This window comes from Streptopelia decaocto (genome assembly GCF_964273445.1).
Source record: "Streptopelia decaocto genome assembly, chromosome: 3".
NCBI classification, from domain to species: domain Eukaryota; kingdom Metazoa; phylum Chordata; class Aves; order Columbiformes; family Columbidae; genus Streptopelia; species Streptopelia decaocto.
Genome location: NC_138656.1, coordinates 115,763,850 through 115,835,206, shown reverse-complemented (window position 1 = coordinate 115,835,206; position 71,357 = coordinate 115,763,850). Strand labels below are relative to the sequence as shown.

The following is a 71,357-nucleotide window of genomic DNA, read 5'->3' as shown; positions in this document are numbered from 1 at the left end:
ACTGCCCTGGAGTTTCATGTTGTCTTCTGTTAAAAGGCGGCTGCAATCTGCCTTTGGGAAAAGGACCTTTTTAAAAAAAGAAGGCTTCTAGAACCTTGTTGAGGTTCAACACGGCCAAGTGCTGGGTCCTGCACCTGGGCCAGGACAATCCCTGGTATCAATTCGAACTGGGGATGAAGGGATGGAGAGCAGCCCTGCAGAGAAGGACTTGGAGGTGCTGGCAATCTGCACTTGCAGCACAGAAAGCTTAAAGTATCACACCCTCAGACCTGCTGTGTATCAGCCTCTTCCCTTCCCTGCATGTTCTGAGACCTCCATCTCCTGGGCTGAAGGAAACACAGCTTTCTATGGCCACCACCAGTGCCTCTCACCTTTCTGCCTGACGAAGGAACTCCCGGTACCAAGAGGTCCAAAGCTGCTACTCCCTGGCTGATGGGCTACTTTTTGTTCATTTTCCTTAAAATGTGCCTAAATCTTGCAGACCTTTTGAACACCCATGGCTCAGGTGTTCTGGTCCAGGTAGTGGGTGATTAAACTAATTTTTAGAAACATAGAATGTCCTGAGCTGGAAGGATCCACAAGGATCACCAACTCCAACTCCTGTCCCTGCACAGGACAACCCCACAGTTCACACCGTGTGTCTGAGGACGTTGTCCAGTCTCTTCTTGAACACTGTCAGGCTTGGGGACCTGACACCTCCCTGGGGAGCCTGTTCCAGTGCTCCAGCACTCTCTAGGTGAAGAACCTTTTCCTCATGTCCAACCTGAACCTCCCCTGGCACATCTTCCTGCCATTCCCTCGGGTTCTGTTGTTCGTCACCACAGAGAAGAGCTCAGCCCTGCCCCTCCTCCTTCCCTTGTGAGGAAGCTGTAGCTGCAATGAGCTCTCCCCTCAGTCTCCTCTTCTCCAGGCTGAACAAACCAAGTGACTTCAGCCGCTCCTCATACGGCTTCCCCTCCAAACCCTTCACCAACTTTGTGACCACTCAGAGGCGGCACCGGCGACACCAAACCACCAGAAACAGCCCGCCGCGCACGCGCAGTCACCTCAAGGAGGCGGACAGCCCACCCCGCTCAGGCCACCGCCCACGCCCCCTGCCTTCCCCTCCAATCAGGAGGCGGCGGCCGCGCACCGCACGGCCCCCCCCGCCTCCCAGTGTCCTCCCGCTTCCGAACAAACCACTCGACCAGGTAGGACCGCCGCGTGCGGCCCCGAGCCACCGCAGCGTCTGCGCCGCCCGTTTGGTTGCAGCGCGGGGCCGGCCGCGCCGAGCCGAGGCGGGAATGTCGCTGCCGCAGGAGATGTCGCTGCCGCAGGAGATGTCAGAGCCGGCGGGCGATAGCGGTAGGTGCCCTATTCCTGGTAGGAGCCCAGCGCGGGCCGAGGGGCGCGGGGAAGCGAGGGGGTGGGGGGGCGCGCAGTGGTGGCTGGGGCGGGCGCATGCGCGCTGGCGGGCGCGGGCCCAGTTCGGGCGTTTGCGATCGCATCGGGTTGTGTTGGAAATAAGTGTCACAGAGTGGTTGGGGTTGGAAGGGACCTTTGGAGATTATCCAGTCCAGCCCATCTGCTAACGCAGGGTCACCAGAGCAGATCACACGGGAATGTGTCCAGCTCGGTTTGAATGTCCCCAGAGGAGACTCCACAGCCTCTCTGGGCAGCCTGTTCCAGGGCTCTGGCACCTCAGAGTAAAGAAGTTTCTCCTCATATTCAGATGGAACCTCCTGTGCTTCAGTCTGTGCCTGTTGCCCCTCATCCTGTCGTTGGGCACTTCTGAATAGGGTCTGGTCCATCCTCCACCTTGAGATCACACTGTCACAGTATGTTTGGGATTGGAAGGGACCTCAAAAGCTCATCCAGTCCAATCCCCCTGCTGGAGCAGGAACGCCCAGGTGAGGTCGCACAGGAACATGTCCAGGCGCGTTTTGAATGTCTCCAGAGAAGGAGACTCCACAACCTCTCTGGGCAGCCTGTTCCAGTGTCTGTCACCCTTACTGAGAAGAAGTTTTTTCTCAAATTTAAGTGGAACCTCTTGTGTTCCAGTTTGATCCCATTACCCCTTGTCCTATCATTGTTTGCCACCGAGAAGAGCCTGGCTCCATCCTCATGGCACTCACCCTTTATATATTTATAAACATTAATAAGGTCACCCCTCAGTCTCCTCTTCTCCAAACTAAAGAGACGCAGCTCCCTCAGCCTTTCTTCATAAGGGAGGTGCTCCACTCCCTTAATCATCTTCGTTGCCCTGCGCTGGACTCTCTCCAGCAGTTCCCTTTCCTTCTTGAACTGAGGGGCCCAGAACTGCACACAATATTCCAGATGTGCTCTCACGAGGGCAGAGTAGAGGGGAAGGAGGACCTCTCTCGATCTACTAACCACCCCCCTTGTAATACACCCGAGGATGCCATTGGCCTTTCTGGCCACAAGGGCACAGTGCTGGCTCATGGTCATCCTGTTGTCCACCAGGACCCACAGGTCCCTTTCCCCTACACTGCTCTCTAATATGTAATTTCCCAACCTATACTGGAACCTGGGGTTGTTCCTGCCCAGATGCAGGACTCTACACCTTCCCTTGTTAAATTTCATTAGGTTATTCCCCGCCTAACTCTCCAGCCTGTCCAGGTCCTGCTGGATGGCAGCACAGCCTTCTGGCATGTCAGCCACTCCTCCCAGCTTAGTGTCATCAGCAAACTTGCTGATAGTACACTCTGTTCCCTCATCTAAATCGTTAATGAATATATTGAATAATATTGGCCCCAGTACTGACCTCTGAGGCACTCCACTAGATACTGGCCTCTAACTAGACTCTGCACCATTCACTACCACTCTCTGGTTTCTCTCCTTAAGCCAGTTTGCAACCCACCTCACTACTCTATTGTCTAGACCACACCTCCTCAACTTAGCCGTGAGGATGCTGTGGGAGACTGTGTCAAAGGCTTTACTGCTTTACTAGCATAAATAAATTCCCCTCTCAGCCTGCTCTTCAATCTGTTCTTTTTCTCTCCTCAGAACCAGATGTCTTTGAAATTGTTCTCCCAATCACTGTCTTAGTGCTGAGTGATGATGATTTTCTCCACGATGACGCCCAGGAGGAAGAAGCAGTGTCAGTTCCCGAGTTGAAGGAGGTTGAGAAGGAGGTTAACTCAAACAACAGTATTTTCCTAAAAAATGATGTGACACCTTCAAATGACAGTCACAGTTTAAGCATTTGTGAAGAAACCAAGACTGCTTCAAATAAGGATAATAGTATGAAATACTCAGAAGAAAAATGGTTTGCAGAGAATGTGTGTAATAGAATAGGATCATCTTTAAGTGATCAGTGTGATGCAGGCACGGATAAACAGAATGAATCTTTTGTGTTGCTGACATCATCTTGCAAAACAGAGTTTACAGAGATAAACGAAACCAGTGACAGAAAAGATGGTGTTGGTGACAATGGGTTTGAGAAGGTTCCTCCTCTCATCTCCTCTGCTGGCAATGAAGATAGAGATGAGGCCATGGAGACAAGCAGACAGTTGGTATCAGCAGAAATATCCAGACATGAAGAAGAACTTGTCAGTCTTGCAAGTATTCTATCTGATGGCAGTGGAGAGAAACAACCAGAAGTCCAGAAGGAGCTGGAGACAGTTGTTGAAATAGAAGGTAACTTGCTAATGAGACCACTACAAGAGTTTGATAAATACGGTAAATCTCAAGTTATTGAAATATGTAGGAAAGTTTGTAGGAAGAATACCAAACCCATTTATTTTAGAGTAAGCACTTGAACATAAATTAATATCATATTGAGCAGAAAGAGAATATTGGCTGGAGTAGGCTTAGTTCTTTCACAGAGTCCTGCAAAAAATAGTGAAACCACAATAAACTGGTACTGTTTCATTCTGCTGCAGTTTGCAAAAGGGCAGACCTTTAATTAGGGAAAAGGTTTTGAAAATAAAAATTTGGGTTAAAGATTTTGTTATCCCAGTTACGGGTATTAGAGAGAGAAACCAACAGGCAGTTACTCTCATCAGTATTAGCAGAGACTTGGAGAGGCATAATTTAGGTTTGAACTCCACCATTCCTTACAGCAGATGGAAGTTCTCCAGGAAAAAAGGTGCAGATAAATACTAATAGTGTTTTCATTTTAACAGACAGAAAGCAACAATCATACTTGTGAGAATGTAGCCCTAGAAATTTCAGTGTCAGTGTTATCATAAGAATTCTGGCATAAAGCTGTTCCATTAAAAACCGTAGGGAATACAGTGTTGTCCTGTGAAATTCAGAGCTTTGGGTATAAAGGGGAAGTGGGAAGGAGACTCCAAACTAGGATTTATTTTCTTAGAACATTATTTAAATGTTGGGGTGGAAAGCACTGAGAGAGACATGAGGAAAGAAATGGAGATAGCAGAATATGAAGCAAAAGGAGAGAAGAGCAAAGCAAGTTATTAGACAATTGTGATTATTACTACCAATTAATCACGAATGCTGGTGATTGTATGAAATGTCATGCATGTGACTTCTTATCCCACTGTAGATCCTGATTCTTCAAAGAATGGAGGCAATGAAACTAATAACAGAAAGATAAGTGAATTTGAAGATGAAACTTGGAGTTCTCTCTTGGAAAATGGCTTGAAAGAAGAACAGAAATTTACCTCTAATTGTTCTGCTCCATTACTCAATGGATGTTCTCCTACTTCAGAAGAATTGCCAAAAGATGTAGGGAAACTGGAGATGAGTGCTTCTCCTTCTGCTGAATCAAATGCTACTGGAGAGCATATTTATAAGACTTTAACTCAATTTCCTAAAAAAAGACACCAGCAACAAGAAGTTTCTCCTCATGAAAGCCTGAAAGAATTGCAAAGCCAGCAAGAAGATTTAGCATCGCTAAGTAGCAGTGTGACCATCAAACCTGTTTCTAAAGCATCTGGTTCTACAAATAAGCAGGAAAGTTTGAATTTGAAGTGCAGGTTTTGTAGTTCTGTATATAAGTGCAGTGCACATCTAAAGAAACATGTATATTCAGCTCATAAGGATAAGAGAATGCATAAATGCTGCTTTTGTAAGAGAACCTTTTTCTATTTTGTCAACCTTAAGAAGCACCTTAAATTTCATAAGAAAATGAGTAGGTTGAGAAGGGCAGGAAAATATACGATGAATATGACAAAAATCAGGCAGAGAAAATGTGAAGAAGAAGAATCTGAGACCAAGAATAAAGAAAGTAAATATGAGCAATTTTTCATCAAAGTTGAAAGGGACTTTTCACCTCTGGGTATGCCTGTTAGTTTTTCCTGCAAAATGTGTTTCTTTGCTTCAACAAACCCTAGGAGTTTTGTTCAGCACATGAAGGGACATAAAGAGAGACCACCTTACCAGTGTCCTCAATGTGATTACTCCTTCATTAGCTTTTCCTACCTGTTAAATCATATGTACTGGCATGCTGGGTATAAGCTGTACCAGTGCAGGTTTTGCACCTTTTTTTCATTATATTTTGCAAGCATGGTGAGGCACAGCTACGTACACTTAGGCGGTAAACAGCATTCCTGTGAGTTCTGCCAGGCAGTGTTCACGAGCACCGTTGGGTTACAGAGACACAGACGATTGCATGCAGACAACAAAACACACCAAGAGCAGCAACTCGGCTTTGTAAGCAGAAGAAGGAGAATTCGAAGACCTCTAAAGAGTTACACGTGTGATGAGTGTAACTTGGTGTTTTACAACAGAGGACATCTCAACTTTCATAAGAAAAATCATGAACAGTTTAATGCTAATGGCTATCAAAGCAATAAATATTGCAAAAGGAAAATATGCAAAGTTGAAAGTAATTTCCAGGACCATGTTTCTCTGTCTCTTTCTGGTCAAGAAGATGGTTGTCTCAGTGGTGAAATGCTGGCTTCAGAAGTAGACTTTGAGCAGGAAGGTGATGTGCAGGACAATAAGGAGATGTGCTTTGGAAGGGAATTCCCTGAAAATGGCCATGAAAGCAACAGTTTACCTGTTACTTGGAATAGGTCAGACATTCTTCTGAATTCTTACAAAATGGAAACACTTGTTTGCAAAGCGGAACCTCTCTTCAGCTCTGAGGCCTCTTGTTCAGAAGCTCAAGAAGATGACGCATATCATAAATTTGTGGAAAACTTAAAGACTACATGGCCTTCCAATTTGTGTGCATCCAAAACGTACCAGTGTCAACACTGCAGTTATGCTACTGCTGTTCATAGTGACTTTAAGCTGCACCTAAAAACACATACAGTTGGAATACCGTTTGTGTGCAAAGAATGCAATAAGGCATTTAAAACGTCAAACCATTTGCAGGAACACAGCTTTATTCACATAAAGAACGGCTTTGAGTTTGGCCGTTGCTGCTGTGTAGGTAGCAGTTTACAGAATCTTGAATTGCATCATGAAATGGAGGTAGCTTTGTGTCCAGAAAGAGATTTTGGTTCCTCGGAAGTCTCAAACAGAGTCCATTCCTTGCTTGGTTCGGAGTTCTGTGGATTACAGCCAGATGTCCAGAGGGGCAAAAAAAAAGATTTGCGAGCACGAAGTCAACGACAATACTATGAGTGTGCAGAGTGTGAGTATGCTACTTGTATTTTAAGCAACCTTAAACTACATGTGAGAACTCACACAGGTGAGAAACCTTACACCTGCGGTGTTTGTCAGAAGAAGTTCCGTACTTCCAGCCACCTGAAAAGACACAGCGTCTTGCATTTCAATACCGAGTTCTTCAAGTGCAGGAACTGTGACTATTCAACAAACAAATGGCTGTCCTTGAAACGACACCTGGCTTCACACTCTTGTGGGGAAAGCTCATCTACTGGCTGTTTCCATGAAGAAAAAAAGCAGCTGCCTTTCAAAACGTACACCTGTGAAGAGTGTGGCTATTGCACGGTTCACAGCAGCAACTTGAAGCCACACTTGAGAATTCACACAGGGGAGAAGCCATTCAAGTGCGATCAGTGCCCTCTCACTTTCCGCACGTCCAGCCACCTGAAGCGACACTTACTGACTCATTCAAAGCTGCGCTGCAGAAGGTGTGAGTTTTCCACGGTAGATAAACGTGCTTTCCAAAAGCATGTAAAAACGCATGCAAAAATGTGTAAGTGTGGAAAGTGTAACGTGACGCTGCCTACCAAAAATCTTCTGGAAAAGCATAAATGGCAACATAAGGTTGGAATATAAGCTTGGGAATTAGAAGCTGGCGCTTTGTTTTGGAAAGGTTTGCATGTCCTGAATTTGTTCTTTGCTTTACATTCTCCTTCTATCCCCAGAAGGATGCCTGGTAGTGGTTTTATTCGGCTTTTTTTTTGTCCAGAGAGTGAAACTCAGGTACTGGTTTGCTCCAGGTTCTTCTGAGAGCTTCAGTTCTATCCCGGGCTCTGCTAAAGAAAATCTTGGAGGCAATTTTCAAAGCCTGAGTAATTTTTTAATAGCAGGAGGTGAGTTATAATTTGGCCAACGTTCATGAATTTAAGCAGTTACTCTGCGCCACTTATTTTCTTTAAAAAAAATGATAAAAATTGTCTCACTGAAAGGATGTTAAAAGGGAAGGAATTACACATTATGTTGCATATTAATAACTTTTCATTCAAAAGTTAATACGTTTGGAGGCTTAATGATACCTCGCATCTACTGAAAGTTGTCTTCCCTTACCCCAGTTTCTCTTGCAATAGCTGCAAAAGAAAAAAGTATCTCACAAAAGATTTGTGTCATCACTGGAGAACTGGGATAGGAAAATGTTTGCTGTATGTGTGTATATATAAAGGGTTTATTAGGCAGTTATATTGTCTGTACTTTTAATAATTATTCGAGTAGTCTGACAGGAATGGTAATGTCCTTAATCAGGTATTCTATGATATTGAAAAGACTTAATCTTCACTTTTATGTAGATGTCTAATGTTAATCTAGTATGAAACACCTTTCTCTAGGCCAGTGGTTACCGTGCTCTTTGTTTCTTAAAATAGACAATATCTTACTTTTCAAAGAACTTCTCTATTAAGTTAACTACTGGCCAATGTATTGCAAATACTATTTAGTTACACTGAAATCCTTTGCAGTATCCTGAACTGTAAAATTTATTCTTTTAAGAGCTTTACTGTGCATTTAAAATACCACATGTGAGGGCCACTTGTGCCAAACAAGCGTAACCCTCTTGTGGGAGAAAAGACAACAGCAAAGGGCTGGTGCAGACTGTCCCCTAGTGTTAGAATTCAGTCTGGAAAGCAGCAGAGTGAACCTATAGCTTAACTTAGAGAATGTAAACATGAAACCACCACTGCTTTTTTATTGCTCTCAAATGTATGCTTTTGTTTATAGATACAGATAATACGTGGCACAGGGTTTCCGGTGATGTAGGAGACAGGTTGGAAATGGTTGCCCAGAGAATTGGCAGAGATACTAAAACCAAAAAATTTGAGATATTAGAAAGCAATCTGGACGTTGTCCTGGGCAACCAGTTGGACCAGTGACCTCTGGAGGTCCCACAGCTGTTGTGTGATTGGGAATGCGCTTCTCCAAGAGTGAATTTGAACTCACCCATAGACGTATTGATTTCACGCCAGATTGGCAAAGGTATTTAAGTGATCTTGTTCTTTATAGTTGCAGTAAAATCAGACAAGAAAATATCGGTGACTGTGAACCCCAGTGGTTATGAACTTTTTACTACAAGCTGGGAAGTCACCATTTGGGGATGAGTGATTCATATTTTGGAATGATTAAGCAAACTACCTGATACAGTTGTGAGAAAGAAGAATGTTTTCCTGATATGAATAAATAAAAACATTTCTAGGCAATAGTAACACTATTATACAAGTGTGGAGGAATTTTTACCTGCATTACTGTACAATTCTGATCATTTATTTGAAGAAAATTTCTACAGAACAGGTACAAAGAATAAACAAAAATAGTAAAGAGAATTGTAAGCCTACATATCAGAGGAGACTAGGAAAGCTAAGTCTGACAGGGAATAAAAGTTTTTATAACTATTGTATGTATATGTATTGTATGTTGCACAATGGTAAAGAAGGGAGCCCAATTTAGTGTGGTTAGATTCACTGAAGGAAATAAACAGCATGAACTTCTTTTGATTGTAAGGAAAGACAACAGAAGACTTCTTCAGATGGAGCTTGTTGTGTTTGTAAAAATAAATATTCCAGGTGGTTGCCTCTGATAAATAAAGTGTTTCATGACTCATGAGGTTCCCCTCTGTTCATTATGCAATGCATTGCACTTGTGAGGATTGAAAGTGATTCTTGGGCTGCTGAAATTTAAAGGCATACCTGTTTAAAAAAAAGGACGTGGACAGTTCTTAATATTGTTTTTTTCCTAGCTAAAACTGTAGTATTTTTATTCTTGCGGAGTTTTAAGAAAAATCAAAGGCTTCTCTAAACCATACTATGAAGTTTTCTATCTCAACCAAAAAATTCACCTGATTTTCTTCTTGAAGACATCCTGAGTTTGGACAAAATAGTAAAATGTAATAGGAAATCACACTAATGACAAAAACTTGAGTAAATAGCTGTCATTTTATGTGCTATGTAGCTCCTAAATAAGTGAATCAAAGTTAAATGTAGAGTGAAGTAAATGACTCTAGGTGAATAAGGCCATGCTGCAATATGGTTCACCACCAACCAGATGTGGCTAGAATATAAGGAAGGAAATATTATATATATATATATATATTTTAACTTCAGAAAAATTTAAAAAGTGTGGAAGGCCCAGCATTTCTTTATTTCTTTTAAAATAGTAGAAATGGCTGCCAATCCAGTGTCAAGAAATAAGGTGATGAGTGCAATGGCAGCTGGGTGCATTGGTAGCGTTTGTGTTTCAGAATTGATGGTGAAAGAGGCATCGTAGTATCATCTTCCAGCTGCTTTTGCAAACACTGGTAATTATAATTAGTAAGAAAAGCTCCTCAATGGCCTTGTAAAGGATGGAATGGGCAAGTCTTCAGCTGTGAGAAAAATTATTAATTAAATCTTGTAGGGCCTAACAAAAGTACAAGATTTAATGTGTTAAAATCTTTGTGTTACGACATTTGACTACCTCAGTTTTCATTTAGGCTACAGTGCATCCATGTAAACGCATGTTTTTTTCCCAAATTAAGAAAACATACAGTAAATGTAACAATAGTGAAATGTTATTTTCTCCTGCTGTCCCTTCCCCAGTTGTGTTAGTTGGGGAATTTGATGCAACTTATGAGTAGTCACTTATTGCAGCCTTGCAACACTTAATGGGGGCTTAGAAGAAAGATGGGGACAGACTTGTTAGCAGGGCCTGTTGTGACAGGACAAGGAGTGATGGTTTTAAACTAAAGAAGGGGAGATTCAGGCCAGACATGAGGAAGAAATTGCTTACACTGATGGTGGTGAAACACTGTCCCAGGTTGCCCAGAGAGCTGGTGGATGCCTCATCCCTGGAGACATCCCAGGCCAGGCTGGATGGGGCTCTGAGCAACCTGATTTGGGTGAAGATGACCCTGCTCATGGCAGGGGTTGGACTGGATGAGCTTTGAAGTTCCCTTCAACCCAAACTGTCCTGTGATTCTGTGATTTCGGAGCAGGCCCGCGCCCCTCCGCCGTGCGCACCTCCAGCCCACAGGGGGCGGTAGCGCGAAGCGCCTCCCCCAAAACGCCCCACCCGAGGGGCCGCCGCGCCGTCACGTCTGCGCCTGCGCCGCCCTCCCCCCGCGCGGCTGTTACCGTATTCCCTGCGCGCCTGCGCGGAGCGCGCGCCGTGACCGCGAAGGGCGCCTGCGCGGGGTCTGGGCCGGCCCTGCTGAGCCGAGCGGCGTTTCTCGCCTCTCACCCCGTTTTCTCTGCAGGACTCCGAATTCCTTCGCCGCCAAGATGCCGCGGATTATGATTAAGGGCGGTGTGTGGCGGAACACCGAGGTAGGACTCCGATGGCTTTAATCCCCCAGCCCCCCGAGGGCCGGGGCCTTAGCGACTGGTGTTGGGGGGGTGTCCGGCATTAGTGCGCAGGCGCGGGCGGAGGGGTCGTTGTGCGCATGCGTAGGGGAGTCATGTAGTGGGGTGTCTTGTAACAGTGCGGGGGTGGGGGGAGATCTGGGATCTTTCTGGGCCCTCTCCAGCGCGGGATGTGGTGGGTTAAGCCTCTGTGGGCACTGTGCGTCTGGTGGAATTGATTCCTCTGCAGTTTGGGCCTTCATAGAGTAGTTTGGGTTGGAAGGGACCTTCAAAGCTCATGCAGTCAAACCCCTGCCATGAGCAGGGACATCTTCACCCAGATCAGGTTGCTCAGAGCCCAGTCCAGCCTGGCCTGGGATGTCTCCAGGGATGGGGCATCCACCAGCTCTCTGGGCAACCTGGGCCAGTGTTTCACCACCCTCAGTGTAACCAATTTCTTCCTCATGTCTGGCCTGAATCTCCCCTTCTTTAGTTTAAAACCATCACCCCTTGTCATGTCACAACAGGCCCTGCTAAAAAGTCTGTCCCTATCTTTATTCTCAGCCCCTTTTAAGTACTGAAAGGCCACAATAAGGTCTCCCCAGAGCCTTCTTTTCTCCAGGCTGAACAGCTCCAACTCTCTCAGCCTGTCCTCCCAGCAGAACAGCTCTGTCTCTCTGATTGTTATCTTCCTTATCATCCTGAGCCCAAGTGGGCAGAAGTCAGCTTGGTGCTTTTTCTCCTGAAGGCTGCATGTTGGGGAGGACAGGAAGCTCAGCCATGCCTGTGTTCTGTCTCTGCCTCCTGGAGAAACTGTCTCTTGGAGAAAATGCCTGGGCAGTGTTGTCCTCCGAGCTGCCCCTTTTGTAGGCTGGAGTGTGTCTTATACTGCATAGGTAGGGTTTTTATTCTCTAGGTGTAGGAGGGGGCTGGAAACTCTTACCCTTAAAGACCTTTCGAAATGTGGTAATGGTGAAGATGGATATGGACTCATCACCTGCAGCCCAGAGTGCTTTGTGCACAGAAATATATGTACTGTTCAAAAAAGAGCAAAAAAAACCCACCTCTCTGTCCCAATTTTGCCACTGAATGCTTTCAGAACTGCGAGTGATCATGCAAAATACAGTAATAACACCAGAAATCAAGGGTGTCAGTTTTATTAGGTGGCATGTTTAAAGCAAAATGAGGTACCCGACACTGTTAAATCCAGAACTCTGCCACTTTATACTTTGGATGCTGCACAAGTACCTAGTTCCAAAAGGCAGTAAGAAAAATTAATGGAAGATAAATGTACTGTGTGCTGCATTTTCTTTTAAGCCCTTTTAACATATCAGCTGTGTGCCAGGAGGCAGCTGAATTGGGGATCAGCAGGGGACAGGAAGAACCACCATGTCCTTACACTACTCTTATGATCTTCCATAATTGACTGATTTTGATGACTGTTAAGAGAAACAACAACGGGTTAAATAGGTCATTTTTTCACCCATTTCTGTGTACCAGAGATGAAATATCTCTTTTTGGTGCTATTTTTTGATTAACATTTTGATTTTGTATACAACACAAAAATTACAGAAAATGGAACCAGGTGTATCAGGTCATTAGGAAAATGACCAGTTACTTGCAAGAAAAAAAGCCATCAATGTGGCTTCAGCGTGCTATATAACATCAAGTAAGTTTTTAAAAAGCAAGGATTTATTATTTCTTTCTCAATAGAAATTACATGACTTGTTTCCTGTAGCAGCTCAAGCCAGAGCTCATCGCCAGTAGACAGTTAAAGCTGCTGTTTGCTCTGGGAGGTGTCTGTGCCAGACAGAGCATCTGTCCTTGATTCACGTGTTCTGTGCAGCTAAGTAGATTCTGAACACAGCTACAAGTGCTTGCTGGATACAGAAGTGGAACGTCTGTGGTTGACAGGGCTGCAAGAATAGCTTTGATGCATTTAAAATACCACTTTCTGACCTGTCAGGAAACCAGAAATAACAAAACCACTTATCTGCGGGGAAGGGATTGATGGATGGATTGACAGACAGTTGATAGGACTTCTGGCTTTTGATCACGTCTCAGTGCACGCTTTGACATAAATGAACAACTTGGCTCCCAAGCTGGATTCATTACATTTTTTTTTCTCCCAGAAGTTTATAAGCTTTGGGATCAGGGCTTTTGGAGGTTACATTCTTAACAATGAATTGATTTATTTTAAGATTTGCTTGTTAAAGAGAACTTAGTATAAACTTCCTTTATTTTTGTGATATTTTTAACAGCCTGTTGCATTGTCAGATAAATATTCCATTTGCATTGAAATATGAAAAGAAGTTTAATATTATGGTATTGCTTAAAACAAGCTCACCAGAAGTATCTCTGATTTTTGTTTTTTTTTCCAAACGTTGTGTCATTACCAGACAAACACCTCCCTACCTCCTTGCCTTTAAAAACTGTGCATTAGAAAGCATTGAAAATGATAGTATTGGAAGTTCTGTTGGATCTGTGAAGTAAGCCACAGTAATTATCACTTATCTTTTTCATTTTACTGATTTAATTGGTCTTTAAGATACAGATCATCATTCATCTTGAGCATGTGCCATGCTCTTTCCACTGAGTCAGCCCGTTACATGAAATATACCATGCTCTCTGCTTGAGCTCAGACTTTCTCTTTTGCCAGTGCTTATGATCCATAACAATTTTGTTGTTTGTTTTTTTTGTTCTTCAAGGATGAAATTCTGAAAGCAGCTGTGATGAAATATGGCAAAAACCAGTGGTCACGGATCGCTTCTTTGTTGCACAGAAAATCAGCGAAGCAGTGCAAAGCCAGATGGTGAGAAGTGCCATGTCTGGGAATATGAGATTCATAATTAGTGGGAATTTAGAAATTACCACAGATTAATTTATGTCCACAGGGGAACAATAGTTTTAAGGTTGTTTGATTTCTGCTGTTGTGGATATTTCAAATTCCTATTGCTTGAAAGTAATTGAACAAAAGTAGATGAATGTTCTCTTTACCGGTGACTGCAGTGTTAGCAAATACAGGATCACTTAAAATTGTGTACATGATTTTTTTTTTCTCTGTATTTACACATTTTAACCACTGAGCATTACCAGTGAAGTAAAATTGTATGATATTAATCTCTCTTACAGATCATTTTCTCATTTGTCATAATGAGAATTTGTCTTGAGGCTAAATGTTTAGAAATTGCACTGTGCAATTTCATTTTATATAAGAAAATATAAGTTTAAAAAGGCTGCAAATACATGCAATACGAATCTATTTGAGAATCAGACTTAGTTTCTCAAGTACTGAACTGCACATATTTATTAGAATATTTCCGTATAAAGGTAACAATACTGGCACAGATAAAGATTAATAAGATAATAGCTGAAGGGTCCAGACCAAACAAATCTACCATTTCTGGACCTTTAACTGTTGTGATTTTTACTTTTTCTGGATTAATTTTCAGAGTCCCTACTTTGCCCGAGTAGAGATGAGGAAAGGAAGGGGAGACAGTACTGTTTAAAAAAGTGATGGATAAATAGTACATTTTAAAGCTCAAATATTTATGTAAAAAATACTCTGGAGTAATATCCTTTTGTACAGAAAAAAAAACTTATGTGAAATTTGTGTGACAAGATTTTGAAATGTCATTGTGATGATGGCCTCGAGTTGCACCAGGGAAGGTTCAGATTGGATATAGGGAAACATTTCTTCATGGAAGGGGCTGTCGGGCATTGGAACAGGCTGCCCAGGGCAGTGGCAGAGTCACCATCCCTGGAGGGGTTTAAAAGATGTTTAGACGAGGTTCTTAGGGACGTGGTTTAGTGCTAAAGTTAGGTTATGGTTGGACTCGGTGATCTTAGGGGTCTTTTCCAACCAAAATTATTCTATGATTTGAGTCAGTGCTGTTCTGAATTAATTCAAGGTAAATCAATGGATAGCTTGGAACTGTCTTCCTTAATTTCTTAACTTTTTAACAGGTACGAATGGCTGGACCCGAGCATCAAAAAGACAGAATGGTCCCGAGAAGAAGAGGAGAAACTGTTGCACCTGGCCAAGCTCATGCCAACCCAGTGGAGAACCATCGCCCCAATTATTGGGAGAACTGCTGCACAGTGTTTGGAACACTATGAATTTCTGCTGTGAGTTACTGTTTTCCTTGAGGTGCATACCAGGAAAATCTGTGGAGTTTGTTGTAGTGATTTGTCATTCCCTTTTTCCATGGTGCTGAGGTCTGGTGGTTTCAAGCTGACCAAGTTGTTTTGTAAGCAAGTCCTCCAGGACTGTTACTTTTCAGTTCATATGTTTAGCCTGAAAGAAGCTCCTGATACATGGGAGAGCAGGTTTGAATAGATGCAGGTACATATTTTTTTGCTTCTGGTCATTCTGGCTAGAGGGTTGTCAAGGTTGAAACTTTTTATGGGCTTTGTTTTCAGATTTATTTGGGTATTTTTTGACTGTCTGATCAGCATGGCTGAGTGTGTGAGAGGGGAAAAAAACAGACATACAGACATAAAACACATCTTTTTGAAATGGCTTAATGTTTGTCCATCATCTCTGTATGCTACAGGTGGTTTATGTAGGCTCTCAGAAGGAAAGTGCTGTTTTCCCTGTGAGCCTTCTTAATTCTGGTGTGATTGCTTGAGTATAAAAGCATAATGGGAAACCCTGACTTCTTCATTTTGTCACACTGCTTGAATTCTAGTCCTTACTGTTCATTACTCGAGTTCTCTACCATTAGGTTTGTCAATGTTGTATTTGATATAATATGGTTTTAATATAATACTGTGTTGGCTTCTTTCTCTTGTCTAATTTAAGATTATGTAACTGTACCATGTTCATGAATCATTTCTGCAGTAATCATGTAACAAGTGTAATGTGTGTTACATAGTAGAAGGTTACTTTTTTGATCGATTTTTGGGGACATTTGAGGGGTGGTTATTCTGAGCCTGAGGGAAAGTAGAAGAGCCAGTTGTGACATACATACAATGTGTTTTTTAGGGACAAAGCTGCTCAGAGAGACAATGAGGAAGAAACTGCTGATGATCCTCGGAAACTTAAACCTGGAGAAATTGATCCAAATCCAGAAACCAAACCAGCCAGACCAGATCCTATTGACATGGATGAAGGTAAGATAAGAGGTTTTTTACTGTTTTTGACAGAAATCTGATCACTTTGTTTTTTTCCTTCTTACGCAGGCTCTGTACCCTGGGTTTCTTTTGTCTTTTTTCTCCACCCTCTGATCATTTTTTTCTTGCAGGTTTTGTCTTATTCTGTATCTGGCTAGTTAGTTATACTTTTCCAGTCTTCCTTGGTGTGTTCCCTACCTTCTAATCTGTCTTAATCATCTCTTACTGTGACTGACCTTTGCTTTGACAACTACTCTGCTTGTTTGCATTCGTATTTCTGGATTTTTGTCTTTTTCAGTCAGCTCACACCTTCCTTGCACATAGCAATAATATGAACTCAAAAATGAACACTGCTAAAATTCCATGAATAGACCAGCAGTGTTTTTTGAATAGTCACATGTTCACAAATATAGCACTCTTGGATCTGGATGTAAATGAAATTAACAAGTTCTCTAATATAGTACTCACAATGAATATGTGAATGAAATTATAATTTCATTAGTGTGGTCAATTTGCCTCTTTATGTATATATTTTGATTCGCTGTAGATATTAGTAGAATTTCTTCCAACATTAGGTATTTTTTTTTCTTAAAGTTTAAATTTCATCTGACCAATGATTTAGGAAACATATTGGAGCAACTTGGAGAAAACTGGTTTAGCGGTTGTGCAGAATGCCTGTGAAAGCATTGATTCATTCAGCTTTAAGGATTACTTTCTGATCGTACTGTCACTTTTTCCATTACTCCCATCTTTAAGTGCAAATTCGTAGCTCTATTTATCTGTACTATTGCAGATGAACTTGAAATGCTGTCTGAAGCTAGAGCTCGTCTGGCTAATACGCAGGGAAAGAAGGCCAAAAGAAAAGCAAGAGAGAAGCAGCTGGAAGAAGCCAGGTAAGCTTATGCTTAGTTTCACATACTGGGAGTATTTTATTGACTCTGTAGCTTTTATAATGTGTAAAGTCAGGCACAGACTTAAATCAGACTTTTTGATAGTCACTTGTGAGAAGAACTTCATTTTTCTTTAAATATGTCAAGCCCTATGACAGCACCAACTGATTAAAGTAGCGCCAGATCTTAGGTTACAGGAACCACCTGTAGTTATGCGCTTTAAATCACATAATGTTACCGTTTCTGTAGACGTCTTGCTGCTCTCCAGAAAAGACGAGAACTTCGGGCTGCTGGAATTGAGATTCAGAAGAAAAGAAAAAAGAAGAGAGGCGTGGATTATAATGCAGAAATTCCATTTGAAAAGAAGCCTGCCCCTGGTTTTTATGATACATCAGAGGAAAACTACCAGTCCCTTGATGCAGATTTCAGGAAGCTACGTCAGCAAGACCTGGATGGAGAATTAAGATCGTAAGTGTGTGTTATACTAAGGAGGGAACAGTATATTTGAAAAAATACCCCCATACTTATGAGTCCTGGAAATGTCTGAAATACAACATGGGCAGGAGTTGTATTTTCCTTGGGACAGATTCGAGTTCAGGTTGCTTCTGCCTTTTCAGTCTTCTTTATTTTTTACCTTTCTAAAAATCTGATTGTCCTTTTTTTCCCATACAAATGAAGTTCTTCATGTACGTTCTTGCTCTTTAATTAGAAATCTTCAGTTTCTTGAGGTTCATTTTCTTTTAGCAGTAGATTTGCTTGTGTATTTGCAGTCCTTTCTCCAAGTCCTAACATTACTGAGATTGCTTACAGGAGTAGATTTTGCCTGTCGTAGTATTACTTTTGCTGGAATTGTTCTTAAGTAGAATCTCCCTAAATGGTTAACTTCTCCCCCTCCCCCCAAAAATCCCCAAACATGCAGCTGAGAATTTAAATGCCCATCTTCATCATGAGCACTATGGTACATATTTAATTGTACAATTGCATTTCCCACTACTTCTGCCAGCTGCTTTGAACTGAGAGAGTTTGGTTTGTTAGCTTATGATCTAATTGATTCTTTCTTTATTGCTCTTAGTTCAGAGGGCCTGGCAGAAGCTTCAGCCTGAAGCTTATGATTTTACAGGCAGTTTGAAGACAATATCATTTTTATTAAATATTGAAGAGAAATTGGTTCGCATGTCCCACAGAAAATGTTTGTCTTCTCTTAGCAGCTGCTGGAGAAAAAGGGACTGTTCGTGTGCTCTGATTCTTGCTATCTAAATTTTTAGACTGACTTTTTTTTCTTGCTCCCGTGACCCAGCTAATTGTAGCTGAAGCAACCACCTGTTGCCTAATGCCAGAATTCAGAAGCTTTATACTGCCTGGTGGGTTCTGCTGCAGGATCTGCAGACCAGATGTAATCGCTTAACTTCTGCACCACAAGTTGGTTCACCCTTCCTGCAACATATTTTATTTCAGCATATCTAACCTTTGATCAGGGTACAGGCTTTTTGCTCTTTGCTTGTTTCTTTTACTTTGTAGCTGCTCCGTGTGTTCTAAAATGATTCTCTTATCCATAATGACAGTGAAAGGGAAGGAAGGGAGCGCAAAAAAGACAAACAACATATGAAACGGAAAAAAGAGTCAGACTTGCCTTCAGCTATTCTACAGACCAGTGGAGTGTCAGAATTTACCAAAAAAAGAAGTAAACTAGTGCTTCCAGCTCCTCAGGTAAGCTGTTCATTGATCAATAAATGACTTACAAGGCCAAAGCCAGTCAGTGTTTTCTGTTTTATCAAGTGAATCTCGTGGTTGTGTTTTACCTTACTATGCCTTGGAATTTTCTCTTTTAAAGATATCTGATTCAGAACTTGAAGAAGTTGTAAAAGTAGGCCAGGCAAGCGAGATTGCACGCCAGACTGCTGAGGAATCTGGAATTACAAACTCTGCTTCCAGCACTCTTCTGTCTGAATACAACGTGACCAACAGCAGCATAGCACTAAGGACTCCCAAAACTCCAGCAGCACAAGACAGGATCCTGCAGGTACTGTATCAACGTACAGAACGGGCTTTTAGTTTTAGTGCCAGCAGTCAACTGAAGAGAAGGTGTAAGTACCATAGAGGCATTCCTTAGATTATGTGTAGTGCTGGGCTTTCAGAGAATCATTTCGGTTGGAAGAGACTCTCAGGATTATTGAGTCCAACCATAACCTAAACTAACTCTAGCACTAAACTATGTCCCTAAGAACCTCGTCTAAATGCCTTTTAAAGACCTCCAGGGATGGTGACTCCACTACTTCCCTGGGCAGCCTGTTCCAATGCCTGGCAATCCTTTCCAGGACGAAATTTTTCCTAATATACAACATAAGCCTCCTCTGGTACAACTTGAGGCCATTTTCTCTTGTCCTATCCCTTGCTACTTGGCAGAAGAGGCCAAACCCCTCCATGCTACAACCTCCTTTCAGGTAGTTGTAGACAGCGAGAAGGTCTCCCCTCAGCCTCTTTTTCTTCAGCCTAACAGCCCCAGTTCCCTCAGTTTGAACTGACTGTTGATCTCGAGGACACACTGAAAGGCGTAGAAGCAGATCCGCCACTTTCTGATCAGTTGTCATCATGCTTCAAAACACTACAACACTTTCTTGTTGTATTATATATTGTGTGCAACTTTTAGTATTAGCCGTTATCCTGGTGTCCTATATAATTTTCCATTGTCTTAGGTACCTCTCAGCATCCGAGATGTATACAGCGTTCATGGCCTTAAAACTATGTCTTTTATGTTGTTTCCTACTTAGTTTTGCTGTTCAGCTTTTATTTCAGTGAACAAGAAGTAATAACTACAACAATGCAATAATATTTCTCTAGCACTTCATTGGCTTGAAACCACTGAAGACAAAGACTGTCAAAAACCTACCTTTGCAATTTCTGAATTATATTTGTGTTACGCTGACTATGTGAGCATCTGGGTTCTTTCAGAAACTGATAATGTTGGGTAACGTTTTGTTGAGTGGGGAAATAACTAAATGAAATCAGTGCAGCTGGTGTGTAAAACAAACAAATAAAACTCCACCCCAAAACAAAAAAACCCCATATGTGTTGATAATTAGCTGTATTTCAACAGTTTTGTGAGAGGAGAGAAGAGTATGTTGCTGACTGTGCAGATGATGTGTCTGTGCAGTGTTTGCACTCTGACATCCCATGTGTTGCAGGATTATGCATATACATAGCTCCCTAGATGGATTAGTAGTCTTCTATGAAGATAACTGCTATGTGCAGTTTCAGAGTGCCTTAATTCTTCATTGTGAAAAGGAAAAAGAAAAGAAGAAATAAGGGGGTATTCATAAAAACCCCATTTGAGTCATAGACCAGAAAACAGTGACCATCTCTTTTGGAATGTTCTCTTTGAAGTGTGTTTTAGATAAACTTAATTGATGTTGAATTTCAGAGTGTAATTGTGCCATCCCCTCTGAGAATCAGGATCCTTAGGATGACTTGAGTATTCAGTTACTAATAAATTTTGCAGATTTGTGGAGTCTAGCAAAATGAAGGAAAGTGAAACATTAAGCAACCCACTCATTTTTGCAACTACAATTTGTATTTTACTGGAAATAAAGATTAAAATCCCATTCAGTGGCACAGTTGGGTTTGTAAATACCAGTGTATGGGTGTTACAGTTAAGAAGTATTAAATATTTTCCACAAACTGAAAGTCAAATAACTCTTCAGCTGTTCTTACTGCTACTGAATCTGTTAAAGATTTAGAGTGTGACTGTAAAAGTCTTAGCGATGTGTTGTCTGTTCTACAGGAAGCGCAGAATTTGATGGCTCTGACAAATGTGGATACCCCCCTGAAAGGAGGTCTTAACACTCCCTTGCATGAAAGCGACTTTTCGGGTGTAACACCACAGAAACAGGTTGTTCAGACACCAAATACTGTGCTTTCCACACCCTTCAGGTAAAGCTGACTCTTTTTCTTCTGGGTGATTGGCTGGGCATGTGGTGGTGTTTAGACCAAGCAGATTGCAGTGTGTGAAACAGAAAGTTATGGTCAGTGCTTTAAAGCAAATTTCAACTCGCTTTTATTAACATTTCAAGGCCTTGTTGTACAACTTTTTCCTTCTGTGTCTTTCACAAGCTTAGCCACATCACCTATATTTGTACAGTCTATAGCTCACTGGAGTTTTGGTCCAAAGTGAAGTTTTCTGTGGTCTGAAGCAATATAAATTATACCAAAGTAATACAGGAGTATAAATAGTAAGGTGGAGTGTCATTCTGTATGCAGATCCTGGCCTTTCCAAAGTATTACCTCTGAGTCAAAGGTGTGGGAGCTCCCAGAGCCAAACCCACACTGAATTAGGAAAAGCTGGAGTAAATATTTTACAAGCCGTATATAGCCAAAATAAAATATTTCTTATATTGCCAATCTAAATAGTATGGAATTGCTGGTTTAACTCTTACAGTGAGTCCTAAATAAATACATCACACAAATGCCAAATACCATACGGCTAAAAAATATTACACTTGGTACATTTTCTCTGTCAATTTTTTCAGCTTAGGTTCTAATTTTACTTGTATCATGCTAGTAGGAAAAGTGGAGAATGAAAGAAAAAGGACCTTTATGGCAGCTTTTCAAAAGCAGCTTTATTTTGTTGTTTAAAAGCTATGTGCAAAAGCCCTGCTCTTCTAATTGGATCCACATAAATGAATCCTTTTCTGTAGATCTGTTGGCGTCAGTGTGGTGCAGAATGAATGTAGAGTTTTGCCTGGAGTGATCTGGCTGTTCATTTGGGTTATTTGACATGAAAAAATGTAAATACATAGGTGGTACCTATGTAGCACCTTGGCTTGCTTGCAGAAATGCTCTATCAGTGTGAAAATCCAAGACGTTGAGCAGAGAGAAAAAAATCCTTCAAGTGGTTAAAAATCAATAAAGGGAAGCCATATCTTCTTACAGAGGCAGAGTATTGAAACCAGAGCCATCATCTTATTATTGAGGCCAAAAGAGCAAATATTTAAGTACACCTTTTTTTATTTGATGGTTTGAAATGTGTAATATGTTGATGCAAGGTTTTTAGGGAAGTTGTTGCCTTTAGTGTGGGTGGGTTTTGTTTTCTCTGTGTCCTAGTTATAAGAATTTTCTTAAAAGGTAACGAAGTTGACAATTCTAATAGGGTTTTTAAACACTGCATGGCCCTGAGAGAGCTAGGGAAAAACAACCTGCTTACTCAAAATTTGTTTCTTCTGGAAAGAGTCTCAAAACTTTTTCTGCTAGTATAATCAACAAAGTAAATATATCTTATTAAACATTCATTTGAAACCATAAAAATTCATTTCGCTGTTTGGGTTTTTTTTTTTTGTGGCTGTCATCCTGCAAATGTTATTGCTGGTATTTGTTATAATAAATGAGAATTCATGAAAAATCGGTCAACAACTTCAGGCAAGAGGAAAATATCCCTTGTGTCTCACAGGAAATAATATCCAGGAAATAGGTCACTGTTGTATCTCTTAAAAGAGGCCCAGTAGTTTGTGTCAGGCCATATGTACAATCCCGTTTATTCACCATTATGGCATCTTACTGGCACTACAGAATTACATTAACTAGTAGTGGAAATAATGGATTAAATAGTCTTGTTCAGTCTGTCTCTGCCACAGTTATTTTCTACAACACACATACTTGTCATTGCTGTTGGAAAATATTTACATAGGTGTAGATGAGTGCCATAACATAGTCTTTTTTTTCTAAAAGTTCTTCCCAACCATGAGACATTTATCAGTTTATTATTAACATCACTATGTGAAACCTCATTGTAAATTTGCAACAGAAAACTTGTGACTCTATCCAAGAGAATGTCTGCACACCTTTCATGTATTAAGTTATTGGGACAGAGAACAATATTTCTTCCTAGTCTAGAGGAGAAGCTACTGAGGTCCACAAAATCTAAGACTTAATCCATCTTGCCTAACCGTAGGTGCTTAAAAGTAATTATGATAATGTAATCACCACTTCAATAATCAGTGAAAGCAAAGAGGCATCTTCAGAGTGATTCATTCAATTGTAAGGTGAGGCAGCTGTTAAACCAGATGAATTTAGAGTGAATGACTTGCCACAGGTGGTGGGGAAATCAGACCTTGCAATTAAATCCTAATTACTGTATCCCAAAATAGTGCCTGGTGGTTACACCTTCTCTTAAAAAATAGCAGTGAGAGTTTATGTTGATGTAGTTCCCAAAACTTACCGTAATGACTTGCCTAGATAGATTTCAGCTTGACAGGTCCTTGATTGCACCTCGACAAGTTTAAACAATTTATCTTTTGAATTCTTCTAATTGCATATTACAGTTTCCCTGCCTCTCATGCAAATAATCCATATTAGTAACGGTATTTATATATTTTTTGCAGCATTCAGACTTTGGAAAATAGACATCTTTAGGAAAGAAAATGATTGTATCTGCATTTTCTCTAGAACACCTTCTCAAGGGCCAGAAGGCTTAACTCCTCGTGGAGGACTAACTCCTAAAGCTGTGGTTGGTACAACTCCTGGCAGAACTCCGCTGCGTGATAAACTGAACATCAACCCAGAAGAAGGAATGGCAGATTACAGTGACCCATCTTACGTGAAACAAATGGTAAGAAGTGCTTAACAAGTGGATATCCGTGTTCTATTAATTTTTCAGGATTTTTAATTCTTACCTCCTGAACAGAATTTTATTTTATAATAAATGCAAGTGTTATTTCTACCACTTGTGTATGAATCTCTACTCATCACCTGATAAATCTTTATTGGAAAGAACAGAAATCTTGCCACTTAGAACAACTTTCGGTGTGCTCCGTAAAAACACTCTGAAGTTATTTGTCAAAGAAGACCTAGTTAAATTTCAGTCCTTCTTGTATCTTTGAAGCTGAGCGGGAAATATATCTTAAGGATTCATTTTTCTTGCAACCCTACGCAGCTCTCAAATCCCTCATCACCTTGGCTTCCCGATTTACCTACAGGACCTTTTCATCAGTCTCTCCTGTTGACAACATTGAGCTAAAGGAGTTGAATTTTTGCTGTTAGGAGCACTGGATTTTGAGATGTCTAGTAATCTGAGTCACATCCAGGCTCTTTCATCACCTTTGGCAACAGATGTTTCCATTCTTGGAAATTCAGCCAGATGTACCCTGCCAATTAGGCATGGTCTAATATATACCACGGTATGTGGTATAAAAGGGCATATACTTAATGGGTAGCACCTTGGGAACTCCTTTTATGTGACTGATTCTGCAGCCTTAACTGTGGCTTTGGGTATCTCCCACCAGAGCTATTGACATTTTTCTTCTTGGGCTAGCTAAGGAGATCTGCTTCAAGTTTTTGGCATGTTCATCTTGCAAAAAATAACTCAAATACAGAACTTCAAGTTTCCTCTTAGCTTGAAGAACAAGATGTATTTGATGTCCTTATACTTTGGTTCTGTCTTAGCCTTCTTATAGTAAAAAGGTGCTTTGCTGCTAGAAGGAAAATTGAAGCGTCAGTTTCCTGATGGACTCCACTGGTTTCCACATCTGGTGCTGTTTGTGTTTTCATACTGTGCCACAATCTTCAGATTTGGGAGCAGCTGCAAGGAAAGAAAATATCCCAATTGCAAATACCTCTGTGTCCACCAACAGCGTGGACACACATTTTCACATATTTTCAGTCTCTTTGAAGGTGTTCATGTGAATCTCCACTGTTGTAGTGAAGCTACTGGGAGGCAAAGGTGCCGTGCTGTTGTTTCACTTGAGTATTTCAGCCTGTTTGAAGATTTCATTAGCTTTTTTTAAGAAAGCTGCATGCTAGTTTTTAGCATCAGAGAATTCCTGTGCTTAATAATCCATAAACTCTGGGGTGGGGCGTCTGTAGGCCCAGCTGGGTTAGTAACATGGCACTTTGTCAGGCTTCCGAAGATTTTGTTTCTGTTGGCTTTGTAGCAGACTAAGATTACCAGATTATGTTGGTTGTGTATTGTTTGTGTCTGTTAATGTAGATGGCTGGAATTTGATTGTATTGCACCTTTGCGTTATTTCAACAGGAGAGAGAATCTCGTGAACATCTGCGCCTCGGCCTCATGGCCCTTCCTGCTCCAAAGAACGACTTTGAGATTGTTTTACCCGAAAATGCAGAAAAAGAACTTGAGGAACATGAAGTAGATGAAACCTTTGTCGAAGATACTGCTGATATAGATGCCCGCAAGCAGGTAGGTGTGTGTGTGGATAGTGCCTCTTATTTAAAATAAAATATGTTCCTTGTATGGTTCCCATAGTTTCATACCTGTTTAGTGGAAGTGGTGCAGCTTCTACAGAGTAACATAGGAAAACGTACATGTTTTCTCTGCTGCCTCAGAGTACACACACAGAGGCTAAAGCGGTTTTCTCTCTGAACCCTTTTCTTAATTTGTTAATGTTATGTACCACATCATTTTCTACAATGAAGTCTCTTAAGACTATGTAAGCCCTAGATCCTGCATCTGTCTGCCTAAATGTAGTATAATTAAAAGCATTTATCTACAGAGGCACGTGTTTGATTTTAAGTACGTGAGAATTGTGGTTTTACCTTTTTTTTTTTGAATTTCAGGTTATTCTCAAGGTTAAAAGTTACTATTTGTGAAATGTGTGTATATTGGGTACATACAGATTAAGGCAGGTTGGTAGCACGCCGATAGAAATCTGCCATGCAGTGAATTGGTGCCTTTTGTATGGCCTGTACCACAGGTCATACAGCTGATTTGTGAATGGGTCCCTGTATTTTTCATTTGCTTTGTTTCAGAATCAAGGAAGGCTGGATAAAGTGCTAGCTTAAATTTTGCTGGTTAAATAGCTGTACTAGCCAGTAATTAGAGACAGTTTAATTTTTTTCCAATTAAAAGAACAGTCTCTTTTCCATTTATTACTTATCCTAATTTGTGTGATGCAAATCTGTTTTTATTATACCTTCAAATAAAAGTTCTTTTGAGTTCAGAGGGGTTTTTGCCAATGCCTGTGCTTTGACAAGTGAACAAAGTATTTTAAAAAAAATGCTGTGCTGTGTTATCTTCTAATTTGATAAGCATTTCCCTGAATTTGTTTCCTAGCATGTTCCGTTTGTGGAGAAGCACATTCTGTACATTCATATGTCTGTCTCCTGCACACATGCACAGACTTGACATAAATAAAGATAATTTATGTGCGTAGAATAGAGAAAAGAATTTGAGTTGTAATATCACACAAGAGAACAGCATCCTGCCTTTCAAATGAAGGCATGACATGGCTGGGATTAGAAAACGGAATATCTTTATCATAATTCCTGAAGTTTTAGGCAGCACTGCCTTCTCATGCTATTTATTACGTGAAAGTGGAATGTAAGGAGAAGTCTCATGTTTTCACTCTTTCACAAATGTTTTAGAGAAGTAGTTACTTTATGTCATAGAAGAGGACAAACAGAGTCCTGTCTGCGAATTCACGAGTCTGTCCTTTCCTGGTGGATTTTCTGTCTGGAGAATTAGAGCAGATGTCAGAATCGATGTGGAGAAATTTTTAAAGAACAAGCTCTGCTGGGGCTGAGGCTGAAGGACAATTTGATGGCTGTAAATAACTTTTTGGGTATCTCTCCTCTTAGTGTGCTGTGCTCTTGTGGTTTACTTCAGAGGTAGTAAATTATGTCATCACGTAGAGAGTGGCTTGTTGTTTGGCTCTGGCTTCATAACGTGAAGTCTTGATACTTTAAGGAATCTTTGGTGCAGTAATCAATTAGTTTTTATATCATCTACATTTGTAGAAAGCATCTGATTGTATTTTAGTAGCAGGTGTAACACTCAGCTTGTCTGTCTAGGCTCTCCGAGACGCAGAGCGTGCAAAGGAGCTGAAGAGAATGCACAAAGCTGTTCAGAAGAATCTACCGCGGCCCTCAGAAGTAAGTGGAAACAAAATGCACTTTTAAGGAAAAAAGAATTAGAAATAAAGCTTTTAATCGTTATAGGAAGAAATGCAGTCTAAGTAGATCATGAGAGAATGAATTATTTGATTTCAGCCTTACAGGAAACTTTCACAGCAAGATGGTCAAGAGATACTTCATATGCACAAATGAAAGAACAGTTGGGTGTTCAGGTTGCTCTGCGTGTTGCACTGCAAGGGATTTTGGGACCTGTTCTGCATGGTTTAGCTGATATATATAATACATTTTCACATGGAGGTATATAAATTTAATATGATCTTTGGTGTATATGAAGTTTTTAATCTCTTTTTTTCATTCCCGGGCAGGTTAATGAAACAATACTGAGACCCTTAAATGTGGAACCACCTCTGACAGACTTGCAGAAGAGCGAAGAGCTAATAAAGAAAGAGATGATTACTATGCTTCATTTTGATCTTTTACACCACCCGTTTGCAGAACAGCCTAGTAATAAGAAGGGGAAAGGCCCAGGGTTTGGAAGCAACAATGCAGAACACATGGCTTACTTGGAACAAAATCCTTATGAGAAGTTCTCCAAAGAGGATCTTAAGAAGGTGAGAGTTGTATGGCCTAATTACCAGTCACGTGATTAATGTCTCTTTATGTCGTGGTCCTGTAATCTTTCAAAAAAAGGCGGTTTCAAGCCTGCACAGAATTTAGTTGGGAGATCCTCAGGGGGTTGTATGAAGAGATGTAAGGATCATATAAGTGCACATTCTCTTTTTTGTGAGCTAATGTTAATCAAGGCACTCAACGGAATGATGAGATGTGGTATTTGTCCAAAGATGCTGTCTTTTAGATACTACTTTGAATGTGTTGTGATTGCTTATCATTTGAAGTAAGGCAGGAGCTATAATATCCAGACAGTTACCAAGTTCTACTTTTCTGTTTCTGGAAATTGATGTTAAACTGTTGAGACTTTTAACTAGATGTGATATCCACCTTCTGCTACCTGTGTAGCTTGTTAATCCATAATTCCTAAGCATTTTTTCATAGCAGTGCAGACTAAATATGACCGTGATAGCCAGCTTATAACTTGGAGCAGCAAATCAAGTTGTTTAATTATGCTTGTCAAGCTTGATCCAACAGAGCTGTGCTTGTGCAGAGCCTGCTGGGCTGTGGCAACTGATTTTAAAGCCCACCTGGTTAAAAAGCACTGAATAGGCAGCATAGGTTGTTGCTGAATGACATAAATAGGTGGTCTGGGCACTCTGTCCTGTTTTACGTTGTAATCCCAAATTAAATAGCAGTCCTATACCAAGGGTTCTGTTTCGGGTGGTTCATTTATTTAAGCAGCTGCAGATGTTGCTTTTCGCTGGCAAGTGACAGATAGTTCAGGCACACAGTGCTGTGGTTGGCTCTTTCGAAGAGTTTCACCTGTGAAGTTGTGCCAGTAAACTTTCACCAAATGCTTACAGGAATAAAAATAAGTGAAAAGGGCAAAATCACGTGCCACCAAGTCACCTGTTTTAGGCCGACTCCTGCTATCTGAGACTCGCATCCCGACAATAGGTGTGGTATCTCTACACCTAAATCCCATATTATTTTATAGTGACTCTAAAGATACACAAGCAGATTTTAAATCCATCTCCTTGACTATATCTGACCAATGAATCAAGAGCCTAAAAAGAGAAACACTGAACAGTATGTGCTTCCAATTTATGTATAATAATTATACTTGAAGATTTCTAAGCAGAACAAGTTAAAGATGGAAAATACAGTTGGGTCATGAATTTCACTGCCCTGCCAGTGCCAGATTGTTCCCTTGAGAACATGCTCTGAGTGCTTTCTCTGGTTGTTTTGAAGTGCAACAAGAATTAGGTTTTCTGCCACGTAGAGACTATTACAGTCTCATAGTTTTTGTCTGGAATCTTCAGAGTCCCTGAAAGTTTTGTCTCCTAAGTGATGGGCAGAAGTTTTTTGCATCCTTGCTCCTGCTTGCTCTCTAACATAAGGTGTAATATTCCCTCTTTGTGTAAAATCAAATTCAAAACAGGAAGTTTTCCTATCTCTGGGCTCTCATCCAGGCCTTGTTTATGTTGCCTTATTTCTCCATTTGTTTTTAGAACATCTTCCTACTAAACTGTCTCCTTAAAATGCTCCTTTCTTTTCCTGATGCGAAGTGGTGTTTTGGGCAGGATTAGCAGCGGTGCTACACATGGTGTGCTGAGGTCTTAAAGCTGTGGAACTGTTTTGGTGCCACAACTAGATAGGTTTAAGTAGCTCCTCACATTGTACAAATAAAGGCTAATTGATAGTGAACCTTCATAATATTTAACTTTGTTAGGTGTAGTTGAAGTACCCCTGTGTTATCTGTCTTGACCATCGAGGGCAAGGTATTAATTTTCCTTTCCCCTGTATCCCTGGAATTATCTTACCTAGTGACACTTGAATTACTTCCTGGGAAATATGCTGTTACAAAGCATATGTCTGCTTGCAGCGAGACATCTGTGGCTGATATGGAAATCTGTGGCGCACGTATAATATACATTCATAACCAACGAAGTCCAGATCAGCAAAGATATTTTAGTTTTTTATTTACAAATAAAATTTGAAGGATCTAGGTGCCTATGTAGTTTAGTGGGTCAGGCTCTTTGGCAGGAATATTAAGATTTGTGAGAAAAACATGAATCTTTTCGGTTCACTGTTAAGTGACATTGTAAACTAACCTGGAAACAGCAGAATGCTCGTATCTCACTAGTAGTTCTCTGTCAACAGAGCATATGTAAGTTAAAGTCAGAGTAGGATTTACTGCAAGGGAGCTTACACAGCTCACCCGTTAATGTCTGGAGTTGACTTTCCAGACTGTCTGGAGAAGGGCAAGCAAAAGAAAATGAAAAGTGGTTTTTGTTTCAGAACAGCTGCTTCTGTCTGTACTGTTCTCCCTCCCCTCAAGGTCCTTGCTTTTATCTCTTCTGCAGCAAGATGAAATATCTAGCGGTGCCACAGCTTTCATTAGCTACAGCAGAGTGATGTCAGGTTGGGCCAAATTATATAAAATGAGGGATAGTTGCACTGTGAGTAGCCTTGTAGCCTGGGTTTCATTTATAGTCCACAGCATCTGTGTTAGATTTCATAGTTAGCTTAAACTGATGGTGAGCTTTTAGTATGAAAGGAGAAAAACTGCGCCTATCAATTGTACACTGAAGGACTGAAAACAAGAGGCATTTTCTTGTGTTCTGCATAGTGTAACTTCAGTTTATTTCTCATCATTTCCAACAGGCACAGGATCTACTGGCACAAGAGATGGAAGTGGTAAGGCAAGGAATGGGGCATGGAGAGCTCTCAAGTGAAGCGTATAACCAGGTGTGGGAAGAATGTTACAGCCAAGTGTTATACCTGCCTGGACAGAACCGCTACACAAGAGCTAACTTGGCCAGCAAAAAAGACAGGATAGAGTCACTTGAAAAGAGGCTTGAGGTCAGTGCCACTTTTTTCTGCTTTTAGCACCTGCTTTTTTTTTTTTCATTATCTCGCCATGTGTTTTCTTTCTATTTTTTCTTTATTTTTTTTTTCCTGTGTAAGCATTACAGGTTACTCTAGAAACCACTCAGGTCTTTTGGTGAGATTCCTTTGAAAAGGATGTTAAGGATTTCTTCTGAGGAGTTCATAGGTGTTCTCGAGGTGTTTAAATCACCTTCTCTTATCCTCTTCCATTTCTTTAAATGTCCCTGGAGTATTCCCACAGTCAGTTTTTCTTTTCAGTATTAACTGTAATGCTGCTTATCTCACCCACTTCATTCTCAACTGGACAGAAGTTCAGGTTCTGCTCTCTTTTAATTCCATGTTGATCAGATAACTGATCTTTCTAGTTTGGCACTTTGTCCCTGATAGTGGCTGGTATGAGATACTTCAGAGATAGATGCGTAAAAACATCCCAAAACTCTGTTCAAGTTCTCTTTACAACTTAAAATTTGGTTTCTGGTTATTGCCTATGGGAAGGTCCAGATCATGCTGAGTTCTTGCTGGACTGGCATTCTCTGCCAATTCCAGTGATTCCTTTCAAAAAAGAGAACAATGGATGTTTGTGAATTTGTTCCACTTTATCATGAAATAGTAGGCTTCCTTATGAGTGCATTTTAAACTAAAATTTTGAGTTTGCTGTTGTCTGTTTGCATAACTATTTTTTCCTGCAAGTGCAAAATGCCAGAGCTCAGATAGCAACATCTCACCCATGTGTCTGCATGTGGTTTGAGTACTATGGCAGGACACTGCTATTAGGGAACCAAGAATTGAAACTGCATCTTTTTCTGCTGAGTTGCGGAGAACAGAGTTCTTCAGTGTCAACGTGCTTGCAGCAGTTTTTCAAAATGCAACAGTCATGGGCCTGAAGTCCAGGCGGCATTAAGATTTGGTAAGATGTCCTGGGATTGAGAGTTGTGTGTGGTGAGGAAGTCATTTGGGGTACAGTGCACTAAGTAGAAGAAAGCAGTTCAAACCTTTTGGTGCTGATTTCTCATAGAACCATAGAATCATTTCGATTGGAAGAGACCCTCAGGATCATTGAGTCCAACCATAACCTAACACTAAACCATGTCCCTAAGAACCTTGTCTAAATGCCTTTTAAACCCCTCCAGGGATGGTGACTCCACCATTTCCCTGGGCAGCCTGTTCCAGTGCCTGACAGCCCTTTCTGTGAAGAATTTTTTCTTCCAATCTAAACCTCCCCTGGCACAACTTGAGGCCATTTCCTCTCATCCTATCACTTGTTACTTGGGAGAAGAGACCAATACCCCCTATGTTACAACCTCCTTTCAGGCAGTTGTAGACAGTGATAACGTCTCCCCTCAGCCTCCTGTTCTCCAGTTGCCTCAGTTTCTCCTCATCAGACTTGTGCTCCAGGCCCCTTAGCAGCTTCGTCACCTCCTTTGAACTCTCTCTAGTAGTTCAGTGCCCTTCTTATGATGAGGGGCCCAAAAGTGAACACAGGATTCAAGGTGAGGCCTCACCAGTGCCCAGTACAGTGGAACAGTCACTTAATCACTCTTGTTCTGTCCCTTCTCTAGAATTTCACCCAAACCCCCCAAATAAAACACCAAACCGTATACCTTTCATGATATAAACTAAGCTGCTTTTAAATGGTTTCATCCCATGGCACATGTGTTTGTTCTGACTCCCAGTAAGTAATTAGCTGTTTTCCAGAATACCATTTTAGCCTAAAAGTCTCTCTAAATTATGCAGGCATGAGATTATTTTTTTTCCATGGTAAAAGAAAGTTGTTTTTTTTTTAAAAAAAAAAAGTTATTCTGTATTTAACATCAACAGAGCTACTGTTCCTAGAAGTAAACCTCCTCAGACAGCTGCTACCACAGAAATAACACAAGAGAGGGCTAGAAAGGCTGAATTTTCACTCATTTGCACACGTGACGTACAGTGTGAATGTGTGTTTTGTAAAGTCTGTCAGACAAGGATGTAATCCAGGTGTAGATTTCACAGTTATTAGTCAACCGCTCGGTCCAGGAGCAGTTTCACCTGCTCGTAGTTGAGCGTTGATGCCGGAGCGCTTGTCATCCTGCGGCTCACCCAGCAGAGAGCACCATCGCCCTGCCCAACGCTCTCGCACGCTCCAACGCTCTCGCACACTCCAATGCTCCGCTCTGCTTTCACAAAACCAGGGGGCTGCGCTGGCATCACACCAGCAATCCGGGGGCTCTACCTAATTTGTACACAAACGCTTTTGGAATTTAAATACCTTACGCCCAAAACTGCATTAGGAGTGCGTTATTGAAGTTGCAAAGTCAAACAGTTTAAGTTGGGGAATGCACAGACAGCCCTAATTTGCCTGTGCATATGCATTATGAAACAGTCTTTAATTTCATTATTACAGCGTAGTTTTTCCACAGGCTCGTTTACTGCAGAGGGTAGATGGTATTTGCTTAATGGGTAGCTGTTGAATATTTGAATACTGAGTAAGTTCCGTCTGAATATGAGGAAAAACATCTTTACTTTGAGGTGCCAGAGCCCTGGAACAAGCTGCCCAGAGAGGTTGTGGAGTCTCCTTCTCTGGAGACATTCAAACCCACCTGGACACATTCCTGTGTGATCTGCTCTGGTGAACCTGCTTTAGCAGGTAGGTTAGATTAGGTGATCTCCAGAGGTCCTTTCCAACCCCAACCAGTCTGTGATTTTATTTTCTTTTAAATTGCTCAGCGTGTGGCCCTGTTCCCTTGCACTGCACACTGTTTCTGCAGTCTAATTTGGTTGCTTCTGGGTGGCCTTTCTTGTGCTGTTAATTTCTGTTCATCTCCTCCAAATATTTAAAGGAGTAGTTGGTGGTAGTATGCTTATTAAGGATATTGAAGTAAAGAAAATAAGGTCAAGTAGAATCATAGAACCATTTTGGTTGGAAGAGACCCTCAGGATCATTGAGTCCAACCATAACCTAATTCCTGCACTAAACCTCGTCTAAACACCTTTTAAGCCCCTCTAGGGATGGTGACTCCACTGCCCTGGGCAGCCTGTTCCAGTGCCTGACAACCCTTTTTTTGAAGAATTTTTTCTTAATATCCAATCTGAACCTCCCCTGGCGCAACTTGAGGCCATTTCCTCTCATCCTATCACTTGCTACTTGGGAGAAGAGACCAACACAAATCATCCATTCATCAAACTCCTCTTGCATTTGTTCGTTCTGTAAGTGCTCATTGCTCTGTAGTCACAAGACAGTCACCTAGGAAGCAAAATGCAAATCAGAGGTCTTGCCATAAAAAAAAAATAAAATAAAAATTGGGTTTTGTTTGCTACCAACATTGCATGGGACTCCATGGAAGCCAGTTAACAAAATCCAGCTACTGTGTCTACGATCAGTTGTTGCAATTGTGAGACTCCATGTCTCGCAAATGTCGCTACATCTTTTCAGATTATCTGGGAGCCTGGAGCGCTGCTGGGCATAGCTGATTGTTTGGTGCATTTACGGTAAAGCGAGAGCGCAACCTTATGTACATGTCAAAAATATCACACACCCCAGGTCAGTGTGGCCCCTGGGGCCAGCAGAGCTGCTGTGCTCACAGCTGCAGGTGCAGCGATCGTTCGGCGCTGCCTTTCACAGCTCGCTGAGTGCAGGCCGACTCTCTGAAAAGTTAAATTTGAGCTGAAAATCTCTCCCCAGTGTGTGCAAAATGCAGTTTAGTGCAGCTCTGCCTGACCTATTTAAAATGCCATTCCTAAAAGCAAGATATACAAATACGCTTTTCTAAGTATAGGTCACCAACTGAATCATTTTTGAAGTAATAAATAAAAAGCATAGCAGTTTAATGAACAAAGGAATATACAATGAAAAAAGCACAGCAATCTTTTTTTTTCCTAACCCATTTTCAGCAATGGCAAAACCCACCTTCATTTTACTGTTTTTCCAAGGAAAATTGAAAGCAATATCAGTTGAAATAGATATTTTAATGGGAAGTATCAGACAGCCTTAATGAAAAGCAGGGATATTAGCTCAGCTTTCAATACCCCAAGATACTTGCTTGTACTCTTGACTTCCTTTGAGAGAAGAATAGGAACTGTAAAAGAGAGTTTGCCAGCAACTGATGTTGGTCAGTTTTGGGTCTGCCTCTCCCCCTTCAAATTGCAGTCAGATCATTAGGAAAAAGCACAAGAGTTTAGTGATGTTTGCTGGAGGCAGCTGCACATGGGGCAGTCGCTGTCGAATACTTCCATATGGGACTGCTAACACCATGCAGATCCGTGCAAAACCAGCAATTTCTTGTGCTGTCTTCATCGCTCGGAGATTACAGGGGAATTGATGGTGTGGACAAACTGTTGTCTTGCTCTAATTGGCCTGTTTTCACTGTCGGAGTGATTTAGTGGTGGCAGCGTTGTGTATATGTTGACATGACATTCATCTTTCTGAAATGGATGGCGATATCACAAACAGATTTGTGCTGTTATTGATGGACTACAGGAGGTGAAGCAGAGCGGTTGCAAGAGCTTCTCTTTGGCTCCATATCCTGTCCAGGCACCAGTAACGCACAAATCCACAGTAGTTTTAATACTGAAATATACTTCTATGTATTAGTAATATTTTTCATTTCTTTATTTTGAGGGTCTGGGACTCTTTGAATGTGTTACTTAATACTGCTAAAGAGTGTTACAACATTAGCATGTCAACTTTGACAAAGTGGTAAAATCCAGCTTTCTGTATTTACGAAGTTAGAAAATTTAAAACTAGTTACAGCATAAACATGGATAGACTGGACAAAGGTTTGCTGGGCAGAGGGTTATAGCTGGAGCATTAAATTACCATGATGTAGAGGTGGTTTTCTTAATTTTTCCTGCTTGAAGAAGAACATAATTTCAATTTTAATACATAAGGAGTCAGGGTAAAGCAGCAGAGCATGGAGTGCACCAGGCCCTGTGTGCAGGGACGGGCTGTTACAGCCAGACAGGCCCTGCCTGCTGAGCCCAAACAGACCTCCATTCAAGTTTGTATGAGTATGTCTTTATAAAAAGTAATAATAAAAATTATAGCAATGTTTCAATTCAAAAATATAAATTGAGGGAGCAGCTCTGGCTGGTGTGAATGAGTCTGGTTTAGACCAGCTAAGGGTTTGGCCTTGGCTGTGGCTTTATTCTTAAATTGGGAACCATCCCCTGGCCAGGATGGCTCCTGATGTGAGAAATGGTCTGGACTGGTGACTGTGGCAGAAAAAAGAGCATGAGTATTGCCTCGTCTTTTTTGCTGCTCTTCGTAAAGGTGAGGATGCTTTTCTGTACTGTTGGATGAAGAGCTGCCCAAGCAGAATTTCCTTGGGAGGGACTAGAGGAGCTTCAGGCTTTTTGTAGGAATCCCAAGGGGGGTGTTGGTCTCTTCTCCCAAGCAGCAAGTGATAGGACAAGAAGAAATGGCCTCAAGTTGCACCAGGGGAGGTTTAGATTGGATATTAGGAAAAAATTCTTTCCGGAAAGGCCTGTTGGGCATTGGAACAGGCTGCCCAGGGCAGTGGAGTCACCATCCCTGGAGGGATTTAAAAGGTGTTTAGGCGAGGTTCTTAGGGACATGGTTTAGTGTGCCAGAGTTAGTTAAGTTATGACTGGACTTGATGATTCCGAGGGTCTCTTCTGACTGAAATGATTATGGATGGGGTGTTTCAGGTCCATGTAAGTGAATCTCTGGGACTTCACTATGTGTTTGTTGTTCTTGTACTCCCTTCTCCTCTAAGCAATATATTTATAAAGAAAACCGTTCCTACCTAGGGTGTATGTTACACCAGGAACCTTATCAGATGAAATGAGATAGAAGCATCTATTTAACAAGGTAGTTGCTTTACTTTGTAGTTCAAAACAGTCACTTCCTGCCAGCCTTACCTTTCCTTTGAAGGCAGTTCATAATGGTGGCTTGCGGCACACAAGTATTTTTATTAAAACTGTGGTAGTTAACATCATAATTTCAATTGATTGCTAAATTATAAACACTACTGGAAGTCTAGAAGGGAGGAAGCTCTAGTTACACCATATAGTCAAAGCACAGTAAACTATTCTTTGCGATATCCAAGATACATATAATTTACCACACCAAAGTGTCCATTTTTGCTTTTGGTTGCAGCCCAAGCCCTGTGAATTAATTTATATTGAAAACCAGTTGCTTAGCTGGAGTTTTATGGATTAAATGATACACTTTGCAGCAGAGTGTATCTCTTATTAGTTTATTGGAGATCGTATTTTAATTTCTTTCTAGTTTACATGGTTCTAAAGCTTGCAGTTTCTTTTGGATTTTCAGGTATGCTGTTACTGAGAAAACACTGGGAGAAAATAACAAGAATTTATAAGCCTAGGAATAGAGGAATTACTCATAAAACTAAAATATGGCAGAATCCCTGAGGAATCTGCGTTTATGCCTGCAGATATTCATTTGTACCACTGTGTTGCCTTTGTGGAATACACTTTTTTAAATAATGTCTGTTGGGAATGCAGTTGACACCAGAGGGTCACAGCTGAGTTTATCAGAGGTCTTTACTGTCAAGCGGTTGAGAATCTGATTGAGCTATTTATACAAAACCACTGTTGCAGTGTCTGATCTCTGCTTAACGTACGGTTGATTAATTGGAGTATGTGTATTTAGCGCAGCAGTTTTGGAGGGTATATACTGGGTAGCACAGATACATGACAGGTCCTGTAGGAATTATCTTCACCTGTGTGTGAAAACACTGTTACTGTTTACTAGAATGGTTACCATGTAGTTTGTGCTACAGTCAGGGTGCTCTAATGTTTTAGCTTGTGCCAAAAAGAGTCAGTGTTACTTATTTTTATCCAGCTGCCACTTGCCTTTACCTCTGACCTTGTACCAGTGCTCTGTGGTAATCTGGATCAGTTCATTGAATTGACAGTAAATTAATTATTTTTAGATTAAGCAGCAGACCCCTTTCCACAGTAGCTGGGTAGTAGACCAGCTTAGCTATAAGACATCACGTCTTTGCTTGCAGAATTTTGGATTGTGAGATCCACAATGAAGGTGAGCCATATTGCCAAGGATAACTTATGTTTACAGTAAGAAAAAACACACCAGATTTAGCCAGAAATCTTGTGTTTTCTTTCTAGTGCAGGTGAGTATTCCTTGCCTGTTTTTGAGCAAGTCTCGTGAATTCAGATTTGATACACCTTATTTTAGCCTCATAACTAGAACAAAGCTGCAGTTGCCTTAAGCTTCCCCTGGTTTTGGGAAAAGCTAAGGCAGCTCCTGAGGGCAACTTGGCCCATTTAGGAGTTGAATTTCCCTCTTGAGTTTCCTGGTTTGTTTGTTTGTTTGCTTGTTTGTTTGTGTTTCTTTTTTTGTGTGTGTGTGTGTGTGTTTTTTTCCTTTTATTACAGAGCCATCTAGAGCACTTCAGATCAGTGAAACAAAACTAGGTCTTAATGTCTTCCTTGGTTCTTCTGTCACTGGAAAAGGAGTAACATCTACCTTATGGAGCTCTGTGTAGTTTGTGAAGCACTTGTAAACCTGTGAATGAAAAACGCTATCTAAAACTGCTGAATCTTTAAATGCACTTGTTATACCTGGAAAGTAGTTGTCTTTTCCATTTACAGCTTGTTGAGTCAAGCTGGAACTTTGTATCTCTGCATGTTAAAACTCTGAAAAAAACAAACCAATCCAAAACACATTGTTTACTGTCCTTTAGGTGAATCAACTTCTTATGTCCTTGGTTTTCCCCTCAAATTACATTTGCATTTAGCAGCTACACCCCCCCCGCCCACCCCAAAACCTTCATCACGGTGAGCAGGCAGGAGGAAAGCAGATCTAGTTTTATTCAAATCTAACCAACTTTTAAAGCAATGACATTTCCCAGAATACCGATTGAACAGCATTGGGGAACAGAACTATATTTTTGCTGTTAAACAGTTATTTTCAGAAAAGAATCCTACCAATTTTTCACCAGTTCTCTTACTGTTGATTTACTTTGGGACCTTGGGAAGGAAGCAGATGAACATCAGTAAGAGAATGCTTCATATTGAATTTCTGTCATCTTGCCTATGAGTCTGAAATTCGTCTTCAAATTGGACCATTGTGTTAGCCTTCTTTCTAGGGTCATAAGTGGCATGGCTAGATAACTCCTTTTTTTGTGTAGAAAAAAGGATTTTTCTGCATGTCCTCAGTCCAGAATGTGCCAACACATTGGAATTGAGCAGTTAAAAAGTTCATTAAACATAATCTTAGGCTGCATAGCAGTTACTTTTTGTTTGGCCAGTTGCTCATAGTCTGGTGGGAGGTTTTTTCCCTCCATGTTTTCCTCCATTAGTGAAATCAGGTTTCATGTTTGCAAATACAGTTCATAATGGGAACTTATGTCCTTAAAGTTCAGCATTAACAAAGCTCTGCATTGCAAAATGCCTTTGCACACCATCACTGTTGAAAATTGTGCTTGGATAGAGAAAAGTATAAATGGATAGAGTCTGTTACTGGAAGCCACCTCATCTACAGACCTGTCGCTCTTCAGCGCCTGTCCTAATGTGAAGTAGTGTCAGAACCTGGGGATGTTGGGCCAGTGTGAGTTGCTGCTCACAAAGTAACTTGCTTCATTTAGACTTGTGTAATTTTAGCGCTGGAATAGAGTGCTAGTGACTACTGCAAGCTCATCGTGGGGCTTCTGCTACTGACTGAGAGGAAAACAGGCTGTTCGCTGACTTACAGCATGAGCTTCCACAAGATTATTAGCTTCTTCTCTGGAAGAGACCAGTCCAAGACCTCTGGGTTTGCAGCGATGGTTTGTGAAGGTAATTACACTGTGCTTGCTGCCATATGATCTCATATGGGAGGTGATGGAGTCACCATCCCTGGAGGGGTTTAAAAGGCGTTTAGACAAGGTTCTTAGGGACATGGTTTAGTGCTAGAGTTAGGTTATGGTTGGAGGGTCTCTTCCAACCAAAATGATTCTATGATCGGACACAGCAGTAACCCATGTTTGCTTACACTTCAGCAAAGCCGTTGACCTGAGGTAGTTGTTGGCTGCCTGTGATCTATTACTGTATTTTTTCTTCCGTGGAGAGGTAGAGAGTTTTCAGAAAAGCTTAGTAAAAAGAAACTATTGGTTTTTAAACTGTGCTTTTCTGGCTGTGTTTCAACTGTGATTGTGATATATGGGTATCACCAATAATACTACTAGTCTTAGAAGCAATTCCCAAATAAAAATATTCCAAGAGGGCTTTAATGTCATCATTGCACAGCAGCAGTGACTGTTAACTTATGCAGTAACTTTCTGGATTATTTTAGGTCTAGGTAGTTGGATGGTATAAACTTCTGTGGGGACATTTGCTCTTGGTGTACCCTGTACTGTCTTTACTCAACAGTCCTACTAATTCCTGTTACGATATTTGACGGCAGGTAATCATAATTTCTGAAATAATGGTTGACATGGAGATTGCTCTTGGGTTTTGACTGTGAGTAGAGAGAACAGCCTTCTGCATGTACCAATAAGTCGTAATCATATATGATCTACGTAACACAGTACAATATAGGAGTTTATGTCAAGGCTTCCCTATTAAACTGGGGAAAGGTAGCTTTATATTCCCATGCAAACTTTGAACATTTAATATAGTTTCATTGGTGAAGTTGCAGTTGCATACTAGCAGTGCCGTCATTTGAGGATCACCTGTGACTGTATGTTTCCATGAAAAATTGTTCTACACTGGCAATGCTTTTTTTTTTTTCTTTGATAGTAACCCCAAGCCTCAGTTTCCAGCAGAGTTAACTGTTACCCTTACTAACTCAGAGGTAAGAGGCAGGCTCTACAGGGAATCCTAGAATGTCCCGAGTTGGACAGGATCCACAAGGATCATCGAGTCCAACTCCTGTCCCTGCACAGGACAACCCCACAGTTCACACCATGTGTCTGAGGACGTTGTCCAGTCTCTTCTTGAACGCTGTCAGGCTTGGGGCTGTGACACCTCCCTGGGGAGCCTGTTCCAGTGTCCAGCACCCTCTGGGTGAAGAACCTTTTCCTGACGTCCAACCTGAACCTCCCCTGGCACATCTTCCTGCCATTCGCTCGGGTTCTGTCACTGGTTACCGGAGAGAAGAGCTCAGCTCTGTCCCTCCTCCTCCCCCTGTGAGGAAGCTGTGGCTGCCATGAGCTCTCCCCTCAGTCTTCTCTTCTCCAGGCTGAACAAACGAAGTGATTTTAGCCGCTCTTCATACAGCTTCCTCCTCAAACCCTTCACCAACTTTGTGGCCCTCTTCTGGACACTCTCCAGTAGCTTTCTATCTTTTTAATCCTGTGTCTCCCAGACCTGCACACAGTGCTCCAGGTGAGGCCGCACCAGTGCAGAGCAGAGCGGGACAATCGCCTCCCTGCCCGGCTGGCAATGCTGTGCTGGATGCACCCAGGACACGGGTCCCTCTTGGCTGCCAGGGACACTGTTGGCTCATGTTCAGTTTACCGTCAACCAGAATCCCCAGATCCCTCTCCACAAAGCTGCTTTCCAGCATCTCATCCCCCAGTCTGTATCTACAGCCAGGGTTGCCGCGTCCCAGTTGCAAAATCTGGTACTTGGTCTTGTTGAACTGAGTTTTGCCTGGTCAAACTGTCGACAGATTAAACTGTTTCAAGCCAAAAAATGGAGAATTCTGTCCAAGAGCACAGAAGTGGAAAAATAATTTTAAGTAGAGTAATTAAAGAATTTTTGTTTAAAAACATGTTGTTGTAGAGTGCACCATCAAGCTTGTAAAGGCAGATCATCTAAATGCCCTGATGTTGTGGTCATTGTTTTTCCTGGGGTGGTTTGAACTGGTGAAACCAGTTTGATGTATCCTGGTGTTGAGCAGAAGGCTGATATCTCCATGTGCATTGTCTCCTTCCAGCTGCTCTGGCAGACTGAGCCAAAATGAGGCATGTTCACAAACCCTGCTATTTAAATGAGGTTAATCCAGCTCCTGCCAGCAGAATTGAGTATGAGAGAGACACTTGTAGGTCTGAGGTGAGGAAAGAAATTATAGTAACATTTGACGTAGTCCTCTATAGGTTCCAAGAGTAACCTGTTCAGCCAGCATAGCTAAAGCTGGCAGAGGATTTCCCTGCATAAGCTAAACAGCTTTATGATGATCTGTTGATTCTCCAAGGTCATGGAACAAGTTGGTTTAATTTTGACTGTGGCTCTGGTATGAACATACAGCAGGTTTTCTTCTGTGTTTTTTATCCATCAGGCATGATTAAGAAGATGAATTAGAAGACATGAGTGTTTAATGCTGTTTAGGGACTACCAGAAGCTCCATGTTTAATGGAAGGAAACCAAAACAGTACAGGGGAAAACAGCCATTTGAACTGAGGAGGGATGTCCTTAGTAGACATAATGAGATGAGGAATTGTGAAAATGCAATTTTTAAAGGTGCTTGAACCCCTCCTTCTTCAGGGTCAGATTTTCTTAAATATTTCCTGGTGTATGTTTGTTCTCATAAGCAGTCTTCCTCCTATCTAAAATTTCCTTGCCAAATTTAAATCTCTCTTCCTTTCTGAGTGGTCATAAGAACAGGCTAATTGTTCACAGTGGTCTTTGGAATATTTAAAACATGTTGCTGTGTCTTCATTTTTTCTGTTTTTGTTAGATGGAGAAAACAAACAAAACCCCTGTTCTTTCAGTCAGCCTCCGTTTTCTAGATCATGTTTTATAAACCTCTGATTGTGTCTGTTGCTTTGTTTTGGTTTCTCTTCTTTGGATCTCTACTGTAGTATTTGAAACTGAACTCTACTAGGTGCGAGGAAAGGCTTTTACATAAAAAATTTGGGATGGGATGAGGCTCTCACGCTTGCCACGTATCATTTTACCCCATGTCTGTACACGCTGTTCTCATTTCACCGTAGCTGGTGCAGAAGTCAGTGGAACCAAAGCCAGCCAAGGACCAGTACAAAATAAATAAGTGAAGAAATCCTTCAAATGTCTTTACATTTTCTGCTGGGTTTAGGAGGGAAATGGTTGTCAGATTTTACTGAAATCTATTTCTTAGCTTTAAGCAAATAATGTAGACTACTGTTTAAACACACCTCTTCATAACTGCTTGCAATTTTTACCTTGGTATCTGAGCCTTAAAATTTTACGAAGCTTGAACTAGAATTATATGCAGTTGTTGGCTGTCGTGCAACAGTCAGCAATTTTTAATAAATAGTGTTTGTTACAAAAGCTGAGACCTCCTTTTGACCTTTTCATAGTAGGTCCTAAAATATTGTAGTTGGGAGGGAGGAGGAAAGGTGGTGAGTGTTCACATTTCTCTCTATAAGCAGAGAAGGAAGAAAGGGCTGTTATTTCTGGGTTGAGATACTTGTGGGACTTTTTTCCTCTTATTTTTCTTTTTACAGAAGTGAGTCCTGTAATAATCCAAGATAGACAAGAAAATGAGTAGAAAAGCAAGGGCTGAATAGCAGCATACAACCTGAGGAACTCTAGTAGTTAAACTACTAGAATCTATATCCAGAACAACTCAGAAATATTAAGTCCAGTTCTCATCGTCTGAAACCAGCTGAAGTGGTGTTAGGGAGTAGTAAGATGATTAAAAAATAAGTAGTAAAAATAGTAAAAGTGTGAGACTAATCCACTACTGCCACTGCTACTGGTGATATTTAGAGCATGCAGATATTTCAGGACTTCTGGACATGATGCCCTGATCCAGTCTCTTTTCTGTATGTTGGAGATAGCGCTTATAGCTGTATTTAATGTCTTCACGTACTCAGTGTTTAACATTTTATTAGAAAATCAGTTTGTTGACAGATCTTCACTCAGGATAACACAATAGTAGAACTTTTCTAAATGGTCTATTTTAACCTGTTCTAGAAAAGTGACGTTCCGACTGAAGTTTCATTTCACACCAAGTGTACTCTATGTCATGTGTAATGCTGGGGAGCAACGTGGGACAACTGATCTTTGTTATGTCAGACAAAATTCTGTTTGCCTATGCATCAATCTATTCCATGATCTCTAAATGTCAGTGGCTCTCAACACACATTTTTCGTCCAAGAAACAGTAATTGGAAAATAGTTCATTTACCACACAGCTGTATTTCTTGTTGCAGTAATACCATATTATTTACCAGTGAAGACATTTAAAGCTTTCATACTTTTCCATCAGAGAGTATCCTCACAAATCCCTAATCTATTTATTTAATTTTCTCTAGATTTATATAAATATTGGAAAAGAGGCGCCTTTCTGTATGCTTAAAGCACCTTGGGCATAGCTTAAGTCTACACTGCAAACAGAATCTGAAAAGTGCAGCAGTCTGCATCTGTCTCCCCAGGAGCAAACTAGACAGCTCAGTCAAATTTCTCTTTCACTCCCCCATTAACAGTTTTCTCCTTTGACCATTCACTTTGTTTATCTCTGCACCACCCCCTAAAACTGTTTTAAATGAATGAATAGATTGTTAAGGAGTAGGGCATTTTACAGAAGCGTATAGCTATATAATACAGTGTATTTTAATAAAGTTGGATGGTTGAAAGTTTGATGAAATGCACTGTGCAATTGTTTGGTACATAAGGTAGAATCATAGAAGCATTTTGGTTGGAAAAGACCTTTAAGATCATCAAGTCCAGCCAGATTGGGATGGCTGCTCTAGTCTCGTGGCTGGGGTTGTCTGACTGTAGTTACCACTGTAAAGAACAGATCAGAAGGTAGTTCCTTCCCGATGGAGTTTAGTTTCAGTGGTTAAAGATGTTACCTTGGGTAACTGTGAAGTTCAAAGCAGTTAAAATCATCTACTTTTTGGTTAATCAGTGGTAATTCCTTTGTATGTAAGAACTGTGGAGTTGTCATCTGCAGAGACAGGAGTTGGACTCAATGATCCTTGTGGGTCCCTTCCAACTCAGGACATTCTATGATTCTAAGAATCACCAGCAAAGCTTTGATTTTTAAAGGAATGAGGCAAGGATAGGTGACTTAACCACTGTGGTTCTGAGTTAGGCTTTTATATTTTAACACTTGAGAAATTTACACATTTTTCTTCATCTTTGCACTAATGTATCTTTTAACAGTAGCAAAAATCAAAATGTGAGAAGCCTGATCCGTTCTTCGTTGAGTTTGGCATCTTTCACACAACATTTTCGGAAAAAAAGGGTGTTCTTTTATTTTTTTAAATGAAGTAGCATAGAAAATTAAACAACCAGGAAATCCATATGTCCATATTTAGAGCTGTGAAATGCTGTACCTCTCCACAGTTTTGTTCAGTGGTACATTCCTGTGTTATTTGTTGGTTTGCCATTCAGTGTTAAAGATTTATTTTATGCTATTGCCTTTGCTATTTATAACATGTTAACATGATTATGCTTGTTTATTTGTGTTTTGTAACTTGTGTCACTTGACCATTGATGGATTATGTCTGGATTATGGGTTTAGAGGACTGACCTTGACAATTTTGGGGAAACTACAACATCTAAATCCAAGGCAGACCAGGTAGCACTTACTGGAATGACAGAGGGAAGAGAGATTCACTTCTAACATGCCAATTGCTTTGTGGTTTTGATACCACATTTTAATCTCATCGATTTGTCACATCTGTTGCGTACACTATTGCATTATAAATTCTGAGATTTTGCTTCTAGCTTTTGCCTCTTACACAGGGACCTGATTAATTTTCCTATCTCAGTATTTGTCTGCCAGCTAAAGATAATCTTACCTTATTGCTTTGAGATCCATAAGGGAAAAGCTCTGCACAAAAGAAGCGTTACTGGAGAGCTACAGGATTTTGGTTTGGAGTTAGGAGGGAATAGTGTTGCAGCATTATAGCGATGTAGTAAAACTAAATGGGTGATCTTATAGATGGTGAGATTATTTTAAGACTAAACCAATTTCACCTATTGCAGTCTCATACGCACATGCTTATTAACACTAAGACATAATCATTAAAAGGCTTGGGTCAGAAGGGACATTTTGAGGTCATCTAGTCCAACCCCCCTGCCATGGACAGGTGCATCTTTCACTAGATCAAGTTGCTTAAAGCCACATCCAACCTGGCCTTGTCCCCTTAATCAAGTAATCTGTCCAGCGTTCAGCCACTGAGACACTGGAGTCCAAGCGGTCTTTCTCGGGTGCTTTATGATGACACCACATGTTGAGTTGTCATCATGACACCTGGGTTCTTCTCAGGACCACGTTTTGTTTTTGTTTTGGAGGGAGTTTTTTGGATTTGCATTTCACACCTTTTAGAAGCAGACAGTAGTTGGTGTCTCCATCCTTTCCCACCTCTGCGAGTTATCAGGATTTAGTCTTAGTCCTTTGTCTCCTGATCTGGCTGTCCTGAGAATGTGCATAGTGGTAGGATTTAGCTGTCATTCTAATAGTCCTTCTGCTGTTCCTTGCAGTGCCTCCGTGCCCCCTCGTTGCCATTCATTTACCACTCAGACCAGTCTAAATGTTTTAATTATGGTCCTCTGCAAGAGAGACTCAGAGCTGCCTTAACATTCCGAATTGCTTTTTTATTTTACAGAATGTGATTTTACTGAATCCTGTAAGGGCATGTAGAAGGACTGCAGGATGTGGCTGGTTTTTCAGAATAAGAATGTAATTTTTAAATGGAGGAACATAATATCTTTATTTAGTTTCCTTTACTAAGGCAAAGAACATCTCCTGTGTAAGTGGGAGGTGACGTAGCAAGATATCGTCTCTGACTTGGCTGCTTGCTCAGCTTAGCAACTGCAGTAATTCCTGTCCATAAAGCATGCTCATATTTTGTGTCGTCACCCCCTGTTTTGACTAGTGGACTTCACCCTGGAATAGTGCATACATTGTAAAGGTTTTAGTCCAGAAATTGAGGTCGTCGTAAAATGTACAACACAATTGTTAGTAGAAATCAAGTAACTCAATCAGCTCCATACAGTTCCACAGATTTATCTTCACTGCTTTTTTTTTTGTCCCTCTTGACTTGAGTTCTGGATAGATAGAATGATTATTGGTTTCCTTCTGACAGATAAACAGAGGACACATGACAACTGAAGCAAAGAGGGCTGCCAAGATGGAGAAGAAGCTGAAGATCTTGCTTGGTGGTTATCAGTCTCGGGCGATGGGCCTCATCAAACAACTGAATGATTTATGGGACCAGATCGAACAGGCACATCTGGAGCTACGTACTTTTGAGGAGCTGAAGAAACATGAAGATGCTGCAATCCCACGGAGACTGGAGGTGAGATTCCTGAGTGTGATACCTTAGGTCAAATAGTGGAAAACGATGTTTTTTCAGTGCCTGGGCTCTGAGGTTCACAGCCTGAGTTGGTAGAAGTTTTTAATGGTCTATTTAAATTACGCTTCTGGCTGTTACCAAACTCTTCTGCCATTCACATCAATGTCAAAGATTCTGTGACATATTACAAGATAGGACTAATCTACTAGTGTGTTTTGTAAGTTTGTTTCTATTTTATTTCCTCATGTGGTTTATTTTATTAGTCTTCTGCAATGCGTATCAGCAGGAGTTCAATATCTATCTTAATTTAACTCATTTTGGTTTTAATTACTGTTAGAACATAGGGTAGATCTGAAACTTGTGTAAAGCCTCCTGCTTCCTTTAAAGTCAGTGGACCAAATGCCAGTGTATGCTACAGGAGATTCTGCTTTCCTTTGACATGTCAGTTCCTCCCTGAAGCTGTATTGTTGTCAGACTTGCACATGGTTGGTCTTGTATAAATCAGGACAATAACCCCATTTCAGTACGGGCTTTCCACATGGTTCTCAGTTGCAGAAGCTGAGAGGTGCTGTATAGTTTAGAATCATAGAATCATTTTGGTTGGAAGACACCATTAACATGATACAGTCCAACCATAAACTAACTCTAGCACTAAACCGTGTCCCTATGACCCTCATCTACACGTCTTTAAACCCCTCCAGGAATGGTGACTCCACTGCTTCCCTGGGCAGCCTGTTCCAACACCTGAAAACCCTTTCTGTGAAGAATTTTTTCCTAATATCCAATCTAAACCTCCCCTGGTGCAACTTGAGGCCATTTTCTCTCATCCTCTGACTTGTTACTTGGGAGAAGACACCAACACCCTCCATGCTCCAGCCTTACAGAATCACAGAATGTTAGGGTTTGGAAGGGACCTCAAAAGATCAGCTAGTCCAACCCCCCCACCGGAGCAGGAACACCCAGATGAGGTTACACAGGAAGGTATCCAGGCAGGTTTGAATGTCTGCAGAGAAGGAGACTCCACAACCTCCCTGGGCAGCCTGGGCCAGGCTCTGGCGCCCTCACTGAGAAGAAGTTTCTTCTCAAATTTAAGTGGAACCTCTTGTGTTCGAGTTTATACCCATTGCCCCTTGTCCTATCACTGGTTGTCACCAAGAAGAGCCTGGCTCCATCCTCCTGACACTCACCCTTTATATATTTATAAACATTAATGAGATCACCCCTCAGTCTCCTCCAAACTAGAGACCCAGAACCCTCAGCCATTCCTCATAAGGGAGATGCTCCACTCCCTTCATCATCTTTGTTGCCCTGCGCTGGACTCTCTCCAGCAGTTCCCTGTCCTTCTGGAACTGAGGGGCCCAGAACTGGACACAATATTCCAGGTGTGGTCTCACCAGGGCAGAGTAGAGGGGCAGGAGAACCTCTCTGACCTATTGACCACCCCCCTTCTAATACACTCCAGGATGCCTTTGGCCTTTCTGGCCACAAGGGCACAGTGCTGGCTCATGGTCATCCTGTTGTCCACCAGGACTCCCAGGTCCCTTTTCCCTACGCTGCTCTCTAATAGGTCATTCCCCTTTCAGGCAGTTGCAGAGAGGGATAAGGTCTCCCCTCAGCCTCCTGTTCTCCAGCTGAACCCTGCAGGTCCCTCTGCCACTCCCATCACGCTTGTGCTCCAGCCCCTTCCCCAGCTCCGTTCCCTTCTCTCAACTCACTCCAGCACCTCAAGGGCTTTCTTGTCATGAGGGGCCCAAAAATGACCCCAGGATTTGAGGTTTGGCCTCACCAGTGCTGAGAACAGTGCAACAGTCACTGCCCTGGTCCTCCTGGCCACGCTATTCCTGATGCAAGCCAGGATGCTGTTGGCCTTTTTGGCCACCTGGGCACACACTGGCTCATGTTCAGCCACCAACACCCCCAGGTCCTTTTCTGCCAGGCATCTTTCCAGCCACTCTTCCCCAAGCCTGTAGCGCTGCCTGGGGTTCTGACCCAAGCACAGGACCCATTTTGAGCCATCCTCAGATCTCAGGCCCTTTGCCCGCAGTCCTTTTGCTGGTGAACAACATGTGCTCGTGTGATCTGGCCCGTTGCTCCTGAACACCAACACCTGCCTTACTGGCCTCTAACTGGTTGGCATGGCCTTGAGGGGAAAGATGTCTCTTTCTCTTAAGCAGCCTTAACTTCAGCATGGAACTAGCAGAAACAGGTACACTGAGATACCTGAATACAGTGTCTCGGAGCCACTGTTCTTAGTTTAAGTACATCCAGGATATTCTTCTCTCCTTTATTCAGTTAACAAGGCAACCCTCAGCCAGTGCCGGACTTGCTTTCTAAGAAATACTCATCTGAACACAATTTTTATTTCCAATTTTCTTTTCCAGAAGCGAAGGTTCCATTGAGTCTCAAATCTTCTCAATGACTTAATGTAGAAAAGATAAAATGTATCAGTTCTGAAAACTGATTTTGTGTCTATAAGTTCTGACAGATGTCTTTACAAACTCAGAAGCGATCAATAGATTTAGTGAAAGTTAACAGTAAAAATGTGTTAAATAGCTTGATAACTGTTAGTAGCACCTGGTTTTAGTAAATGGCACTTTACTCAGAGCTAATCCTCAGAATACATTTACTGTGTCTTGTGATACAAGAGTGAAGGCAGATGTGGAAGCCTTTGTTGCAAGATGCTGAGTTAATTAGGAAGGTTACAAAAATAGGTTTTGAACAAACTCATGGAAGAAGAATCCATGGCTAACTGTTAAATACAGTGCACTGCTTGTGACAGGTTTCCAATTTGAAATCTCTCTGTTTGAAGCATCTTGTATTAACTACTGTCAGAACCAGCGTAAGATACCTGATCTCTGAAATAAGATAACAGTGATTCTTGATACACCACATCAACTGCTGTTTTGCATTTATATTTAAAATAAGGAATTTCAGCAGTCTGCTGTCTCACTTCTGACCCTTTCCTCTGAAGGAAGTAAAATAAAACCTTTGCTAAAGGTAGACTTATATAACCTTTGCTAAAGATGTTCATGGGTGTGACTATAGGAAGAACTGACTGGTTGCTTAATTCTGTTTCCCTTTCAGTGTCTGAAGGAAGATGTGCAGCGGCAGCAGGAGAGAGAAAAGGAGCTCCAGCAGAGATTTGCTGACTTCATGTTGGATAAAGAGACTTTTCAAGCAAAGTATTAAAGCACAAAATTCCATTTGTCACTGATGTAATATTTTTAAAGTGTACAGATACTTCTCCAGCAGCTATTGCCATCAGTTGCAGAAATCAAGTGTAGTCTGCTGTTTGCATCTTGTCAAGTTTTTGTTCTTTTGATGAACTTTTCCAAATGCTCTAGGTATGAATGGCTTTGTCAAATATTATAAATTGCATTGAAATGTCCAAAATTTTATTAAAAGAAAAAAAATCAATCTGGTATGATTTTATCCATGTCTTCATTTGCTAGGATTATCACATTATTCCTAGTGTTTTATGTGTCTTAAGTCCTGTAAGATACATGCCTGCAGAATAATGTCTTTTGAATAAACCTGGAATGTTAAAAAATAATTAAGAAATAAAATGCCTGTCTTTTAACTAAAATGGAATCCTCCCCTGTCCCTTATCCCCTCCCTGCCTATGTTTCTGATAAATTATCTTTCTTCCCTTCCACTGCTGCTGCTTTTATTTTCCAAGACTTGTAATTTGTGATGGGAAGGACCTATGCAGGATAATTGTCATCTCTGTAATACCATGTTCATGATTCTTTGTGTGTGTGACTAAACACTCTTCATTTACATCAAGATGTTCAGATGGTCATACTGGCAGTAAATATAACTTCACCATCCTGAAACATGCTGGGTTCAAATTTTATAAAATCACCCAGTGTAGCCTTAACTGTTCCCATAGATTTCAGCAGAAAATACACCCTTTCATTTTCTCAGTACTAATGCTTTTAAAATAATCTCTGCACAATGCATCTTCCCTCCATCTAGTTGATGCACCTTTTCCTTTTGTACAGTGGGCTGAGGGACTTGAGTAACATCACAGTTCTGCATTGGCCCGGACCTTGTGGAATGTGGTTGCAAAGGCCACGTCCGTCTGTCCTAACACGTCACAAGCACCAGAACTCAGTTGCTTGTTCTGTTCAGTTTTTGGGATGATCTGATCAACTCTGATCAACTGGTGTGTCACAGGCACATCGTCTCACAAGGTCACCATTGCACACCATCGCTCAGGGGTTTATGGAGTATGTCCTGAGCATGCAGGACTTCTGAAATCCTTGGTAGTGTTGCCTGTTGCTCGTTGAGAGCTGGTTACTCACTTTTGTTGTTGCCCAGAGCAGCCCTGCAGATGCTCCTCCTCCCATCGCATCTCAACAGGTTTTCATTCTTTAGCTGCTTTGACTGTTTGTCTGAAGGGTAGGAATGGGATTATCAGAAGGGGTGAATCCTTTATTTCCTCTCCACTGAGGTACTTTTCTAAATCTCATCCAGAATCTTTCTCTGAGTACTGTTTAGTCAGACCACACTTGAGTTAGATATTTAAAATTTTGTCAGCTATTCCCAGTGCTTTTAATTCATGGAATCATAGAATCAGTTTGGTTGGAAGAGACCCGTAAGATCATAGAGTCCAACCATAACCTAATCATGACACTAACCCATGTACCTAAACGCCACATTTATTCACCTTTTAAGCACCTCCAGGGATGGTGACTCCACCACTGCCCTGGGCAGCCTGTTCTAATGCCTGACAGCCCTTTCTGGGAAGAAATTTTTCCCAATATCCAACCTGAACATCCCCTGGTGCAACTTGAGGCCCTTTGCTGGAGTTAGGCATTGCTTTCATGTTTTTATTTTTGTGGAGATGTTCATCACTTCTTCAGGGATCCTTATTATTTTCAACTCTTACACCTTTGGTCTTGCGAGCAGTCATTTGTGGAAATGCACAGGAAAAAAGGCAGAACTGTGTTGTTAACAGCAAGGAGTTCAGCAATTAAATACCTCCAGTTGCATACATCGTGAAGTTTTGCTTGTACATATATGGATTTAAATAAGGTCTTTGCTGTTTGCAATTTTGCTGCATTGCAGAATGTCACTTTGTTTAGGCCTTTGAGATGTTTCTGCGGGATGCTGGAAGGCAGGAGCGCTCTGCAGAGGGATCTGGATAAACTGGAAAATGGGCCGATTCCAATGGGATGAAGTTCAACAACAACCCCCTGCAGCGCTCCAGGCTGGGCACAGAGTGGCTGGAGAGCAGTCAGACAGAAAGGGACCTGGGGGGACTAATGGACAGGAAGCTCAACATGAGCCAACAGTGTGCCCAGGTGGCCAAGAAGGCCAACGGTATCCTGTCCTGTATCAAAACTAGCGTGGTCAGCAGGACAAGGGCAGTGATCCTTCCCCTGTGCTCTGCATTGGGGAGGCCACACCTGGAGTATTGTGTTCAGTTCTGGGCCCCTCAGTTCAGGAAAGACATTGAGGTGCTGGAGCGGGTCCAGAGAAGAGCAACAAGACTGGTGAAGGGACTTGAGCATAAGACCTATGGGGAGAGGCTGAGGGAGCTGGGCTTGTTTAGTCTGGAGAAGAGGAGGCTTAGAGGTGAGCTCAGCACTCTCTAGAACTACCTGAAGGGCAGTTCTAGCCAGGTGGGGATTGGTCTCTTCTCCCAGGCAGTTAGCAATAGGACAAGGGGGCATGGGCTTCAACTCTGCCAGGGGAAATTGAGGCTGGACATTAGAAAGAAGTTCCTTCCAGAGAGAGTGGTCAGGCATTGGAATGGCTGCCCAGGGAGGTGGTGGACTCACCGTCCCTGGGGGTTTTTAAACTGAGATTGGCCATGGCACTTAGTGCCATGATCTAGTCAATGGACTGGAGTTGGACCAAGGGTTGGACTGGATGATCTCTGAGGTCTTTTCCAACTCAGTCGATTCTGTGATTCTGTGATGCTGTCAGGGTTGTGGCTGTGCAGCTGTTTAAATGCTGTCCACGGCGATGGGAGGTAATCGGAGGTGTTTTAGGGGAGACCTGTCTGACTTCTGCTGATCACTGCCAGGAGCAGGTTACACAGCCAGCCTCGAAATATCTTTCCCTTCACTCACCCAGGACATCATTCTTCTGAAGTATTAATGCAATTATAGGCTGCATACTTCTAAAAATGTGTTAAATATTTAACTAAACCAGAGCACATCTGGAAAAAAGTATCAAGCATCAATCTTTTGGCATATGTGGTATTTTAGCTTGGATGCTTATACCCAAAAGGAAAAATCATATAAATGCATATCATGACAGTTCTTGTGGTTGTGTGGTAGCTCGAGATATTAACAAAAAACCCTTGTAGGTTTACCAATACCACAACTACAATTATTCCCTTTCTTTTTAGGGCTGCAGCAGAGCCTCTTTGATGTTTCCTGTATTTTTGACAGCTTTGGAGCTAGACAGGTATTCAAACATTCTGCCTTGGCAAATGTTTTTCATGGCAAATTCAGAAGGACTCGTAAGTCGCAGAAGACACTTTCTTCTTAAAAAGCATACAATTAACCAATTGTTAATTGTGGCAGATACGCATTTGTGCCATGCAACATAGCAGATACAAGGTTATTATATTTTAAAGGTGCCTGTGGGAGGTTTATTCAGTGTTCCCTCCCATTCAGTTTAGACAACGCTTAAGCCAGTTCTCTGCTTTCCCTGTCTCTAGTCAGAGTTTTTCTCCTGAAGTTTTTGCCTGTCTCAATAACAAAACAAAACTAGTGCCACGAAGTTTCTTGCCTTACTTAAAGCTCAGTTATACCCTGCTTTGACTTTTTACATGCCCTGAGCTGCCAAGGAGTCGCCTCCACTTTGCAGACACAGAATATTGACAGAGGTGAGACTATGACACCCTTGCTGCCTCTTTTTCCAGAAGCATTTTCAATGCCATGGGACAGTAACTTGTCACTGGCAGACGTTTAGATGTTGTCTGTTAGTCCTTGTGGCCAGCAAGGAGGCTGTCTAGTCTCAGATCTGCTGAAATCAGTCCTAAATCTTCCTGCTGGATGCTCTGTCTGTTGGATCCAGAGGGATGTGAATGGAGCAGCAGAGCCTGGCTTAGGACATCCCTAGATCAAGGAGCTCTGGCGTTGTAGCTTAAACTGGAGTGCTTGGAAATTTGTTGCTGGTAGATGTCAGTGCTTCATAGAACAGGTAGCGATGGAGCTTGGGCTTTCTAGATCCCTTTCTTGGGCTTAGGCCCAGTTTTTGTCCCAAACAACGCTCCTTCGATCTCTTTCTAAAATGCTTTGCAATTGAATACAGATGTATGCTGGACAGAGGAGTAACCCGCACACCTTGACCCTAAATTTTTATTTTGAACTTCTGAAGCCAGCCACTTATTTGATCTTTGTTTCCAAGAACAATAGTAAGTATAACCATGAACACCACGAACTAGTTAACTTTTACTACAGTGGGTAAACCATAACCTTACTGAGTGACAGAGGTGGGATGGGGGTTGCGTTGTGTGTGTTAACAATTACTTTGAGAATTATTTACCATTCTCCCCGAGAAATTCCTTCATTTCCATTTAACATGCCAAGATATATCTGCAAGCATTTTAAAGAATTTCAGCTGATGGTTTTCCTCCCTTCCTGGAATCAGACTTGGCATTTGCACATTGGATCAGTCCCGCAGCTGGAGCCTGCTTCAAAGTCCATGGAGTTGATAAGACTGTCACTTCGACTGAGTTGGATTCAGGTACCTGGGAAAGCTAACGTGACATTAAATTAGAACAGCTGTGTGTCTCATCCATACCCAGCAGATAACAAAATCAAGCATGAACTAGAGTTACGGGGGAGACTTTTCTTTTTTAAGGCACAGGAGGCTCCCTGTGAGAAATCCAAGAGTTGGAGCCAGCTCTGCAAAACATGGCAAATCTCCAGAGAAATGAGCGCTGTTTTAATTTCATAATTAGTGCTTCCAACCATCACTGGCCAAGATATTATATATTGTGGTGCCCCAGCTTCCTTCAGCAAAGCCTTCCAGTGCCAACTGAAGGAGCATCTTGTCTTTGCCCATTGCTGCTTTTTCTTCTTTTGCACCCTTGTTTGCTGGTGCAGGCACCAGGCAGCCACGCTTGGCTTAAAAAGTGGTGTTAATCCACCTTTGTTGTCCAGTCCCCTGTACAGACACAAGTTGGGCCAACTTACAAGGTGGAAAGTGCAAGCAAAGGTGGAAGTGGGTCAGAATTATCACAGAATCACAGAATGTTAGGGCTTGGAAGGCACCTCAAAAGCTCATCCAGTCCAATCCCCCTGCCGGAGCAGGAACACCCAGGTGAGGTTACACAGGAAGGTGTCCAGGCAGGTCTCGAATGTCTCCAGAGAAGGAGACTCCACAATCCCCCTGGGCAGCCTGTTGCAGGCTCTGGCGCCCTCACTGAGAAGAAGTTTCTTCTCAAATTTAAGTGGAACCTCTTGTGTTCCAGTTTGTACTCATTACCCCTTGTCCTATCATTGGTTGTCACCGAGAAGAGCCTGGCTCCATCCTCCTGACACTCACCCTTTATATATCTGTAAACATTAATGAGGTCACCCCTCAGTCTCCTCTTCTCCAAGCTAAAGAGCCCCAGCTCCCTCAGCCTTTCCTCATAAGGGAGATGCTCCACTCCCTTCATCATCTTTGTTGCCCTGCGCTGGACTCTCTCCAGCAGTTCCCTGTCCTTCTGGAACTGAGGGGCAAGGGAACAGTCAGAGGTTGAGCTGCCTCGTTGCCTCCTTAAAGTGACTGTGAAATGTGGTCTGCAGTCCTCCAAGGAATTAGCTAACATGAGGCAACCACCCACAATTAGGCACTCTGAGCAACTTAACTGGATCTGAGCCAGTGATGATGAACACTGGAGATTCATTGCTTTTTGCAAACATGGCCCAAATGTAGATTTCTTAAAAAAAAAAAAAAAAGCATCAAGAAACATGTCTGAACTTTCTTGTTTTGGCTGCAGACTATCTAGCAGTATCTTAAAAACTAGTGTGTGAACTTTGGATTGCCTTCAATACCCCGAGACCGTGATGTTGCTGGAGAAGACGACATTATTGTGGTCTGGACTTAATCTGCCTCCCATTCATCTCAGGAATCCAGCTTGCTGTTATCTTCCATGCTGTGGGTTCAAAGTGACACCTGTCCTCCAAGCAGGATTTAAAAGTGGAGTATCAGATAGCATTTCCCCTATTTTCTTAGTTGAGTGAAATGCGTGTTGAAAAATAGCCAGATACTCAACTAAAAGCAAAGTGTCATTATAACTGATTCCAGACTTGTGCTTTCTCCCTTTTCAGAACTTTTGTACCTTCACTTACTAACGACCTGGTTCTGCTTGTCCTGAAGGTTTGCACTCACATAAACTCACATGAGAGATCAGAGCCTGGTTCAGAAAAGGACAGGCTTAACGTATATGAAAGCCAATCCATCCCTATATTTGCAGTAAGTACGTACAGTTGTCCCATCATTTTAAAATTTCAACATGATCTCCCAAGTGCTTTGCTGAATCAGGACCTTAATGGCTTTGAAGAAATGAAATTACTTTTCTTTTTTAAGGCACAGGAGGTTTCCTGTGAGAAATCCAGTTCTGGGCCCTCAGTTCCAGAAGGACAGGGAACTGCTGGAGAGACTCCAGCACAGGGCAACAAAGATGCTGAAGGGAGTGGAGCATCTCCCTTATGAGGAAAGGCTGAGGGAGCTGGGGCTCTGGAGCTGGAGAAGAGGAGACTGAGGGGTGACCTCATTAATGGTTACAGATATATAAAGGGTGAGTGTCAGGAGGATGGAGCCAGGCTCTTCCCGGTGACAACCAATGATAGGACAAGGGGTAATGGGTACAAACTGGAACACAAAAGGTTCCACTTAAATTTGAGAAGAAACTTCTTCTCAGTGAGGGTGACAGACACTGGAACAGGCTGCCCAGGGAGGTTGTGGAGTCTCCTTCTCTGCAGACATTCAAGACCCGCCTGGACACCTTCCTGTGTAACCTCATCTGGGTGTTCCTGCTCCGGCAGGGGGATTGGACTGGATGAGCTTTTGAGGTCCCTTCCAATCCCTAACATTCTGTGATTCTGTGATTCTGTGAAGCAAAGGGGAGTAGCAGTGGATAAAAAGAGGAGCTTCAGTTTTCGGTTGTACGCAGGCACTGCCGTTGGGTAAGTCTGTCCCCCCCCTGCAGCCAGACTATGGCTCGTTAATTTTTTGATGTATTTAAATGAGGTGGCTTTAACCAATTCTTGCTGCCTCAGGCACAACTGTGATCCACACAGTAGGTGGGTAAAGAAGCGGGCACAAGTGGAGTTTTATAGCATCACTTCTACTGCCGGTATGATTACTCATAACGGGTTTGGTTGTTTGCCAGTTGTTGGGGGGTGTTTTCTGGGTTTTCTTTATAATTTATTAAGAGATACCTTAGTGTCAGGGTTAGAAAAATCTCACTTTCAAGTCAAAGTCAAAGGTTTTTCACATATCGGATGAGACAGACTCTGCCTCATTAGATCACTTTCAGGTTTCCCAGTTACAACCGTGGTTCTGATGTATTTGGATTCCTTAAAAGATTCCTCAAAGGAAAAGCAAGTTACCTCTTTTAAGATCATTCATGTACTTCGAAAGCATTTATGAATTGTGACACGAGGAAACGCAGACTATTTTATTATTTATTCAGTTCACATATCAGATCTTTTGCCAAGTACATGCTACAGGTAAATGGCTCATAAGATCAGACAAATGTGTGTGTTAGATTCCCCTCTTCTCCTCCCACTCCCTCCCCTCCCCCAGAAAAGAAACGTGGTGCCTATTTTGTGTAATTATCATGCCAGTAGCATTTTAAAGCATGTTATGCAGCTTAGGTGAGATCGTGGCCCCAGAGAAACCAATGGGAGATTTGGCTTCGACTTCAATAAAGCTGAGATTTCCTCTCCTCTTCTGTCTATATTTGATGAGCCTTTCTGTCAGGAGAAGAAAGATATCCTTATTTGAAAAATAGTCATAGATGCTTAATAAAGCTGAACGAGCCAGCCAGGATTACATTTTTAGCTTTATGACCAGCAAAATCTATTCCAGAACTAATTCTGATTAAAAGGACTGAATCCACTGGTTGAACCTCAGACACAAAGGCACCCCTGAAGTAATTCAAGCGTATGATTTTTTTTTAAGCTAATTATTGCACTGATCTTTATAATATCTGGCCCTTGTGTAAAGCATTGATTTCAAAGCTGTCTCTCTCTTATCTATTAATGTTCATGAATTATCGTAGGGCTTGGACAGGACCATCACTGTAGCTGGATCTTAAGACCAAGTTTACTGGCCACGTTAATTAATCTGCATGGCAGACCGTAAAATAGCTAAAAATAGAAGTGAAATTATTCCATAGATTGTGTTACTCCCCTTTGCTTTCTTAATTCGAACTCAACCAAATCAATCTGTAGCGCAGAACAGGTTTGGCCCTCCTTGGTCTGTGTTTCAGGGCTTTGGGAAGGGGCAGGGTCTTTCATTTGATCAAATAGGTAGAGAACACAGATATTGCTGAAGTCCTAGGCTCTGCAATTAGAATCTCAACTCTCTTTTCCAGCTGGTTTACTAAAAGATATTCTCCTTTCAGGCCATGCTTCTTTAATATCCTTAGCTCATCCTGGTTCCAACACTGACCTCAAAGATTTGACAATGCTGATCTTCTTGCTTTTAAGTTTATAGGAAAACAAGACAAAACCTAGGAGCAAGAAGTCCTTTGTCAAAAGAAGATAGTGTTCCTTAAATATTAATGTCCCTCAGCTCTCAGACATTGATGGATCCCATCTGCTCAACCTGCTTATTTTTCGTCAATGTTGATGAGCTGAATGTGGCTTAAATGCACTGACCGCACCATCACCTAGTGACGTGGGAAATGGGGGAGGTGAGTTTGGCAGGTCTCAGCTCTGTGGCCTAAATCCCAAATGTTTTGCTTTGTGGTGAATCTTCACGTCTAAGCCCAGCCTTGGGTTTTCTGTGGCATTACAGAAACCTGGCTCACTACCATGTAATGGCTCCATGGTTTTTCTTTTAGCTGTGTGCACCTCTGAGCAGCATCCTAACAGCATTCACACCTGCACCACTTGCAACCTTGTCCAGGTTGAGCCCTGCAGGGATACCAGCCCACATAGCAGAGAAAAGAAATGGAGAAGGGACCCTGATTACTGGGAGAGCAGAGGGAAAGCTTCACCATCCACAGGATCACAGAATCACAGAATATCAGGGATTGGAAGGGACCTCGAAAGCTCATCCAGTCCGATCCCCCCGCCGGAGCAGGAACACCCAGATGAGGTTACACAACAAGGTGTCCAGGTGGGTCTTTAATGCCTCCAGAGTAGGAGACTCCACAATCCCCCTGGGCAGCCTGTTCCAGTGTCTGTCACCCTCACTGAGAAGAAGTTTCTTCTCAGATTTAAGTGGAACCTCTTGTGTTCCAGTTTGAACCCATTACCCCTTGTCCTATCATTGGATGTCACCGAGAAGAGCCTGGCTCCATCCTCCTGACACTCACCCTTTATATATCTGTAAACATTAATGAGGTCCCCCCTTAGTCTCCTCCAAGCTCAAGAGCCCCAGCTCCCTCAGCCTTTCCTCACACGGGAGATGCTCCACTCCCTTCATCATCTTTGTTGCCCTGCGCTGGACCCTCTCCAGCAGTTCCCTGTCCTTCTGGAACTGAGGGGCCCAGAACTGGACACAATATTCCAGATGGGGTCTCACCAGGGCAGAGTAGAGGGGCAGGAGAACCTCTCTTGACCTACTAACCACCCCCCTTCTAATACATCCCTGGCTGTGCCAGGGCTGAATCACTCCCACAGGGAGCCAGAGCAAACATCTTGAAGATGTGAACATGAGCCCTGATTTTCTCCAGGCCAGGAAAGCCTTGACTCTGCACCTCTCCAAGATTCTCTTCTTCGCCCCTGTGGGCTTTTTTCACCCCATTTATCAAATGCACCATCATTGCGTTAGAATCATAGAATGTCCTGAGTTGGAAGGGACTCAAAAGGATCATCAAGTCCAGCTCCTGTTGATCCCTGAGAACCCTGGCCAGTTTCTGTCCCTGTGCTAGCAGATGTTCTGTCACACAAGTGCCTCATTTCTGTATGACAAAGCGCCTTTCGGAAGGAGATGCCAAACCTTCAGCACTGTCAGGAATTTGCAGGTCCAGAACTTCAGTGACCAAGATCACTCTCACTTTTGCCAGGCCCAGAGATGGACCATTCAGCATCATTATGTCTTCTGGAAATTCCAGTGAAAGCGGATTCTTTTTCCTCTAGTCTCCTGGAAAATAGGAGTAGCTGAGCGTCTTCTACCTCATCAAAGGATTATAGAGAAAAAAAGAAGAGGCTCAAGAATAGCATTTTATGTATTTCATGTTTGCTACAGCACATCTTGTGGACTTCAGTTGGTCATTCTTAATCATGGCAGTGCTACCAAAGTCTAGGCAAAGAGAAAAAAAGAACCTATTATCAAGATAAAATATCCCACCTGATTCTAAACCACTGTGTACCGTAATTGTGAGGGTGAGAATAGAGTATTGAATCCAATTTCCTAGCAGGTCCTATAATGTATTGTTAGCAGCAAAACAACCCCTCCAGCACTGTATTTCACTTCCTTTTATTGCGAATGCCTTTTGGTTAGCAGCAAGGATCTGTTTTAATTTCACAGCTACCCAGTGACCACAGGACGCAGACTGTGCATCACCAGAGAATGCACAAAGGTCTGTCTGCCTTCCCTCATTCCAGCAGTAATGAGTGATGGCAGGAGCACAGCCAAGCCAACGTGGCCACGCAATGGGTGGTTCTGACAGTAACTGAAGAAACTGCTGAATCAGCCAGAAGAACAAGGGTTCACAGCAAAAGCCTGAGCCAGGCAGATGTGTGTCGTAGAAATACCAAGTAAAATACAACCACAAATAATGACGGGGAGGCCAGGAGAGGTCAAGAGATGCCAGTTGGTTAGGAGGCACTTACCAACCTACTGGGAAGTCTTCTTCAGCAGGATAGCAAGTTACCAACCCCTTGGTGTTGTAAGGGACAGATTTTTCTTATGGACTTCCTTGCCTTTGGATGCGGAGATGCCGAGTGTAAGAACGAATGTGGTCATGGCCACTTATACTGTCCTGAACTCCAAACTGGAGGCTTGGTTATACCACCCCTGGCCCTTCTGGAGACACTTTGGCTTGTGCAAATCACTGTGATATTTAGACTAGAAAGAAACCTCCAGCCTAGGCCAGTTCTGGTCACTTTTGTGCCAAAGAAATGAGGAGTCCTAAGGACTGCAGAGAGCTTTTGGAGCCAAACTAGCTAAATTCTAGGCAAGTGCTAAGGTCGTCCTGTCAATCTCACCCAGACTGTTTGGGCTGTTTCTAGTGCCTTCAGGAACATGAATCCAACACCTCTGTCTTGTTGGTTTCAAGGAGCAGCAGACACCCAACCTGCCTGGCTGCCGCTGAGGCACAAAAGGGAAGTTGCCTTAAGAAAGTGGCTGAAATGTTTCAGAAAAAATTGATCTTTGGTGGCCTGGATATCCCAGGCTGTATGACCAAGCCAAGCCAAGCCGTGCTTTAAGGAGGCTTGAACAGCTTCCTTCACAGTTTGATGGTATCTGGCATCCAGCTACACCGGGTCAGTAACAGGTTGAGAAGGTAACCAAAAGGGGAAAAAGCACATGCCACAGACAGAGCTGCCCACTGCGTGGGCACAGAACATACAAGATCCTTTTTTTACCAAATCCGTTTTCAAGAAGAGCAGATTCCCCAAGCAGCCATTGGACCCTTCTTTCATTAACTGTGTAGATGACATCAGATTGCGATGACCCACCTTGCTGAAATCTTCCTTTAGCTATTGTAGTCCTGCACATTGATTTAGCTTCCCAGAAGGGTCCTGTGCCTTTTGCTGGCAGCATCCAAAGGCAACCTCCAAACCCAGGCTTGGGTACCACACCTGAGGCCCCACGCTTTAGACTCCACCTTCACTTCTGTGTCCAGCTCTGGAGCCCTCAGCACAGGACACACCTTGACCTGTTGGAGAGGGGCCAGAGGAGCCACAGAAATGATCCGAGGCTGGAACAGCTCTGCTGGGAGGACAGGCTGAGAGAGTTGGGGTGTTCAGCTGGAGAAGAGAAGGCTCTGGGGAGACTTTATTGTGGCCTTTCCATACTTAAAAGGGTCCAATAAGAAAGATGGGGACAGACTTTTTAGTAGGGCTTGTTGCAATAGGACAAGCATTAATGGTTTTAAACTAAAGGAGGGGAGATTCAGGCCAGACACGAGGAAGAAATTTTTTACACTGAGGGTGGTGAAACACTGTCCCAGGTTGGCCAGAGAGGTGGTGGATGAACCATCCCTGGAGACATCCCAGGCCAGGCTGGACGGGGCTCTGAGCAACCTGATCTGGGTGAAGATGTCCCTGCTCATGGCAGGGGTGGCACTGGATGATCTTTGAAGGTCCTTCCAACCCAAACTATTCTATGATTCTGTGAACTGCTTCTGAAGACACTCAGCAGTAAGGATTAGCTTCCCCCCCCCGCCCCATCAGTTTAGGGAGCAGAAGCCCAAGAACAGCTGCACAGCGGCTGTGAGCCTGTCACAGCCCACAGCTGGAAGCAGTTTTCTTCCAGAGGCTGAGTGCAGCTTCCAAGCCCTGGGGTGGAAGGAGGATACTGCAGGGAAGTGGAGCAAAGCAGGGGAAGGGAGGGAGACAAGGAGCTATAATGAAGTGCACACATGCATATGTGTGAAGTAACAACCTGACACGTGAGACGTGTGCCAGTGAAATTACAAAAAAAAAAAAAAAAAAGGTGCTTCCTGATGCTTTTCTGCTCATGTCACACATGCAGGGCTGACCTCAAATGCCTTCTGTCTGGCATCACCACACCCCCAGAGATGATGGGACTTAGGTGACGTACTTGGTCTTTGGGCATCTCTGGCTCAAGCTCCTCAGCAGAGCACTTGGCCCCATAAAAACCAAGAGGAGGGACAACCTCAACTGCAAGAGCCTCATCCCCATAGCTCTCTATTGGGGAGCAACACCTGGGCCAGGAGCTGCGCAGTTTTGTACTGTAGCAACAAGGTACTCAGGTCCTCTTCCCCAGACTAGGCAGACAGTAGCACTGCAAGGAAGAGCTTAAGAGACTGTAGTCAGGTTTGTCTTTGTTTATTATATCCAGCCATTGTTAAGTGAAAAATATCTGAGCAGTCCTTGGACCTTGTCGTAGAGTCATAGAATCATAGAATGCCCTGAGCTGGACGGGACCCACAAGGATCATCGAGTCCAACTCCTGTCCCTGCACAGGACAACCCCACAGTTCACACCATGTGTCTGAGGATGTTGTCCAGTCTCTTCTTGAACACTGTCAGGCTTGGGGCCGTGACACCTCCCTGGGGAGCCTGTTCCAGTGTCCAGCACCCTCTGGCTGAAGAACCTTTTCCTCATGTCCAACCTGAACCTCCCCTGGCACATCTTCCTGCCATTCCCTTGGTTCTGTCACTGGTTACCACAGAGAAGAGCTCAGCCCTGCTCCTCTTCCTCCCCTTGTGAGGAAGCTGTAGCCGCCATGAGCTCTCCCCTCAATCTCCTTTTCTTCAGGCTGAACAAACCAAGTGATTTTAGCCGCTCTTCATACGGCTTCCTCCCCAAACCCTTCGCCTCTCACTCTACCCAAGAGCTGACTGATTTCTTCTCCCTTACACCCAAATCTTCATTCATAACATATTCCAAGATTTTGAGCCAATTAAGCACATAATCTCTCTCCTGCAGAAGGGGAGATGGGGCTCGCACTACCAGTGCTGGGTTTTGGTGAGCTCACCATTTGCCAAGGGGCCCCTTGGCGCTAAGCTGCAGGACCACCATTGTGTCCTTCCTCCCTCTGTGTCAGAATATGGAGCCTGTGGCAGGGGGATGAAGACCCATTGGCTGGTATTTCTGTGGTATTTTGGTGAGCAGCATCGCTGCTGGATTTGAAACTCTTAAGACCGGTGAAGAATGGTAACAACACTCCCTGAGAGAACAGTGGCCTCTCGCCCGTGCAAAGATGTTCATCTAAAGCCATGAAAATGCTTCAGAGGTGAGCTCCATCTCCTTGTTGCTGGTTGTCACAGGGCAATAACACTTTTATTCATGTCCCCTACATGGGGGAACTCGTCCCACATGGTAGGATGAAATTCAGTCCTCCAAGGCTCACTCTTAGACTGGAGGTGCTCTCCATATAGGGCCTAAGCATGTGGTCAAGGCCCAATGACCACCAGTTGAAGTAACTGGGGCTGTTTAGCCTTAAGAAAAGGAGGTTGAGGGGAGATCTTCTTTCTCCCCCTCTACAGCTACCTGAAGGGAGGTTATAACATGGAGAGTGTTGGTCTCTTCACCCAAGTAACAAGTGATAGGATGAGAGGGGATGGTCTCAAGTTGCTCCAGGGGAGGTTTAGATTGGATATTGGGAACAATTTCTTCTTGGAAAGGGTTGTGAAGCACTGGAAAAGGCTGCCAAGGGCAGTGATGGAGTCACCATCCCTGGAGGGGTTTAAAAGGCATTTAGATGACGTTCTTAGGGACAAGGTTTAGTGCTAGAGTTAGGTTATGGTTGGACTCTATGATCCTGAGAGTCTCTTCCAACCAAAATGATTCTATGATTCTGTGATTCTAATTGCCAAGCACATGCTGAAGGACTCTGCTTGAGCAAAACTGTGGGTGTCCCCTGATTTCTGAGCCCTGACGTGTTTCAAAGTGATACCTCTACCCTGCAGCCATATCTACTATGTACACAGGCCCTTCCCAATCCCATCCAGCAACACTCCATTTCCACAGCCTGCAGCAGGACACCCTCCTCCCCAACCACGTCTGCATGTCGTTAGAGGCGATGCCAGACACCGACTTCCCTAGCTGCGTAAACACTGCAGAGGTACTAAAGATAGCATCGGATCATTTCTCAAAATCACATCTTTTCTTCTACGCTGAGGCTAGAAAATGGCAAACAGGATGCAGGATTTGGCTCCACAATATTCGCTGTTATCATGACTCATGAGTTATTTATATCTTTTTTTGTAACAGAACAAATGGCCACGGTAATTAATCTCCATCTGTTTTGACAATGGCTTGGCCAAAACACATTATGTTCTAGCATACAAAGTAAGGAAAGAAGCACAACAACATCAAGCTTGCGAGTCAGTATTTTAAATCTTCATGTTTGCTGTTCTACATGTCTTTAAAATATGCTTGTGTACTGTACTTAATATATTAAATAAAGTCAAAAGTAGCAACAAGTGCTATCACACAGGTTAGCTGCACGGATATAAATCTCTGTTTTGAAGCTCAACCACATGTGAAACATAAGCTAATGAAATCATGGTGGAGGCAAATTTAATTTGAGTCTTTTCAAGAGGATCCAATGAGGAAGCACCCAATCCCAGTGGAAGATTTAACTCTGTCAAGCTCCTTCCAACTTTATTGGCTAATAATTATTTCTACAGAAAAAATATGTTGCAATCAAACCCTCCACCAACAGCACTTTTGTTTTCTACAGAACTGCTTGAGCAATGAAAAGATTTATTAGTGGAGAATATATTAATGAAGAATTCGAGGGGAAACAGCCAAAAAGTCAGTGAGCAGGATTTCCACAAAATATCCCCAGGGTGTGAGTTTTCCTTACACACAGCTTGCAAATGCCCAGCACTCCTTGTGGGATAAAAATCATACCTAAAATTCTGAAAGCAAGTATTTTTGCCACCCAGCATCCCTAAAGGAGATACGAATTTACAGTAGTGCTCCAGATCTACTGATACCAACTCATCCATGGGCTCAAATGAACAAGTACTTCATCTGAGTTCAGTCAACCCCTTATTGTTGTTGCTTATCCCGCAAGCATAAATTACAGTTTCTTGTCCCTTCCCATTATGTTCTCATGGTCTAGAGGATATGAGCTCGACAAACCTGTCCAGTGAACTGGCCGTTGTATGACAGTCTCTTGTGGGACTTATACAAGCACATCCTAAAATAAGAAACATCCGTTTTTGATACTGATGAGTCACTACTAAGATACTATAGGAACGAGACCATCATCTTTAATAGTTTTCCTTGCAATGATCTGTGAAATGATAAAACAATAATTGCACAGTCTTAATTGCACAGTCTGTTGCAAAACAGGAGATTAGTATAACACCATATTTCTTAAGATCTCAGAAAACATCCTCCAAGTCTGTTGTAGCAGTAAACATGATACTTTTGCTTCCTTCAGACTTTGTTAAAGTGAGAGGAAGATCTAGTTTATCATATTGTCTAGGCCTTTAATTTTTGTTTATCCAGACAAAAATATATATTTTGCAATTGTCTTTTTTCTCCACCTATGGGAAAAGTTTGCAGGCTACCTATTCTGAGTTCTTCCAGTGCTGGGGTATCTGTAGTTGTGTTGAAGATAAACAGTGACAAATTTCTCTTATTTCCAATTTACAGAGTATTTGGACTGATGTATTTCCTGGAGTTTCATGGAACTCATGTGTTTGATAGAATTCAAAGATATTTTCAAACCATTAAATGAAAATACACAAGTATTTCCTGAATTTGTTTCTTCTTATCCCATAGTTTACATGAACTGTTCAGCAAAGGGAAGCAAAAGCTGAGTTTCAACCAAACCCATACCAATACCAAGCTTCTGGTGGAAACCATGTTGAGATTAAATGATTTCCTTTGGTTTCCATCCAAAACCAAGCTGAACATGGATTTTTGGGTTGAGTTTCACTTTGAATTTTTGGTTTTATTCAGTTATGAAGAATTAAGTGAAACCTGGGAGGTTCAAACCCTCATTGAATGATCCTGAAAAACGATCTGCAAAACCTCTTTCTCTGGAGTCCTATTTCATACCTTTGATCTCTGTGGATGCTGGGAGCAGCGCTTGTGTCTCTTCCAACCTATAAAAAACAGGCCAGTGGAGCCACTACATTTTTATGTAGAGACTTTGATGTCCAAGAGACAACATCCAAACCCAGTCACCACCCTGGGGCCAGCTGGAAAGTAGGAAATCCCTGAGTTTACCCTTCTCCCAGGCAAGGTCCATCAAAGCCAGCAGGTAGCACTCTGAGCACTCCTTGGGCCTAGCGCGAAATGCAGAGTCAGACAACTAGATGTCCTACTAACTTCTTCCTCTAGGAAAAACAAAGCATTTACGTTCCTCAGCTCCCAGCTTGGCCTGAAATCACAGGCAGTGCTCTTTGGGCTTCCCATCATGGTCACTATGATCCATGAGGTCTCAATTATATGATGTATCTGTCATGGAGCAGCCCACTCAAGCTGATAGGAGTGATGGAACAATCCTTGAGCTGCCTGGCCATCCATGTACTACGCATTTTAATTACACTTATGTGTCCATCTACAAGCCTGGGGTGTTACCCCATGCTGTTCCAGCTTTAGCAGGATAGATAGTACAAGAACTTCCTGCCCTACCATCTTGGATCTTCAAATCTTGCTTTTTAACTGAGGCTAATAATCTGACTTAAAGGCTGACCCACACGAGGTATTATGATGAAAGTGGGGACACGTTCAATGCATCATAGATCGAGTAGATTTTTTGGGAGGAGAAGCCTTTGAAACTACTGTCTCCCCCAAAATACCCTCAGGTAGTCCTGGTGGAGCCTTCTTGTGGATGTGTCACACATGTCTCCCAGTTAAGTCATCTTTATGGAGCATGTATTTCCTGCTCCCTTGTGTTTTTATTTTCTTCTCCCTCTTCAAATACTTCCTGCCTTTGGCTGCCTGTGATTGAATTCCCTGGAGCCTTAATAGTCTTGGAATCCCTCCACTTTTATAACTCAATTTTACTATTTAGAAGAAAGTTTGATTCCCACCCCCTCAAAAAAAAAAAAGAGAGAGAGAAGAAAGGAAAAAAAATCCTATTCACCCACCAACAAAGCTGCAAGATACAAAAAGACAAGATTATTCTAATTCAGCTATTCATAGCATCAGAGTGCATTTCATTTCACTGTCTGCACAGGCCTTTGTAGCAACCGTCTGATTGAACATTACTTATACTGCATATTATATGCACTAATGAGAAAATTATTCTAAATTGCCCCTAGGGATGGTTATGATTAAACTATTTGCCTTCACTTCCTCTGCTAAATTAAAGCAACCAAAAGAAAGAGAGAGAGAGGAAAAAAAAATTCAATCTGGAAAGCAGTCAGAGCAACAGTTTGGTAGATTCTGAATTCCTAGGAGCATTTTTACTCCTAAACCTGGTGATTGGCTGTATATTTCATGCTGTAATTTGAAGCTAAAGCTGTGACAAGTATGTGACATGAAGAAGCATTTTGGAGGGTTGAACTGGGCATGATTTTCAATGTTGTCAACTAGTCCGAAGCCCTGATCAGCTTTAATTGCTCATGACTGAAGCTGCTAAAGCCCCCTCTGCCACCAAGGAGCTTCTCCAAGGCGTCAGACGTCTGTCTCTTAAAAAGAGCATTTCAGAGGCTCCCATACACGGAGTCTCATTCAGACATTTTATTTAAACTCTTAAATCTTTTTGAGCTTTGGATGAATAAACAAATCCCTGAACCGCAATCCATTCTTGCTGGTTCAGAATTTTGCAAGTGTTTTTCACAAGAGAAGAAACAAAATGTCGTTTGTGTTTCCTTTGGCCTTTTTAGACACGGTAGGATTTGGGAAGCGGGGAGCAATGTTTCACTAAATGTGCGTGTGCTCACGCACTGGGACGTGGAACTTTTATGCATGATTGTCCATGGCTGTTGAATTATCTAATGAATTAATTAAATGTTTGCAAACGCCGTGGGGTAAATTGCTAGGTCACATAACTTCTGAAGCACAAGTCAAAATAATCTGAACTCCATGGCTCCCGAACTGGAGCCCACATCTCTCTGGTGGATCCCAAGTCTATTCTATGAAGTCTCTGCAATGTGGCCTTCACCATTTTCATGTTCTCCTACTTGGATGCTGTCCCACTCCCATCGCCCAACCCAACATGCTGGGGTCAATTGCTGGAGCTGGTTTATGGACTCCTCCCATGGTCCCAGCGACAGGGAACCACCCTGAGATGACCTGGCTGCCAACACACACCATGGCTTATCTGCTACAACCTGAGGTGCAGACATGCACTTACACCCCGGTTGTACAAGAGTTTGGCTCACCAAGCCCTGCAGATGTCTTGGTGCTTCCTCAAAAGATAGTTATGTGCAGAGTTTAAAGACCCAACAGAACAACTAAAAGCTGTATCATAGGATCTTCCTATAAAGGTACTAATGATGTTATATCATAGCTTTCAGCAGTATGGCCTTTGTTTTATTCTTTATATATCACAGGGACATGAAAAAAAAAAAAATACTGTGAGCTTACATGCACAATACCAGAGATCACGTGAAATTTTGTATCACTTACCTTGGGATGAGAGGAACCTGCCCTTCCTTTGGCCATGAAGAAAGAAAAACTGAGTAATTCAGATGCACCAGTCCACACCACTAATATCTGAAGTTGAGGGAGTTTTGTGGGTGATGCTCTGTTTTTTCTGGGGTAATGGAGACAACTCTGGGCTTAAAAGGTCTCTGAAATGCCAGGAAAGATCTAGGCCCAAGGCTTGCAATGGTCGCTGGGGCTGATTCACACTGCTTAATTTGGGGCAGACTCCATCAGGGACCTGAGGTCCAAATCACTGAGGCCCCAATCTGTGCCAAGACTATAGATGTCTAATTAATTTATTCCCCTGAAGGAAGATGTTTCTCTGTATATACAGTGGTGAGAGAAAAAGCATTGAAGGTCTTGCAATAAGACCAAAACACAAGTACCCAACCTACCCAGGGTAGACAGGATTATCCTTTTAGAGGCTCTCAAAGGTGCTCATTAATTACCCAAAGAGATGTGGATCTTGGTGATAGAAACATCTACAATTTTGCCATTAGCTAAATACCTGAATAAGACAGGATTTGGGCTGTCCATCAAGAAATGAAACTGAAGTTATAATTTCATGCATTTACCTGATATTCAGGTATCTATACCACCAGGTCATCCTATTGATAGGACAAAAGGGTAATGGTTTTAAACTAGACGAAGGGAGATTCAGGTTAGACCTAAGGAAGAATTTTTTTACACTGAGGGTGGTGAAACACTGTCCCAGGTTGCCCAGAGAGGTGGTGGATGCTCCATCCCTGGAGACATCCCAGGCCAGGCTGGATGGGGCAACCTGATCTGGGTGAAGATGTCCCTGCTCATGGCAGGGGTGGGACTGGATGAGCTTTGAAGGTCCTTCCAACCCAAACTATTCTGTGATTCTACAATTCCTGTGGAGTCTGGCTGTGTGTGTTTCTGTGTCTGTGTGCATCTGAGTGTACAGGTGGAAAGAGAGAGGAGGAGAAGGCAGACTATCTGGACATGTGCATGACAACCGAGAAGCTGTCCCTTAAATCTCCTGGCCTTTTGTGTGGAAGGAATCTGGCTTTGGAGGCAGGAATGCATTTTCATCTGACCCCATGCTCAAACCTGAAGGCAGAGCTGTCTTTGTTTCCTCCCCATGCCGCTCCCCCCTTGTAACTGGAAGGTTATGTGTTTCTTAGCTACTGGTCAGACTGGTAGTGCCTGCCAAGAAGCTTTCAGGGAATTTCCTCACTATGTAACAAATTTATGAGTCATATGAAAATCTGGGAAATGATTCAACCAGCTGTCTTTCATTGACTCAAAGATTTTTACAACACCTCGGTGCCTCATCTTTGATTTGAGCCAGCAGAATGGTTTATTGTAACATCAAATGGTCTTATGTTCACTTGAAGGATGCTTCCTACTACACAAAAAAAAAGGAAAAAGCTGTATGACTTTTGAAGACAGCCCGCTGTTAGGTGAATGATGCACAGAGCTACTATATTTATTCACTATGAACTGATGAATGTGGGTGGACTGCTGCTTCACTCCAGGATGGCTGCAGAAGTGGATGTCACTGAGCGATGTGGCTCAGATCCTGCAGGTACAGCCTTTGTGCATGGCACAGATTGGGTTTGCAAAAGCTTTTCTTCATTTTTTTGTGCACATTTGGGGTTAACCAGCTATTTCAAGGAATTTAAGCAGATCCAAACTGAGTAGCAACTCATTTAAAGCCAGAGAATGTTGTTAGTTGTTATATTTTCATCCTGCAGACACAGGCGTTGCCTTCAAAACCTTGGATTCCACCGAGCAGATAGGAATCCTGGCCAAATAACCACTGAGCAGCCTTTGGAGTGAACTTCACAGGGGAATTCTGAACTCACACGTGGTTTCAGACACCCCAGTCCAGAGAGCACACAGCTCCTGCTCACAGCCACAGGGCTCATGGCTGGGCAGGAGGGGATCCTGCCTTCCCAACCATGTTCCTGAGTTCATAATCTGTACCCTAAATTCATAATCTCTACCTTGACCAGGTGGGAGAGGGATGTTGCATCCTCTCAGACAATGGCAGGAACTAGACCAGGACCTTTCATCATCATGGAAATTGGTCAGATGTTCATAAAGAATATTGTTTCCATCATCCTTTTTGAGCAAAACCATTGTACCTAATCTTACAGGTGCCTTTCGAGCCAAACCGTATTAGCCCATCTTACAGGTGTCCTGGGATGGTCCAAAGCACGTGAAGCAGTTGAACAACAGAGCTTCAGCCAGAAGGGAGCTGGACTGAGGACACGTACAGCTCTGGGCACTGGGTTAAGGAGTCAAGTGGGTTAATCCTTTAACTGAGGACATTCATTTGGGTGAATGCCTTTCTCTTGGGTGACACAGACAGTTTTGGCCTCCTCTTCTTGTCCTAAGGGGACTTCAAGTACCAAAAAGTCCATCTGTAAGTTGTTGCAGGTGAGTGAAGTTCCCTCAAAGCCTCACTTGGTACCAGGACAGTGTACCAGCCAGGGCTGAACCTCCAGCCAACCGCTAACGTGTGCCCCTATGGTGGGGTACACCATCACCATCCTGGTGACACCAATATGAGAAAGAATAAAAGCCTCAAAAAGTTTTCAAACTCCCCCTT

General features: G+C 42.4%; 2 protein-coding genes across 2 annotated transcripts; both read left to right on the top strand.

Moving 5' to 3' along the window:
• The first annotated feature begins 1,161 nt into the window (after window positions 1–1,161).
• On the top strand, window positions 1,162–9,171 carry LOC309437345 (uncharacterized protein). Its single transcript, XM_082047677.1, has 3 exons — window positions 1,162–1,344; window positions 3,007–3,639; window positions 4,511–9,171. The coding sequence occupies exons 1-3, from the start codon at window positions 1,284–1,286 to the stop codon at window positions 7,156–7,158; spliced, it is 3,342 nt and encodes a 1,113-aa protein (XP_081903803.1). The 5' UTR covers window positions 1,162–1,283; the 3' UTR covers window positions 7,159–9,171.
• Window positions 9,172–10,695: 1,524 nt separating this feature from the next.
• On the top strand, window positions 10,696–50,006 carry CDC5L (cell division cycle 5 like). Its single transcript, XM_082050005.1, has 16 exons — window positions 10,696–10,868; window positions 13,592–13,695; window positions 14,850–15,011; window positions 15,871–15,998; window positions 16,792–16,891; window positions 17,138–17,356; window positions 18,451–18,595; window positions 18,720–18,908; window positions 20,667–20,815; window positions 23,324–23,486; window positions 24,909–25,073; window positions 26,684–26,764; window positions 27,112–27,357; window positions 30,026–30,223; window positions 46,176–46,388; window positions 49,470–50,006. Exons 1-16 carry the CDS (start codon window positions 10,824–10,826, stop codon window positions 49,572–49,574), a joined length of 2,412 nt encoding a protein of 803 aa, XP_081906131.1. The 5' UTR covers window positions 10,696–10,823; the 3' UTR covers window positions 49,575–50,006.
• The last annotated feature ends 21,351 nt before the right edge of the window (window positions 50,007–71,357 follow it).

What these genes read in the sequence shown, in the direction of transcription:
- LOC309437345 (XM_082047677.1), top strand. Translation starts at nt 1,284, where the DNA reads ATGTCGCTGCCGCAGGAGATGTCGCTGCCGCAGGAGATGTCAGAGCCG. An exon ending in AGAGCCGGCGGGCGATAGCG is followed by an intron (nt 1,345 to 3,006) that starts GTAGGTGCCCTA and finishes TTCTCTCCTCAG; the next exon opens with AACCAGATGTCTTTGAAATT. An exon ending in GACAGTTGTTGAAATAGAAG is followed by an intron (nt 3,640 to 4,510) that starts GTAACTTGCTAA and finishes ATCCCACTGTAG; the next exon opens with ATCCTGATTCTTCAAAGAAT.
- CDC5L (XM_082050005.1), top strand. Translation starts at nt 10,824, where the DNA reads ATGCCGCGGATTATGATTAAGGGCGGTGTGTGGCGGAACACCGAG. An exon ending in GTGTGTGGCGGAACACCGAG is followed by an intron (nt 10,869 to 13,591) that starts GTAGGACTCCGA and finishes TTGTTCTTCAAG; the next exon opens with GATGAAATTCTGAAAGCAGC. An exon ending in ATATAGATGCCCGCAAGCAG is followed by an intron (nt 25,074 to 26,683) that starts GTAGGTGTGTGT and finishes TTGTCTGTCTAG; the next exon opens with GCTCTCCGAGACGCAGAGCG.